Below are 72,089 nucleotides of genomic sequence, written 5' to 3'. Positions count from 1 at the left end.
AAGCCTTGTTGATTCTTGTGTGGAGGGACATAAGTCTGCTGCTGGTGTGGAGGAGGAGTAGGATTTAGCACATTCTGACTAGTCCACCTCAGATTGGGATGGACTGCCCCTTGATTATTGTAATAGGAACCTCCTCCTTGCCTATATTGCTAAAAGGCAAGGACTTGTTCCTTCTCTACAAGACAACCAACAGTAGAGTGGCCATCATTACCTCCACATCTCTCACAAGAAACGGTCTCTCCCCTAGTAAGAACATGGACCGTCTGAGGCTCCCCAGCAGCTTGTAATTCCAACTTGTCGAACCTAGCATTCATGGTCTCAGTGAGCCAAAACACCTTATCGACTGCATGAACTGTTCTAATCCCATCCCTCGGGTTACCATATTCAGCACTGTGATTAGCCATTTCTTCAATAAGAGACCACCCCTTATCATCATCGGTGTTCTCCTGGAATCTCCCACTAGATGCCGCATCAAGTATGGCTCTGTGATCATCATACAACCCATTGTAGAATTGATTGGCTAGGAACCATGGGTCAAAACCTGGTGAGGGATAGACCTCACCAACTTCTTGAATCGTGTCCATGATTCATAGAAACTTTCATCGGGAGCCTGTCTGAAACTAGTAATCTTGGCCCTCAGCAAATTGGTGCGTTGTGGAGGGAAGTATCTCTTGTAAAATGCAAGAGCAAGAGACTCCCAATCTGTAACCCCAGCAGCTGTGCGGTCCAAGTTAGTCAGCCACTCCCTGGCTGAATCAGCTAAAGAGAAAGGAAATAGAACTTCCTTAATCTTGTCTTGAGTTACCCCCTTAGTGGCGAGGATAGTAGAACAGTAATCGGTAAAGGTCTCCATATGCTTCCTAGGATCTTCACCTGCCACACCTCTATAGATATTTCGCTCCACCAGATTAATATAAGAAGGGCGGATATCAAATGTGTTCCCATCCTCAGTCTGAAGATTGAAACCCTTCGGAATAGAGGAAGCTTTAGGCACTGAATGACTAGAAAGTTTAGGCATCTTTACTGTAGAAATCGGACTGTCTTCCGTGAAAAGAAAATGATCAAGCTCTGGCTCGAAAGTACTCAAGTCTTCCTTTCGTGATTTCCTTATCAGACGGAGTCTATGCCTGAATAATCTCTCCGATTCTGAATCAGCTGAAACTAATTCACACCTGTCTGACCTGGGCATAAACAACACTGAAAGGAAATGAATAAGAACTGCCTCAAGGAATAAAAATTCCCTGAGACAGAAAAATAAACGGAACGAAAAACAAATAGGGCAATTGCCTCCCCGACAACGGCGCCAAAATTTGACACGTATGTCGTATACCTGTCAAAAATAAACTAACTCAACTAACTATATAGCTAGGGAAGTCAGGTCGATCTCCACAGGGAGGCAAGATATTTGTAGAAGTCCGTCTATTTGGTCACAAATGGGGGGGGGTTGTTTGATTTGTTATCTAAACTACGAGTTTTAAAGGAAAGAGGAATAAAGGGCAAGAGCAGTAAAGGCAGGAAATGAGGATAAAAACTATTAGATAGAGAGAGACATGCCAGGATTTCCGTTCACTATGGTAGTCCAGTGACTCAGCTGTAAATGACTCAGACAAATTAATATAAGACGGATGTTGAAAGGTCCTCTCGGTCCACTTTCTATCCTAAAATACCGCTAACTTAACTTTCATTCTCGTCAGGGTAGTCTACTGTTCATAGCAGGCCTATTTAGTCCAATCTTTCGATCTAGGATTAATTTTAGCCAGATTAAAGGTTAACTTAGAAGTGTGCACTCAACTAAGTCGGATAAATACAATTAAATTGCTATGGTGACAGAGCCTATTAATCAATTCGTCTAATTCATTTACTACATCGTCACTTTCCTACCGCAGATCCCCTAATCCCAACATGAAAGGGGTTTAGCTACTCATATCACTAATTAAACTAACAGCAGATAAAATTCCAGCAGTAAACATAATGAAATAAATAATAAATTGCATAAAGAGAAATTAGGGCAAAGGAAATAAATAGAGTAAACGAGAAATTAAGCAAACAATGATTGATTATTATAAAGATGAGAGGAAGGAATTACAATCGAGCGAATTCCGGCATAAAGAACAAAATCCGGGCAAGAATAATCCCAAAAGTAAGGTTACAGTGGAGAGAAATAAGCAACGTAACAAGTTTACAGTAGAAAGTTTAGATGATGAAAAGATAGATAAAAGTATCCTCCTAATGACCTAGTAGAGCGTGCTTAAATAGCAAAGTAATTCAGTTTAGCGAAATTAAACATAACACGGACTGTTTTAAAGCCCATAATGACGAAACCACTCGATCGAGTGGATTAAAACCACTCGATCGAGCAAACTCCTCAGCAAATCTACTCGATCGAGTACAAAGTTACTCGATCGAGTAACTGGCCTTTCTGCAAGATAAGGATCGAGTGGAAAACCACTCGATCGACCACCAGAGGACGTAGAAACCACTCGATCAAGTGGTAAAACAGCTTGATCGAGTTCTTTAACTTCAAATCAGCTCAAGTCCGTCACCGAATGCCTCGTAATCCGTGCCATGACGCTTCCAAATGAAGTATCTCACTCTGGGACAACCCCGTCTCCTCTAAATGCATGCAAAAAGGACGAAAAAGAGTACGATTCCATTACTTTCGCGTTCATTTCTACAAAATGGACGAAACGAACCAAAGTAGCCAATTCGGGGCAGAATACCATAGAAACAGTATAAAAATGCATCGAAATACGTGCTAAAATAGGCTAAAAATATTATATAAAAGGCACGTATCAGTGTAGGTGATGTTGCTTACCGGTTAGCGTTACCAACAACTTTGGATATGGTGCATAATGTGTTTCATGTATCTCAGCTACAGAAGTATGTGAGCGATCCTTCACATGTGCTAGAGGTGGAGAACATAGAGTTGGATGAGTCTTTGTCTTACCTTGAGGTGCCAAAACAGATTCTTGATTGCAAGGTTTGGAAAACTAGGCCCGGGGAAATGGTGTTGCTTAAGGTCCTATGGTCTAATCATGAGGTTGAGGAAGCTACTTGGGAGGTGGAAGAGGCTATGAGGGAGCGATATCCGTCTCTTTTTGATCTGGTATGTGTGGTTACGGGGACGTAATCATGTTTCTTTTAGGGGGTAGGAGGTGATCGCATAAGGTTTTGAGATGGTTTATGTTAGTTTTGGTACAGTTAGTAGCTGCTTTGAGTCGGTTTGAGTTTTGGTTGGGAGTTTTGTTTTGAGTTTTTGGTTGCGTTGTTGTGTCGCGTTTGAGTTAGTATGTTTTGTTTTTGTGTATGGCTGTTAAGGAGGGAAGACTGTAATACTACGGTTTTCTATGTCTTTGGGTACTCTATCGAGTGGGGCTTACTCTGTCGAGTAAGTATGTTTGGTTTACGAAATAGTGTTCCGCTGAAGGGTACTCAATCGAGTAAGTTGGGGACTCGATCGAGTAAGTTACTTACTCAATCGAGTAAGTTGGTTCTGTGGGCTGTTTTAGCCGGGTTTGGTTAGTAACGCGTGATTGGTATTTAAAGCTTTCCGTCACTTTCTTAATCACTTTTATCTTTTCTAAAAACCTTTCAAGAGAGAAAACAAGTTACGTTGCTTAAGTTTTTCGTGTTGCTATCAAATCCCAAAGGCTGTCGGATCGTCGTGTTCTTTACGCCGTTGAGTTCGTTGTGTCGTGGGTAAGATCCTTGTAGTTTTTATATATGTTCGTTGACTTTTTTTAAAACCCTAATTGGGCAATTTTGGGGGTTTTGGAAGTATATTGTTGTATTAGATGGTAATTGTATGTTATGTGATTATAGGAGGTGATTTCCTAGAGGAGCAATATTGAATAGCTGCTTTGTGACGATTTGGTGATTGCTTATTCCAGGTAGGGTTTCCCTACTCGGTTATTGATTACATAGTTGTTGGTGATGCTTGTGTTTATTGTTGATCTTTATCGTACTAGATTGTATTGGTGTTGTATAATTGGTTGTGTTGTGTTTGTCTGTGGTTCGCGAGGCATGTCCTCGGCTGAGTGGAGTCACTTGTGGGAGTGGCTTCACGCCCTTGATTCGCCCTCTATGGAACCCGCCACATGAGGGGATGTGCACATTAAAGAACATGGGATATCACTCGGATTAGATGAGTGGGGATTTGGTAGGTACGGCTGCGGTCCCCCACTGGCGGCGTGTAATATCTGTTGCGATGGGTATTCTGGCAATACTACACATTAAAGTGTGTTGTATCTTATGTATTGTATTTTGTGTAATCAGTAACTGACCCCGTTTAAATGTTTTGAAAACTGCGGTGATCCATTCGGGAATGGTGAGCAGTTATTGAGCAAGTATGAATGGCTTGCGCGAGGGATAACTGGGATGGAGTCATCACTTGTCATTAGAGTCTTCCGTTGTGTCATAAACATAGATTGCTTTTCAGTTGTTTGGTTTTTCGGAACATTTGTATTTGTTTTACAGTTTGGGATTTTGATATTGTAATCACTTAAACTCTTTTACGTATTTAAGTATGTTTTTTAATGGTCTATTTGATATACATTGCCTCGAGTAACCGAGATTGTAGCATTCCCGCCCATTAGCTGGTTCTGGTAAGGCACTTGGTGTATGGGGGTATTACAGTCTTAAGGTTAAGATGGATAGTGCCCATCTTAAATGAAAATTTGTGATAGTAGATTATGTATTGTTTTTATCAATAGATAAGATAAAAATATACTTAACCAATTGAAATGTAGGAAAATCTAATTATAAAATTATATTTATTAAAAAAATATGTGTAATAAAAAAAAAGATTAACTTGTAAAAAAAGGTTTATGTTGTGAAATATAGAATATGAAGAATTAGAGAGAGAAGTTGGAGAGAATAGAAGAGAGGCAAAAACTCTATTATCATTCCATTATGAAGGGTATATATATATACAATACAATGGGAAATAGTTTCCATAAGATAATATATTCTAGAGTATTCTAAGATATGGACATTCATATAATATTTCATAACACTCCCCCTTGGATGTCCATTATTGAAGAAGATGCCTCGTTAAAAATCTTACTAGAAAAACCATGTGGGAAAAATACTAGAAAGGAAAAGAGTACAATAATCTCCAAACACGCATAATAATAGTTGCCTCGTTAAAACCTTTCCATGGAAAACCCAGTGGGACAAAACCATGGATAAGGAAAAAGAGTACAACGCGTGCCAACTCCCCCTGATAATTACATAACTTGATAAATCTTGAAATGAACCATACTTTGACGTAACTTCTCGAACGTTGCATAAAATCCACTATAGTTGATAAACATGATATCTCCAAATCCTTGATAATTTCAATCTTCGTATTTCTTTAATTCTCACAATCTGGGTGTAGTCATTTGTGATGACTCTTGGATCTTATTTCAAATAATATTTCCACAATAGTGATAGGGAACTTCTTCATAGATTACATAACATTATATGTTAAGAATAACTCATCTTAATAATCATAGCGTATCAATGAGTTTATTGTGCTACCTCGTTAAAAACCTTGCTAGGAAAAACCCATTGGGACAAAAAAATCTAGTCGAAGGGAAAAAGAGTGTAACCATCATTCCTTAATTCCTTGTATTAAGGAGAATCAATCCGATAATTATTGAATACATCATCCAATTTCTTTGAGCTATTTTCTTTGCTAAACCATATATGTATGGATTGACATTCTCATTGTAGATTTTGACTACATTATTTTCCAATCGTTATGGTACTTCTGGACCACAAACTAATTTCACATGTTTAGCATGAAGCTCATTTACATCATTATTCTCATATGCTCAAACTTCAGGTTGAGAATAACAATTTCAAATAAACTCTATAGGAGTTTTGATGTTCCATTTTAGAACTAATCACGATATCTTTCAATCGTATTGTAGAGGTTTATATATTTCATCAAGAGTTTTCAATAATTCAATTGATCAACCATTAACAATTGATGATCATTTATAAGAAGCTCCTAAAGGGAGTTTTCCTCAAAGGAGTAGATCATGATATATTTCTCCTTTCCAACATTATCCATTCAAAATTATATTATGAAACATGTGCATGCATATGATATGAAACTAAGTTCTAAATGACATATGCTAACAAAGATGCAATAATAATAAATTAAATATTAAAACTAATATGCAATGATAAACTTACTCTTTATATGCACATGATGATGACTCAAAATGCAAAATGTACAGTTTTCTTTTCCAATATTCATAATTTAAATTGACTTCAAGTCAATAACTGGACATCTAGTCCATGAGCTCATTTATAATCATAGATTATATGTCGACAATCAAAATGGACTTACTTATAAGATCCCCATTTTCTAGTCCATTAATTTTCGCGCGCAAATGCATATCGGTTCCTTAAACATATCGATATAATTTCAATATCTCGTGATATTGTCAGTACTGATCAATGATATCTGAATATATTTGGTACCATTACTTTTCTATATATGCCATCTATTATCATTCAGATATTTATGTCACTTTCAGGACATCCAAATTTGTTTACTCTATAGGAGTACCAACTGCCCAAAACTTGCCATTTTCTTATTACTAGAAATATTGAACCGATATGACTCTCACAGTATATTTCGCGTGTGCTTTATTGTTCAATTTGGCAAGAATCTAATTTTTCATTACATATATTTTCTATGCTAATGTATAGCTCGCTATACCACATATAGGGCTAAACTGACTATAATTAAGTCATAGATTTTAATGTAACATATCACATTTTGATAAGGTGATAAAAGTGGTATCATAATACATCTTCATAAGCAAATGATTGCCATCATTTCTAATTTCATGAACCTCTAATTGATGTATTTCATATTGAAAACAAACCACTGAACTTCAGGTCCAGCTGAGGATAATATACTTGTTTGTTTTTACCAACTTTTCCTTATCATTCTCCCCCTAAGGTGGTAAAAACCATAACCACCTTAGATCTTAATTTCTCATATCACCGATGAGAATTTATATGGGCATTTTTATACATTAACAAAATCTTTTGGGGAGTAACATATAATGCAGTTGGATTTTAAATGTGCTGAATTACAATGCCCTTTTTGGAGACTAACGATTCCATATAATAATCAAACTGTGATCTCCAATATTAAATATACTCAGTCTTCGTGTAATGTCTTACCTTTAATAAATTTACACGAGAGAGTTTTCAGCACTTATGTTTTCCGTAGGATAAACTACTGGTTTATCAAAACGGGTATAATAAGAACCCGGATGGCCTTAATGTCATTTGAATAATTTCATGTCAACCTTTTTAGTTGCCCACAATCCGGGACAATCTTTCATAATCAATCTGGCCAGATAAATAATGTGACATATGACACAACATGTGTCTCGTATATGTTAGCAAGACTCACCAATATTCCAATAAGGAATACCTTACTCTTTGAGTATTTTCATATGACCTTTCATGAAATATACACTTTCATGAGATATTTTCATTTCTTTCAATGAACAAATTTGGCTCAATAAGGCCACATCATTAAGCTCAATTAAGGCTTCTTTACTTCAATAAGGCCACATCATTAGGCTCAATTAAGGCCGCAATATTAGGCTTATCATAACGCCATATTATCAATCTCTGCTACAGACAGAGTCTTTATGAGATGTCACATTCATTTCAAAGAATGGATCAAATTTCATATCTCATTATACTGTTCAACTTCAGGTGAACAAGAATCAAGTCGCAAATAAATTCGCCTTTCATAAAGACCGCTTTAAATTTAACAGCGGTTCATATTCTCATAGACGTGGATTTCTGGCCACTTACACTTATACAATATGAATATATGATGAGACGGTGTTAAATTGTTACACACCTTTCAAACTTTGAATTTAAGGCCAAAGTCATAATATAGACATATCTCTCATCTTTGTAAAATAAATCTTTTGGAATTACATGTCCAAAATGATATGACATGTCCTTTTCCAAAACTTGTTTACTATATATATATATATGGAACTTCAAGGCCAAATATGTAAATTCAACCCAACTCGTAAATTTCTTATATATACACCCATAATAAATATCATATACGTATGTTACAGTATATGTTAATAGGCCTTTAATCCGAATAGTACTCCGTAATATTTTTTTTTAAAAAAAAAACACATGATAATACGACATGCTAGCCAATTACGCCGTACCATGATAATACCTTTTCGTTTAGTTTCGTTTGTATTAGGTCTGTTACAATTAAAAGTGCACCAAAGTGCTAATAGAAGTAGCAACTAGCAAGTCATTAAGAGCACTGACCAATCATGAAGGAAGTCAAGCAGCATAAGTTTTGGAATATATTTTGGTGGTGTGATCAATTTTAGACATGGTTAATCAAAACTCATTCACAAACGTTATATTTTCGTTAATCAATTTTTATGAATCAAACACCATAAAACAATTTAATTTGTTAAGACTATTATCAGATCTGAATAAGCAAAATAATACTAAATTATTCATATCGTTCTACATAACTGCATAGTTAATTGAGATGAAAACGTACCTGAATCAGTTAATCACAATAAAATAAGATAAGATTTGATACGAACCTCCATATCATCAGATCTTTAATAAATTCGAGCAATTAATTCCTCTTCGCTCAGTTGGTTAAGACATTAATTCCTTTTCGCTCAGTTGGTTAGGACTCGTGCTGATAACGTGTTGTGAAATATAGAATATGAAGAATTAGAGAGAGAAGTTGGAGAGAATAGAAGAGAGGCAAAAACTCTATTATCATTCCATTATGAAGGGTATATATATACAATACAATGGGAAATAGTTTCCATAAGATAATATATTCTAGAGTATTCTAAGATATGGACATCCATATAATATTTCATAACAGTTTATAAATAGCTTTTTATCTTGAATGCTAGTCACATATATTTCTAAACTTATAGTATAATTGTCAACTAAGAAAAATACATTATAAATCTTTTTATAATTATTTGTTGCTTATGGATCCAAATCAGAATATTGATATGAATTCCTTTATGCATATGTTTAATGATCCTCATTTTCAATATATATTATCCCAACAAACCCAAAATCAAAGTACTCCTCAAAATTTGCCAAATACTCAACATCCGAATAGATCTTCTATGAACACATCTTTTACGAGGATTTTGCAAATGAAAAATTCCCAATTTTCTCAACCAATTACGGTTTAAACTCTTATAACTCCAATTAGTGTTGGGTCAAACTCGGACACCCATGAAAATTTAACCTTTCAAGGGTTAGAAAATATTAATATTAGTGACACTCTTGCTCCAACGACAAATCAACATTCCACCACATGCAGAAGAGCAATATCTAGGACGATAAAAGTTGAGTGTCTCCTTGCTGTTTCTTTTTTAAATATTAGTAAGGAATCTAAGGATAAAATTAATGGTAATGCGCAAAAAGGAGTTGATTATTGGAATAGAATAGAATCCGTTTTTAAAATAATGTTCAAAAATAAAATATTTGTCGTTTTGGGTCGGTTTTGAAAATATTTGTCAAAATGGTGTCCACGTATGTTCGGGTTTTCAAAACCTGGAATACGAAACAAACATGCCACTACCAATGGCGTGTTTCAAGTGAGTATGAAATTGTAAACTTTAGAAAATGGAGTGAAGGAAACACGCCAATACGAGTGGCGGGTCTTAGGGTAGAGACACGCTAGTGTGAATGGCGTGTCTATTAAACATCAAATTTACAAAATTTGTTTCAAACAAAAGACCCACGGCTTCCTTCTTCATCTTTCTATTCTTCTTCTTCTTCTCCATCCTGACCAAAGCTTCCTTTGTTCATTCAATCAATATCATATACCCTTCTAATAGACACGCCATTGTCCTCTATCTATGAAGTTTCATGACCAAATACATATGAAAGCTCCTCCTTTTCGATTTGAACTTATGTGGACTCTTCGAGATGATTTTAGTAAAATGGTAAAAAAGTGTTGGCAATACCAGTTTCAGGGGTCGTATATGTTCTGTCTTTCTCAAAAATGCAAATTCCTAAAGCAAAAGGCTAAAAAAGGAATCAATCTACTTTTGGAAATATATTTAGACAACTTTCAATCGCTGAAAAAAAGTTGGAGAATATTCAAAACCAACTTGGTTCATCTCATTCATCGGTTTTAGAAGTCGCACAGTTGAAATGGCTAAAAAAGCGTGATGTCTTACTTGACTATAAACATAGCTATTGGCAACAAAAAACTCGTATAGACAAAGCTAACTTTGGAGATAATAATACTAAATATTTTCAAAATCATGCTACAATTAGACGTAATAGAAATGGTATTAAGCAATTTATTAACAAGGATGGTGCTCTTTTTATTGATCAAGATCTCATTCAACAAGAAATCTCTAATGAGTTCAAATTGAGGTTTACAAAGAATCAACTTTGTCATTTTGATAAAAACGAGGACTTTAGGTCTATTAGAGCAACAATAACGGAGGAAGATAACAATCTTCTTACTAGTAACATTAGTAAGGAAGAGGTTAAAGAAACTGTTTTCAATTTAGCTGCTGATAAATGTCCTGGACCTGTGGCTTTCCTGCAGAATTTTTTCGAAAATACTGGGATATAGTAGGAAATTCTGTTACTAAAGCAGTTTTAGCATTTTTTCATTCTGGTAAACTCCTTAAAGAAGTCAATCATACTTTTATAGCATTAATCCCAAAAATTGATAATCCTCAATCAGCAAACCATTTTCGGCCAATTAGTCTTTGTTCAACAATTTATAAAATTATTTCGAAAATTATAGCAACTCGTCTCCGAAGTGTATTACATACATCCGTATCAAGGTGCTTTTACACCTAATCGCTTTATTCAAGATAATATCCTTTTAGCGCATGAAATCTTTAACTCTTTTAAGCGTAAAAAAGGTAAAGGAGGGTGGATTGCTATTAAACTTGATATGGAGAAAGCATATGATCGACTTGAATGGAACTTTATTGAAGAGACCTTTACGCAGATGGGTTTTAATCCTACTTGGATTTCTTGGATTATGGAATGTATTAAAATTGTTTCTTTCTCGGTTCTTGTAAATGGAAGACCGGGGAACGTGTTCACACCTAGTCGAGGTATTAGACAGGGAGACCCACTTTCGCCATATATTTTCATTATGTGTGCTGAAGTTTTAGCAAGATCACTACAAAAGAATAACGATCATAGTTCTAGTGATATTGGTATTCGATTGGACCTGGATTGGAAAAAATTCCATTCCTGACGTTTGCAGATGACACTATCATTTTTGCTAAAGCCTCTAATCAGAGTTGTAGAACTATTAAATCTATTTTAGATAATTTTTGCACGATCTCTGGACAATTTGTTAATTTTGACAAATCGACTTTCCAGTGCACTAGAAATATTGACCGCTCACTTCGTGGGTCGTTTAGAGGTATTCTTGGCATGAACGAAGAAGCTCATTTAGTTAAGTACTTAGGTTGTCCTTTAATTGACGGCAGAGTGACTAAAAATATGTTTGAAAGTATTATTAATTCCTCATGCGCTCAATTATTGAAATGGAAAGCGAATTCTTTATCGCAAGCAGGTAGACTGGTTCTTGTTAATGCTAACCTTGTCGTGAAGGGAACCTTTCAAATGCAAAGTTTCCTCCTCCCCTCAAGTATTCATAATAGATTAGACAAAATTAATAGAGATTTTTTATGGAATAAGAATCCTTCACAACGTTCTCCTAATCTAATTGGTTGGCATAAAGTTTGTTTACCAAAGTCTCTTGGCGGATTAGGAATAAAATCCTCTGAAGTAGCTAATAAAGCCCTTCAAATGAAACTTTTATGGAAAATCCTTATGGAAAAAGATAATATATGGGTCAAAGTGGTAACCAAGAAATATTTGAGAAATTGTTCACTTTTTGAACATAAGACTAATTCAGTTTTCTCCTGGCAATGGTGTAAACTCATGAGTATTCGGGACATGTTTAGAAAGGGGTTGAGATGGCGGGTAGGCAATGGTACCAATATCAATTTTTGGACTGACAATTGGGCTTTTTCTTATCCTCTTACTAGAAATATAGGTCATAGTAGCCTTGATTTAAATCTTTTGGTTAGAGATTTCATAACTCCTGATAAACAATGGGATGTCAGTAAGTTATCAAATATAGTAAATAATGATATTGTTAACCAAATAGTTAATATCCCATTTCCGCACAATGATATTCCAGATAACCTTCTTTGGAGGTTGTCTGTGGATGGAAATTTCTCGACCAAAACAGTGACATGGTTAGCACAAGGCTTGTTCGATAGAAATATTGACAAATGTGAATTTTACTGGATTTGGAAACTAAATGTTCCTCCAAAATTGAAATTTTTTCTTTGGAAAACTTGTGTAGATGGTCTCTCTATGAAAAGTAGGCTTCTAAGAAATCACATAATTGTCCCACCTCAATGTGTTTTGTGAAATCATCCAATTGAAGATAGAGATCATTTCTTTTTCAAATGTTCATTGATTGCATCAGTCATCCAAGACTTGAATATCATTAGCTTTAACAAATTTTTGGCAATATACGATAATATTGCAAGTCAGAGCTTTATAGAGAAACTTAATCATCTTAAGATTTAATTCGAAAAGCCGATTTCATTAAGATTGTTTTTATTTGGTGGGATGCATGGTTCCATAGAAATGACATTATTTTTAATGATGTTCATCTTAATATCAGCAAACTTATCCTTTTATGTAATAATAGCATCAAGATTTGGAATGAAACTAGACATAAGGATCTTAATAATCCCGATAAAGACGTGTCACCTAGAAATACTATTAGTAAAGAAGAAATTTGGCGGGAGAAACCTAAAAATGGATTTCTAAAGCTAAATTTTGACGAATCAAAAATAGAGGGTAATAAAGCTGTTTTAGGATATGTTATAAGAGACCATAATGGTAAAGTCGTTTTGCTAGGAGCAAAAAAGCGCGGATCTAATAGTATTCTTGTCGCTGAAGCTCTCGCTTTAAAAGAAGGCATTTTAGCAGCTAAATATTTAGGAATTTCGAAGTTAATTATAGAAGGTGATAATTTATGTGTTATCAACTCAATCCGTAGTACTTGGCAAATTCCTTGGAAAATTTTTAGTATTATTAAGGATGTAAAATTAGATCTTCAGTTCTTTGATGAAGTGATAATTAAGCATTCATTTCGTGAAAAGCCAATAAAGTTGCCGACTTTATGGCTTCTATTGGACATTCGTGTCTATCTCTTTCGAGGTGGTTTGAAAGCCGGTGACTTCAACTTACCTCTATCATTCGAAAGGATGAGATAGGTTGGTCATACTTTAAAGGATCAATCTAGTTTTATTACCTTATAAAAATAAAATAAAAAAAGTGTACTTTTGGTCTGGGCCGAGACATGCGTATCCGAACTAATCCAGTACATACCCTCGCTGCGATCAAATTGACTGCTAAACTACCAAAGTGATCAAACAAAAATAAGTATTCGTCTATTCTAGCTAGTACTACAGATTTACATAGCATATAGAACTTGCTCTTCGAATATTAAACAAGAATAACTACTCGTCGTTTTTCAATTGGCTTGTAGAAGGTCCAGAATCGGACCCCTCCTGGATTAATATCACTTATCTAATTTGTGTCATTTGTACTATCCTTGGTTAGGACAAGATGATCTCCATCTCGAATTACTTCAATGCTATCTATAACAGCACCACATTCCGTCTGAATTTGAGTCGGGTAGAATCCAAACTTGTTAGCAATAACATCTAAAAGATCTTCATAACTGTTTGGTAGCACAATGAGCTTCCTAACTAATACTCCCTCTTGAAGCCCACTAACAATCACTCGAGAAGCAACGACTTGTCGAGGATAGTTACCCTGATCAACTGTCGGAAATAGATCATTTTTCCCGACTTGGGCAGCTGATATAACTCCAAAAATTGAGTTCCTAAAAGTGTTAGCCTTTCGCCTTAACTTTAGACTTGATCCAACTGAACCATCGTCCCAGGAAGACGTCCGATTTTCTTGAGATAAGTGAGGTAAAGTCGGTTCACTAGTGAATCGGCCAAGGAATCGAACTTGGTCTTTATCATTTTCCGGGATAGTGACCATAGATTGATTCTTAGGACCAACCTTAGATTGGAAAAGGGCAGATATTTGCTCTTGAGCTTGTTGCTCGGCTAGGTCTCGAGCGGACCAACCTTGGTTGTCAGGCATGTCAACAATAGCCCCTTTTTCGAGTAGAAACTCGACTGTTTTGAGATTTCCTTGGGTAACTCCCACATGAAGGGCTGTTCCCCCATTGTACTTAGCCGCTGGAAGGGTGACATCACCACCAAATTGAGCAATCTTTTTGAGAAGTTTAAGGTTGTTTTGTTCAGCTGCTATGCAAGCATATTGACCTACATCGCCAGCTCGAATGTTGGCACCGGCTTCTTTTAGGATTTTCACCACGGGTTCGTGATCACCCTTCATTGCCTCCCACAATGGTGTGCTCCCTTCTTGATCTGTTTTTATTGAAAGCAATAAAGATACAGATGAGTAATGCTAGGGTAATGTTGTTGTATCAGATCGGAAGAACATCGTTAGGACATACCTCTGCAATTAGGATCAGCACCATAATCTAAGAGGAGATGGACACATTTTACGGTTCCATTTGATGCAGCAATGTGCTGCAATTTGACAAAATCATGAGAACATGAAAAATATTAAGACTAGGCTATGCAGAAATTTGCAGTCATGAAAATCACAGAAATTCAATGTATAAAATACCAGAGCTGTTCTTCCACTATCTTCAGATTCATTGGGATCTAGTCCTCGCTTTAATAATCGAAGCATTAGATGATCATCCCCTCTAATGGCAGCGAAACATAAACTAAGCGGTAAATCGACCATTCCTCGACCAATCATGTTCTCTATCTCTACCAAGCTCTCCTTTGGGACTTCACTTTTCTCGTCTTTCAGATGCTGCATTACAAAAATCACACTCTTTAACCAAAGCATTTATCAAACTTCCATCAATTGAAACTGTTTTGTCTCCGAAAAAATCGTAAAAAGTGGTTCATTGATAAACTGGACCCTGATTTATGAGTTATGACACAAACCTGTAAGAGGTTATTCATGATAATGTTCCCATCTCCAACATTGGCCTGCACAATGTTCAGGAATGCTGTGCGGTTTATCCTTAGAAGTTGACTAAGCCGTTTCGTCCTCACAGTGAAGAGCTGAGGTCGATAGCAAAGCACCGAAATTTCACCAAAGATATCTCCTTTTTTAGCCTCCCCGACAACCTGCAACATTACATAAACGCATCACATAAGAAACACAAATTAGGCCGAGAATTACATCAACTATAGAGATTGATTGACTTGCCTGTTCGACTCCGTTTTTGGTTTGAAGAAAATCCTGAAATCAATGTATACATGAAGTCAGAGGCAAACTATAGAACTCATTACTATGAAAATACGAAAAGTTAATGACATACCGCTGAACCATTAACGACTATGTAGAAGTCAGTTGGAGCTTCATTCTGGAGAATGACATCCTCGTTGGGTGAGAAAAACTCAGCTTTCATTTCAGACACCTTTACAAGCAACAAGGCAATATAATGAAGCAAATGCAAAAAAAAAAAAAATGCATATCGCTGAAAAGTCGAACATGGTTGGTTGTGATGAAGTACCAGTTGAAAGAGGAGATCCTTGGAGACACCATGGAACAAGTAGACTTTATCTACAAGAGTGTAGAAAAGATGAACTGAAATGCTGGATCTTATGGCTTTGGGTAAGGAATCAAGAATCTCTTGTTGTTGGAGTCCTTCAGAGTCTGTTCGGTACTTGAGACATATATGTGCAAGCATTTGTTCTTGCAATCGAAAAGGTAGCTGGTGTCTTTGTGCAAAACTCGAAGCTGCTTGAATGCTATCTCTCTGAAATCCAGTTCATTACAAAATTCAGCTAGCATACCAAATTTAAAAAATGTTTCTAGCACCGTAGTGAGAATAGCAGAAGTCGGTCTTACATATAATCTAGTACGGCTACTTCCATGGACAACCAAGTTGGTCATGTTACCAATCAAATACGAAGTCAATCCGAGATTGAACAACATGTAGAAAATGTCGAAAAGCATCTCGTATTCATTTACTGGATGCAGATCCCCATATCCGACAGTTGACAAAGTAGTGATAGCCCAGTAAACTGACATAACATATCGAGTCCATATACTGAATTGTAGGAAATCCTCCATGGATGCTCCGATCCAAGTCGCCTTCCTATCATGATAATGTGCTGCAATATGGTAGTAGAAACACCCAGCACAATGTACTGCAAACACAGTTACCTGTTGAATAACAGAGGAAATAAACATTATAATGTACTCCGTATATTATAATGATTTCGGACTTGATTAATAATGATGACTCCGTATTATCTTCGTACTTACAAAGATGAGTTTAATACAACGAATCCAGAAATAGTTGAAGTTCCTATCTTTCTCCATCCTGATATATAAGATGTAAAAACTGTGAGCACAATGTTGCAGATGTAAACTCAACGATTACCCAACCCGATTGACCTGTTTGTCAAGTCTAATTACAAGATTGCAAATGTAAAGTCAACAATTCGTGAAAATGTAAAGCAAGCCATATGGTAAGGGAATAGAGGAAGGTTGGACAAAATTAAGAGTTCATACATGGAGAAGAGGCTACTAACTCTGCGTAAACGCCATAGACGAAACATGTTGAAGATGCCATAAGCTCGCTTAGATGCAGGGAAAACCCTAAGAACAAGTTCAGAAGGGATGATGGAGATGACGTCGAAAGCCATTCGAAAGCTCAAAGCATATTTCTTGGCAATCTTTTTAGGATCATCTATAAGTAAATAAGTTTTCTTATCAAGGTATGCCACAAAGAAGCTTAGGATGATATCCACTGCAAAGAATCCATTTACAATATTGTCGATCACTGAGACAGGCATTTTCGGCCCGTTTAGGAACCCGAATTCAAATGGAGATATCCATGCTGTGTAGAGGACTAGTACTACCAAAAATAATTCCCAAATCCTGCATGAATTTGATTAATCTCAGTTTAAGCTTATGTAAATGATTAAAGAGATTAATACTTCCTCTATTCCATTGAATTATTTACGGTTTTCAAAATATATGAGGGAATTTTGAAAAACGTAAACAATTCAATGAACAGAGGGAGTATAACGTTAAATAGGAGCAAAAGCAAGCGTAAAATATGAGTACATCTTCAACTTTATATTAAGATATTTTTGTTCTTTACATCATATATAGAATTTACGAACATACAACAAAGGTAGCAAACGTACAACAAAGGTAGCGGTTATAATTCGGCCGTTACTAATAAAACATTGTAAACAGAAAATGTGGCTATTTCAAAACATCGGTGCACACCCGAGTATCACATGGTTACATTTTCAAACCAATAATAATTTAAACTACATTTTAGTAGAAAGTCTTAACCCGATAAAGTAATATCGAGTTTGAATTCCGTCCTAAAGTTCCATTAAACTTCTTTTTTACCAGTCGTGTACTCGTGTCGATACACCTTGTATTAGAATCACCTTATATCAAATTCTATGTCACATCTTACGTAGTAGTATTTTGACGAGATTCTTTTTCTAGAGGTGAAGGATAATTCAATTGATATTCAAATAGGCAAAAGACAAAAGGCAAAAGGCAAAAGGCAAGGGCTAAAATTGAACATAGATTTAGATACGCATACACCGAATAACATGTCTGCTAGAAATGTGTTTTTAGCGTGGCAGCGCCGATACTATGGATCATAATCTAAGGAACGCTAAAAACCCTTTTTGACCATTTTCTCTTTTCGTGGAAAATCATTACTCCCTTTTTAAGGTTGACTCCATTGCTGGTGGAAAATAAGATGTCGTCACAAGGTTATACTAAATCTTAATATCACCCTCTTACACCATTAAAATGGTTACCCATTAAACAACATAGAAATTTAAATTCATGTGAATTGTAAAATGGCCATATTGTTTGGTTACCCCAATTCACATGAATTGGAAGTTCCCATGAAGAAGTTGCTTATCTAGACTCCCTAGGTGAGGGTGAATGCCTACATAAATTGCACTTCCTCCGCTGCAACCAAACATTATTTTCTAATTCACGTGAATTCCTCCGCTGCAACCAAACATTATTTTCTAATTCACGTGAATTCCAAAATCATGTGTTTTATTACTTCCTATGCAATACAAATTGCTACCTGCAACCAAACGACTTCAAAAAAAAAGTGTTCGACAAATTCCTAGGCAAATTGGGATCCGTAAAAGAATCCAGTTTGTCACATAACAATTCATATGAAATATAAAATCACAAAAATGTGACTTTCTAGACATTGTAAATTCATCGCGAATACTTGTATGAACGGAAATAGACATCCCGATTCCTAATCTTGTTATTGCCAAAAGACAACAACGAAGACGAAGACAAATTTTGTAAATTTTCAATATGTAAATGTATTAATCACGGGCCCACAGCAGTACGGCACCCCTTGCCCTCTGCAATTGCTTAAGCAATAAATTCACATTGAAAACATGGTGGTATTAAATCGCGGTCATAAATTGTAATGTCACGATTTATTTTCACATCACTTTTATTAATCGTATTGGTTTAGCATACGCTTTGTTAATTACGGAGTACATTGTATCGGCCAAATGTTAGTTATATTTTGGCAACTCTTAATTACGGGAAAAAAAAATATCGGTGGAGGTGCGGAACGGAAAATTATACGTAACAGACTAACAGCCAATACATCACGTAACGGCCGATATTTAATGCCATTACTACGAAAGCCAAAAGCTAAACACAATATCGGCAATCGGCTCCCTAAATATCATTCAAATAACATGTCATGAAGGAGCCTAACTTCTAAAAATTCGATCCAAAAACAAACGTAAAGAATAAAATAGCACGGAGACGAACCTGTAACGGCGGTCAAAGGGAAGAATAACAAATCTTCTAAGAGTAACTCTGCCATGGCTTCTTGCACCAAGTGACGGCAAAACATTTGCTGTTAAATCGTAACCATGGTAATATCCAGCATGACGAGACGACGATTCTTGCTCTACTTGATTATTATCTTCTCCAATACTCCCACAATTTAACCCTCCAAACCATAATTTACTACTTAAATTCCTCGCCATAATAATAAAACTTATTCAAGAAACAAGAAACACGCGAGTTTAGGACCGCCGGTAAGTTAAGGCTATAATAATATTTTGTGGTATGGTGTAGTAGTACACAAGTATGGACAACTCTAGGGCTAATTTATAGGACATAAATGAGAACTATTTCGCTTTATTAATAAAATACTCTCGAAAATCTTTCCTTGTCCCTTAATGTATGCCATTGGAGGACACGTTAGGAAAACCGTTTATATATTTCCTTTTCGAATATTTTAGAAGGGGTTTAAAAAGGAATGTGGGAAAGATTTCTATAGTATAAAGGTGTTTGCAGGAAGGTACTTTAGCAGGTAGGGCAATAAATACGGTGTGTTTATGGATTATACGGTTATACTCTGTTTATTATTCATCAAGAAATCTATTTTCTTTTTATTGAGAGAAATCGTATATTACCTTAACTTGGAGTCTTTATTTATTTCTTTCTATCTAAAAATAAATTTGATTTTGGAGTCAATAATTATTACGTATATATTTTTTTTTACTGTTTTAGGGTAAACATGGCATGTACTAATGCGAGAAGAATCCTTTTCTATGAAAATTTGAGAGTACAAGTATGGAGAAGAGAAGGGCCCATAACTAGATTCCTCTCATGGCATGATCACCTACCAAATCTAACCACAAATTCTCAAATAGGGAGTAAAATCATTGAATAGCCTATACTGATATTATAACGATTTTTTTTAAAGAAAAAGGTAGCCAAACTAAAGTCTCTCTCTAAAAAAGTCTCTCTCTAAAAATCCTAACCCTAATCTTGAAGTTCATCAATTAATTTTAATTTTAATTTAGTTTGGTAAATCATTTTAAGGAAGTAAAAATACATTATAAACTATTAGCGGGCCTAACGAACTGTCCACGAACATTTTTATTTAGTCCATACCCGCCCATTAATTTAGCGGGCCGCGTTTTCCAGGTCCATTAACCATTAATTTAAAAAACTTCCGTGACCAAGCCCGCTTAAGTAGCGGGCCGGACGGGCCGAGCTGGACGGGCCAGCCCGGAGATGATCAGCTCTATATGACGTATTATTATTATTAATGAAATTGATCTTTTACTCAAAAAAAAAATATTATAACGATTTTAAATTAGAATAATTGGGTTTTTACTCGTTCACTTTAGAAACTATATATTGTTTCAATCGATAGAAAAATATATTTCCTATATTCAACTCCACTCTATCACTTTCCATTTTCTACCCTATTCACAGGTGAACATTAAGTTTCGATTTTCTCTCAATACAAGTGAAAATATATTCAAGTGAGATACATTAAAAATATCTAAATTTTATAATTTTTGCAAATACGTAGCTAACGATATTTTAAAGTTGAGTTGAATGGAGGTAGTAGTTTTTAAATGTTGTGACTTGTGAGCTAGCTTGATTGATAAAATCAATAAAAAATATACTTATGAAGAGCCGTACTCATACACTTGAAAGAGGAGTATTTTCTTTCTCATTTTCGTGTTACATCTTGTGTCTCAATTATCTTTATCTTCTGACACATCCTCCTCTTATAACATTTACACAACTAGTTTAAAACCGTGCAAAGTTGCACGCGTTACATATAAAATCATTTAAAAAATTAACTTATAAATTTATAGCAAAATTAATATTTTTTCCATCCACTTTAATCTTCTTACTTTAGAAAATATCTTGAACATTTTTGTCGATTTTTTTGAACCCGACTTTATCATATGTTTACTCAATGTCTTCGGCGGTTATTAATTACACATTTACACCAATAAAGATTTCTTAAGACAACAAAATCAGTGGTATGACGATTATTATAACCCGTCCAAAAGCAGCAATCATGCATTATGTTAGAATTTAATCTGACCCAACCTTAAACCCGAATGTTTGATCCATTTTACGGTCTATCCCGTAAATTATGACATGTGATTCGAACGATCCACGACTCTTAATGACTCGTGATTTCAGGGTTAAACGCGACACGTTCAACCTGATAGATTAAAAATAAGTTTATGTTAAATGTATGTTAAACATTACTAAATCATTAATAATTATTACTTTATATATATTTTATGAAAATATGTAATTTTTATGTATAAAAAATCTATATATATATATAAAAGAGAGTTTTTTCGAGCGATCTGAGAGCGTCCACGTCATCAAAAATAAATTTAGGAAAGTATAATTTTTGATGTAAAAAATAAAGTGGAGAATCTTTTAATTATTATAATATGTATATTTCCTAAATTATATTCAAGTGATATTTCCAATTTTTATATCAAACTTTTACATTTCATTTGTCAAAAAAATATCGTTAAAAAAATTATGAAAATAATATAATTAGCTTTGTGGTAAAAAAATGCTATCATTAGAGTATAAATTTCATATTATTTGCACATATTAAAGATGGTGTACTTCTTAATATGTAAAATTGTGTGCTTTTTAGTATGTTTTGTCCCACATTGGAAAATAAGTAGGTGTAGTGAACATACTGCATATAAATAGTAGAATTGTCTCATATCGAAAGATTAGTATAAGGTGGTGATTCTATAATTATAAATAGGAGGCATACTTGGAACTTAGACATCAACCCAAAATCTTTTGAGTCTCTTAACTATCTTGAAGAGCTCTTAAACGTTTATATCATTATTTTATATGTACCACATTGAAAAATAATGTAGGTGTGATAAATATACTACGTTTAAATAATATAATTAGAATTGTGTTAAAAAAATTCTATCATTAGAGTATAGGTTCATATCATTTACACATATTTTAATTATGATAAAAAAATAAAAAAACAAACGTATGAATATTAATAGATAATATAGTATTTGCTTATTATTAAATCAGGTTGGATATCGAATTAGGTTCAAAAAATATGGTGTACTTTGAAATATGTTATTCGTCTCACATTGAAAAATAATGTAGGTGTGATAAATATATACTACGTATAAATAGTTGAATTGTCCCACATCATAAGATTATCATAAGGTAGGGTGATCCCATGATTATAAATAGGATTTATCCTTGGAACTTAGGTATCACCCCAAATATATTGAATCTCTCAAAGTATACTTATTATATAAGAGATTTTAAACATAATCTTGAATTAAATGTTAAATTTTTAAAGTTGTAACATTTTTTAGGTGTGAGAAAAATCGATAAAATGGTCAATATTATAACGGAAATTTTTCATGGTACCCTCGAATTTTGTTAGATTACACATAATACCCCTAATTTTAAGTTTGTACATAACGCCGTTACTCCTATGAGTAACTAGATGAGTAATTGAGCATGCCATGCTATCTGTGTTTTGTTATTTAGGTATTAAATGTTAGTTTATTAAATAAAATATGGATTTAAGAATTAGATGATGAAGTGTTTGTGTAATAGATAACTAAAGAAAAAAGGCGTCAAAAATCATAGGAGTAATGACGTTATGACGGAAGTTGTCAAATGGTATTCTGGGAAAGAAAAAGGTGGACACAGGGGTACCATTTGTAGAACCTTAAAATTAGGGGTACCATGTGTAATCTATCAAAGTTTAAGGTTACCGTGAGAAATTTCCAATATTATAATGATATAGTTAATTAAATTTTCATGTAAAAGAGAGAGATATCCGTTACAATAAAACAAGAAAGGGGGTATTATTTTTTAATTGTTATTTTATTGTCACGCCATCAAACTTAATGTCCATTTAACAGCCTTTACTTTGGGGGTACCATGGGCAAAAAAAATTGCAACCTCAAGGATACCATAGGCAGATTCCTGACAAAATTAAGGGGTACCACGGAAATTTTCTGTATCTCAATTATGATAAAAAAAATGAAGAAAAACAACGAAAAATATTAATGGAGAGTACTTGATCATATTATTAAATTTAAATATAACTATTAGATATAATGAGTACCAATTGTCCGTATTCGGTATTCGGGATCTGGTTGAGTGTCGAACTAAGTACAAAAAAGATGGTGTAATTCTGAGTATGTTATTTGTCCCACGTTGAAAAACAATGCAGGTTTGATGATATACTACGTATAAATAGTAGAGGTGTCCCACATTAGAAAAATAATCCAAGTTTGGTGAATATATTACTTATAAATAGTAGCGTTGTCCCACATCGAAAAAATAGTACAAGGTGGGGTGATTATATGATTATAAATAAGAGTTAACCCACATATCTATATATATATATATATATTAATCTTTTATTTTTTTGAAAGAGATATTTTAATAATATGTAAACAAATCATTAGACATAGAATGTAAACATTAAACCCTTATAACCCTTTTTTTTGCATTATAAATAAGTTAATTACCCCGTTGCAACGCACGGGCATTCAAACTAGTAGAATAATAAATAATATTGCAAATTTTATTAAGTCGTGGTTTTTTAAATCATAAACATGACTAAAAAACAATTATTAAAATAAATTTAGTGTGTGTTTGGCCTAGCTTGAAAGGGTGTTTTTGGGCAGAAAAATATTTATTGGCCAAACATACTATTTTCTAAAAGTTAAAAAAAAAAAAAATTCTCAAAAGCTGAAATTCCATATTTTTGCCCATAGAAATAGAAGCATGTCAAGCAGCAATTTGTTACTTCTTCTTTTGAAAAATTAAACTTGAAAAGCAAAAACTCATTTTTGAAAATCGAGGCCAAACATGCTCTTAATTTTTACAATTTTTCAATGTATAAGTTGGACCATACCGAAAAATATTATCATTTAATGCAAGTATAACTTACAAAATATTGAAAGTATATAGCTTTGGAGAATGAGTTTAGATTTGTTTTTCTTGATAAAGTGCTCCAATTTAGGAGTTATTTTAGAAAACATTAATTTTCAATGGAAATAAAGATACGAGTAGTTTGGAGGGAAAAAATTGTTGTGGTGGTTGTTGTTTTATTATTTAGTATAGATAGATAGATAGATAGATATAGATTATTTTTAATGATTAATGGGTATCGTCAAATGGAAAAAGTAGTGGGAGAAAAAATAAAATAAAATTTGAACTGAGAAAAAAATCTATTAAAATTCACATTATCACGAGATTATATACCCAAATAATAAGAGTAACTATTATACCTATTAAAGCAGATTTCACAAAGCTCTAAAAAAATATATTTCCTAAAAAATACTTGGAAGACAAATTTACAAAAGTGGAGCTATGGAGGTTAGAGCCTTAATAGGTTACGACCGACTACACAGTTTGTATAGTAAAATTAAGAGGGAAAATGGCAGCTTTATACCATTTTGGGTCGGCATACGATGCACTGCATCCTCTCCATTTCCTTTCTATCCCCTTAAACTAAAAGAATAAGTAAACTGAAAATTTTCCCGCCTAAATGTTTTTAACTAGAAATTGGGCCTAACTTTATCTAGATATGTATTGGACTTAATATATGGTCTTTATGTGTCAAAGTATCTTATCAAACACCGCAGCTTTTATAGTTAGGCCAAATTTATTTTATTCATTATTATCTCATTAGCAAATATATGTATTTTAAATTTCGTAAATTTTCTATTTAAAACATATGCAGATTTTACTTATATTATTAAAATCAGTGTGTGCTTTTCACTTTTTAAATTTTTTTACTCCGTTTAAATTGTTACTCTGTATATTGTAACAAAAATTACAAAAATAGTTATATGCTTCAAATGCATAAAAATAAGCATAAGTTTTTGTAATTAAACTAACAATCTTCTTTTTTTAATCATAAACTTATTCTGAGTAAAAATGTAAAATTCGTTCTATTTTAATTCTTAGTATTTTTACACATTAACAATTGTAGATAATTACAAATAAAATTCAAAATTCATTTATATATTATTATTATTAGCTCTAATTGTTAAGTTCTCTACACATGACATTCTAAAATACCGTGCATTCGCACGGGCACTATACTAGTTTCCTCTAATAGAACAATATTTAATCATTATCAACTCTCAACATTTTCATTCAACTGACGTTAGATCGTTTTGAGACGGAATCTAGACCATTAATAGCAAATGGAAGGAAATGGAGAGAAACTCAATTGGATTTTATGTAACTAAAGTCCCAAAGTGCAAAAGTAATGTCATGCACTCCCTCCGTCCTAATTATGTATTTACCTTTAACTAGACCTTGCAAAATCAACCCGACCCGATTAACCCGATTCGAAAAGGTTGACTCGGAGAATCGAAATTGACCCAAACTGCCGCACCCGAATGACACCCGAAATTCGAATTGACCCGACCCAACCCGAAAATGACCTGAGCTTTCATAGACCCGTAAGTCCGTAACAGATCCGACCCAAAATGACCCGACCCAAAACTACTCAACCCGACAATGACCCGACAAAACATAACTTTAATTGACATTAGAAGACTTAAAATGCCTTTTTCTCTCTTAATCATTGACCCGAAAATGACCCGACCCGAAATAACCCGACCCGTTTGACATGCAACAGACCCGACCAACAAACCCGAAACAGACCCGTAAACCTGAAATGACCCTACCCGAACTAACCCGGAAATTTGAGAAAACCGAAATGACCCGACTCGAACCAGACACGTTGACCCGATTTGACAGATATACCTTTAACTAGTTAGATTCCGCATAATACATGTTTATGGGTTTTTCTAACGTGTGCCCTAAGGGCACACATTAATAACCTATATGTGGAAATATTAACAAGATAATCTCATTAATTATGGTAAAAATAAGTTTATTGTTGATATCTCATAAGATTATCTGCATTACTTATGTATTAAATTGTTTTTCTTCCAAAATGCCTTATCTCAATTAAGGAAACACCCGGTGTACCTAAGAATTTCTCTCTTTTTTTAATTTGAATCTAATGAAATGTTGTATAATAAATAAGTTCATTTGTTTCCTTGATTGGGATAAGGCATTTTGAAGGGAAAATATTTTAGCATTTTTAGGTCTGTTTGGCAAACAACATAAGCAAATTCATGATAGCGGATAATGATAGCAGAATACGGTTAGCAGATTTCGGTAGCAGGTTTGACTATCAAATGAATTAGCGGAATTGGAAAAGGGTGTTTGGTAATTAGCAGATTTTAAGATAATTAGAATGATTCATGAATAAAGTGAATATGCTAATGCAATATGCTGCTATTAGCAAAATATTCAAAAACAGTAGATTCTGACCAATATGCTATCAGAATACTTTGTTTACCAAACACATTAAAATAGTAGATTGGTTGGTCAAACCAGAATCTACTAATTTCGCTCAATATGCTGTTTACCAAACATGATCTTATTCTTTTAGCATATATACAGAGTAGTTTGGATTAAAATACTCTTTACAAAGAATAAAAATGATAAACAAATAATTGGGACGGAGGAAATAGTTCCCATACTATTTTTTTTGTTAGACCATTAATATTGGTAGAAATACGTGAGTTATATTTTTGTTTTAACATACATAATATAGATTATCAAACCTTCTATGAGTATATGGTGGTATTTAGACCTGTACTCGGGCGGGGGTGGGTCAGGCTCTTCTGGTCAGACTCGGGCCAGGCCAGAGGGAAAGAGCGGGCCGGGCTGGTCAGGTGGCGGGGCAAGCAGGTCGTGTGGGGTGGCAGGCTGGGGGCGGGTTGGGCCTTAGTCGGACCGGGCTAGCCCGTGCTGTTTTGGCCAGCTACTTTGAATTAAAAGTACATCTATTTGAAGGATACTGCAGGACAATGAGGGTTGGTGGAGCTCCAGTAGTATGAAAGGTAACATGTGAAAAAACAAATCACACCTTTAGTTTATTCACCAATGTCCATCAATGTTCCCTACTTAATTTATGCATTTAATTGTGTTAGTTTTATCGGGTAAAGTTTTTGTTGACATCCTCACATTCTAAAGTATGGACATGCTTCAAATATGAGTCACTATTATTTTATGTCACATGTGCCTTGTTGGATATAGTCTACACAAATTCTTGTTTGTGACGGCACATATCCGTCACTGAGTGACGGATACCATTTTACTTCACAAAGTACCCACTTTTTCTCTCTCTGCAACACTATTCATGTGGTCCCCTTTCTTCACTAACCCATTTTGTTACCATTTTATCTCACAAAATATCCGTCATAAATGGTAACCCGTCATGAGACCAATTGTATAGTTTATGCAATGTTTGATGCAAAAGGAGGAGGCATAAATCATGGTTAATCTCTTTCTAAAAAAAAAAAAATTGAATTGACTTAAATTTTGAGGTTTTTGGTTTTAGATCATGAAAGTATAAACCGCATTTTTTTTAAGAAATGAGCCAGAATAAATTAATGAAAATCAAGGTACAAATACGTCAAGGAGGCGGGTCCACAGAGCGGCGTAATAGCCATTACAAAGTCAATTGTACAAGCACGAATTACAAAAGAAGGGGGTATACTCTCAATCAAAATAACCATTGCTTGAGCTCTTATCAATCATGGAAAACTTGGCGATAGTATCCGCAATTCCATTTGCGGATTTCTTCTCAAAAACGGTCTTCAAATATTGAGAATCCTGAAATTGTTACCTACACTCAAGAATTACATTAGCACAAGGGCCAAAAGAGGGGTCTTTCTTAAGGAGAGCATTGACCAAAAAGAGCATTGATAGATGCATGAATTAAGAATTGTCTCGTTTGTAAAACAGATTGGATGATCCATTAGTATATTGTACGTGGATGGGTTAATTCAAGATTCGATGTAAAAGGGAGCATTGATAAGAGTCGGATTATCCTCATTTCTTTTCTTCAGCCCTTCATTTTTTCTTTCATTATGCAATTAAGGTTGAGTTACATAATCTATTCTACATTGCTAACTCAGTAAAAAAAAATACTCTCCGTTTTCTAAAAAAATAAAGAGAATTATCCAATGATAATAGATGCATGAATCAAGGCCAAGTTTTTCTCTCGAAAGGATAGGTTAAACCTTGGATACACATCTTCTTAATCAATACTCCGTGCTAGTGAACCAAATGGAGGTAGCTTAGTAGGGCCATTGACAATTTCTATGGATTTCATAAACCTTGCAGGTAGCCATTTTCCAACTAGCGTAATAGCAGCTTGTTTTCAGTTCGACTGTGATCTTTCCACGTGGTTTTTCATGACTACTTAAATACTTAATAGAGGACCTTAATAGTTAATCAGTTAGTCGTTACATATAAATAGGGAGTTGGTCTCCCTTCAGACCGATTATTTTAGTCTAAAATAATAAGATGGAATTTTGAAACCATTTTATAGTTAAATGTGACAACTTTTAAAATACAAATTGTTATAAGTTGTAACACTAAACCGGACCGTTGTGGTTAATTTGAGCATAAAATGGTCACAAAAACCCGTCTTATTTATTTCCGACGGACTTGACCGTCTAAAACAAGAATTTGCAATTAAGTGGTAGGTTTGAAATTCACCGGTTTTATCATATTTTAATGTAAAACTAGTGTAACACCCGCGAAAATTCACGGGGTTGTTTTAAATTTTTGAAAATTAGATTTATTTGCTAAATTTGTAAATCAAATGTATCATGGACTCACGGTTTATCTAATTATTATAAAATATAAATATATAAATTAGTACGTCTATATACATCTATATTTGAGAATAAATGCATTGCTGTTGCTTCTCTATAGTGAGTTTTAATGAGGATCTTAAGGTTGGTTTGAATCTACAATATTGATCAAATCAATTGCATTAAGATGAAACGTTTTTTTTTTAAACAACACAGGGCGTCATATTTTTTTTGTCAGGTTTTAGATAAGAAGTCCAAACCAAATCGAATATCAGATTTTATTAAATAATATTGGGTCTTACTATACTTTCACTTTAACTTGATGATTCTCCATAAATTTTTATTCGAGTTTTAAAGAGCTTGGTAATACGGTTTGGATCACGTATATTTCATCCGATATATTCGCATATCAAAATTCGGATAGTTATAAAGTTGATTCGATCGAATATCGGATCCATGCTATAGGAGAGTACTTTGCTCGTTTATATCTGAGCAAATAACTTGGAGCATATAGAGTCTTGAGCCTAAATAGCAACTAAACCATTCACACTATAAATTAATGTTTTTAGGAGCGTCAAATATAACACCAACCTTCAACCTTATCTCTTGACTCAGGAGACCTGGACATATGGGAGTGTCACCCTCACAATTTTTTTCTTAAAAGGAAAGGAAGATAAAGGTCCCTAGATTTGAATAAATACTCAATCAAAACTGTTGTACAACTTATAGCTACTCCAAAAACATAGAGTTGGTAGTATGCCTGACCAACTCTCAGGAAGAAGGGAGAATGAATCAAATTCTTAGCGGGGTTTGTGGGTGCCTTCATTGAACCTTGTGTATTGCTTAAATTCCACCAATTAACGTATTCGTAATGAATCACTATTTAATCTTCGAACCTTAGACGTGTTATTTATACAGAATAAGTTTATCATCCCAGTAACTATAATAAACTATAATAGTAAATCGGTAAAATTTACTCGTATATCCCTTACAAAAAAAAAGTAAAACAAATGACTGAGACAAAGGGAGTAACTATTAAGCATCAAAGAACACACATCATAAGCTATATATTGTTCTACTATTGAAAGAAAATGGGCAATCAACTGTACCTACACTTGTGATACATCAGGGGCATTAGGTGTAGTCACATGATAGATTTTGAAAAATTTAATGTTCTCAAATGTCGGTTTTGTTTCTGCACTCATCTCCTCTAATGCTTTCTTTCGAGCTTCCCTTGCCTGCAAAGATAGGAAACCTTACTATACTTCAGAAAAACAAATTATCATGTCAGGAAACCATACTATTATAAATTAGTTGATGACACAAAAACTCAAGTAGGGCAATTTATATCTTACACACATGAAGACACCTAAATTAGTTGATGGATAGTAATTTAATGGTGTAGCAAATGCCAAGGGAAACAAGATGAAAGGTGGATTAATACACTATAAATGTTGTCATGCTTATATTGTCTTAGAATACGGTAGTTTTAAACTTTAGATATTGTAACTTTGTTCCGTAAAACCCATGAAATCAGAAAATATTGTGCCTTTTGTATGTTCAAAGTTACATGATTAACTAAAAAAACGAATAAAGGGAGGATAAAATTAGCAGAAAATATTACTCGTAATATAGATTTATATAACAGCTAGTATCCGATTGTCTCAACTTATAAAGGCAAAATAAAATCAAGTCGCATTATAAGGTCGTCAAAATTTTTTTCCAGATCCATTGTGAGCTTGAGCGATCAAATTCTTGTATGGAGGGGTTAAAATCATAGGCAAAGTAATAGCTTCAATTTTACTTGGCCTTTCAAATCTCATCTCTACGTACAATCCCCTTAACAACTCCTCTGACAAATTCAAATCCTCGAATTTCTTTGCTGAAGTGTAGGGAGTATCTCCTGTGGTTACCTAACATCAAAAACACTGACATCATTCTCAAACCTATCTAATTATCTTGAGTTAACCGTATAGTAATTGAGAGCTATTCAAACGTTGTCGTCAATTGTATGGGCATCCTCCAAACCTCTTAATTGTCCCAAATCGAATTAATATCTAAAAGTTGTTCCCCTGAGCAGTGTCAGCAACAATAATTATCGCGAGTTTTGAAGTTTTGTTATTGTACCGAAGCATCCTCAAAACCTCTTAATTGTCCCAAATTGAAATCAAATCTAAAAGTTCGGCTGCGCAACACACGACCTACGCCTAAACAATCCTATCACTAATTATGGCCGGAATCGAAGGTTTCAACAACAAAGTCTTAGTTTAGAAGGAATTGCACAACACACGACCTACGCCACTACATTCACATCAAAATAATCAAGTAATTCATAAATCTACATAAAATCAATAAAAAGACAAATTAAACAAATAACCAAACAATAATTAGCAAACAAATTGAAGGTGGTAAAATTTAGGAAACTATAATTACTAAACAAATCCAATCGCTAATAGTGAAATCAATAAATTGCAAGGGAAATTAAACAGTGATTTACCTAACTGAAGTGAGCCATCGTAGAGCGTCGAGTCACAGATTCATTGAGTGACGCAGTCGATTAGTCGCTTCTCAAGTATAGAACGCATTCGATTGGAATTTATGAAATCCTATTAACAAAATTTTAAATGGTTACTGTTTGTTGCAGGAGAGATTAATCTTACTCTATAATATAATCTAATACGAAAGCAAAAGTATATGGAAATATGGAAGATGAAGGGAGATGGCAGATCGAAAAATAAAACGCCATATTGGAGAATGAGAGATGAACACTGCAAAACCAAATCAGATCAATAACTCAAATTAATAAATCGAACAAAAACGCTAGATCATGAAAAATGCAAAATAAATACTTATGTAAATGTATATAAACTTGTACTGGAAGATGAAGATTTGATAAAATAAAGAAAATTGCAAAGCAATTATTTCGCACAAATCTTAAAAATAAAAAATAGTTATATTCGCTCCACTTGACTGGCAGCATCATCTAGACCAATCAAATCGACATCATCTCGATTATACAATCTTAAGAAACTGCAAATAACAAAAACAAAATCAATCGATAACAAAAAAAAATCAAAAAATCAATGAACAAACAGTAAATACCCAAATCACATAAGAAATCAATTAAATTTTATAAAAATAAAAACAACCCAGTTGAGAAAGAACCTTACTTTGAACAAAGAAGGCCTAAAGATTTCTGATTTCTACTATAACCATGATGCAAAGATCGATTTTCTGATGGAGATTGCAAAGGTGGTGACGCCATTGATGAACTCAATGTTTCACTTTTTTTCTCTAATTAACGAAATACCCAGAAAAATCAAAAGATTACCCAGAAAAATTCGAAGAAATTAAATCCCAGAAAACCCAGATGAACAAAATTGGAAATTTCGAAGAGATAAAAATCTGAGTAAAATTTTGTTGAACCGTATCAACTATGAAACAAATACTTAGTTTAGATTTTGTTTTGAGTAGATGAATTGCTTTGATTTTTCAATTGATAAGAGTGTTATGGAGTAATTTGATCAGTCAACAATGTATTGATATTTGTGAGAAAAATATGTTACCCAGTAATTTCTCTGTCAAGAATGTTATGTGAATTGAAAAAAGAGAAGTATTGATTATAGTGGTACAGTATTGGGAAATGGTAAAATGTTGGAAATGTACTTTCCTATTTTACCGTGATTGGACTTTGATTTATTTATTTTTTCTGATGTGGCCATATTGCAAAACCGTGATTGGCTAAAAAAAAACTGATTTTGTGAGGTTGAATGTGAGGGCTGCATTACCTTAATTCTCAAAGAAGATTGTGCCACATCAGCGGTTTTACAAGATTCTTTTATATATATAATGATTATCATTTGATTCTTCTCGGTTTATTAATTAAAATCTTAAATATTCACATATAACGTCAAATAGTCAATAATTTTACCCTTAGCTTCTTTTATTGTTTACTCCATATTAATTCTAAGTGAGATTGTTGTGGCAAATTACATTGGTTAATAGTCTAATTATTAACATCCGTGTTTCTTCAGAATTTGGCTAGCGGTAGTATTGCTCGGGGTTGATTTGTAAGTCATTTCGAATAGTGTACGTTTAAGTGGGTCATTTGAGAGGATTAGTTCCGGTTTAGATTATTTCGGAGTGCTTTTTTCAGCAAGGTGAGTTGTTACAGAATGTGAGTTGAAATTGTTGAAAATATAGGGTCACTATAGGAGTGAAGATACATTGAGAGAATATATGTTGTTGTGTCGTGATATGGAAGCCACTGAATGAGAAACGAAATCGCCTCAACTACGTTACAAATCGATATAGGCGTCGTCCACCAAGGTCACACAACACTCCTAACAGTTGTCAACTATTAGGAGTTGGAACTCATATAATATGCTCAAAATTAACATAAAGAAGTAGTAAATGATATATGAAGATGTACATCTCAAATGACTACACTTCTCATACTTATAGTGGTTAAATAGCTCCATAACCACAAAGTTAGTGGCCTAACTATCAGTCTATCACTATAAACATGGGCCAAAAACAAGGAGTTAGTGGCTATAAACACGCAAGTAGTGGTGAGATATTTTTACGAGATAATGGAAGGCATCTCTCTAATACAATGTATTTAGACAACATTATTAGTCTTAGCATTACTTCCAACAGAAATCTCATCTACCTGAAATCGTATTTTCGAATCCGGATCATTTTATTAAGCCTACTTATGTTGTAGGAAGGGGAGCCATGAAGGAAAAAATTACTAAGGGGCGTTTGGTATTGGAAAGGGAAAGCGAATGAAATCAAGAAAGGGAAATAGAGGCAAAGGAAAGGTAAAGAAATGGATCCCTTTTGATTTACTTTCTTGTTTGATTAAAATACAAGGGAATGAAATTTAAAAAAAGCCCAAAAAAAAGAGAACCATAAACACCCACAAACCACCACCACCACTCCCCAACATCAACCACCACCAAACTGACCCACATCAGCAAGAATAACATCGCCGGCTAGCCATACCTGCCACCGGGAAGTCAACCCTCCCTTACGCAGCACTACTTCTTCTCATTTGTATACCCTACGAAATCTCCTTTCACCACCATAATCAACCCTTAAAACACCATCAAATCAGTCCCCAAAACACAAAAACCCCTCCCCCACCCATCAAAACACCAGATATGGTGGTTTAAGGATGGGTTCGTGGGACTAGGGCGGGTCACCGGAGAGAAGCAATAGGGAAACACGTCGCCGGAAAAGGGCTGGAAGGATGTCGCCGGTATTGGATGGTGACGTCAGTTGTGGTGGTAGTGGTAGGGTATGTGTTGTGGCAGTGATGGGGTATGCGTAGACCTGGAAAAGCTGACCCGATCCGATAAGGCTGACCCGAGACCCGAAAATGACCCGAAGTTGCGGACCCGATATGACCCGACCCGAAACTTGATTGACCCAAATATTGACCCGACCCAAGATGACCCGATCCGAAATGACCCGACCCATAATTGACTCGATCCAAAATGACTTAAAGTGACCCAAAATGACCTGAAACGACAAGTATTAAGTCAAATTAATGTTATTTACACCAAATGAGCTTCATTTGTTACAATCATTCCTTATAAATAGTTAAATTTGTAAAATAGTATTTCGTAATCAAAATAGTACTAACTAAAGTGTTTTAGCCATTAACCCGAAAGCGACCCGACCCAAAATGACCCATACCCGAAAGTGACCCGACCTGAAGTGACCCGACAAAAGGTCACCTGAAAATGATCCGAAACCCGAAATGACCCGACCCGATTCAACCCGATCCGAAATGTATGACAAACCCGAAATGACCTGATCCGAACTGACCCGGCCCGTACCCGACCCGAATGACCCATTTACCACCTCTAGGCATGCGTGGTGGTTGAAGACTTGAGGTGGTAGTTTAGTAAGGTAGGGAATGGAAGAATGGAATTAGAGAGATTATGGGTTCCGGAGGGGAATTGAGGGGGGTAAGAAAATGGGAAAAATGATGAAACAAACACCATCAAAGGAATTAAGGGATTTTGATTCCCTTTTCCTTTCCTGATTACCCCTAACCAAATGCCCGATAAGGGTTCTCAAAATTAGATAGAAACACGTCATTGACATTAATACCACTTATCAAAGTACATTAATGGCAACAATATTACCCTAATACCACAATGGCTCCCGCAAATTGCTAGGTAAGGGAGGGGGGATGGGGGGATTTAGATGTATGCAGCCTTCTCATTGTTTTAGCAACACAAAAAGGTCGTTTCCGAATGACCCAAAATAAAAATTGCGTCGAGAATTACATTGAAGAACCGCTATTTTTCAAAATACAATAATGCAAAAATATTCAGTTTTCTATCATGTGTAATTAGAAAATATGTTAAAGTGGCTTACAAAAGAAAGTTAGTATTTAACTCATTCATAAGTTGTTTGAATTCTTTCACAAAGTTAGATCAGTAACTTGGAGTAAAACTTGAGTAACTTTCACTTAACGACGAAATATCAGATTGTTAAAGATGATTGATGGATTAATAAAACCCTAAAGCTTCAGCCAAATGAGTACAAGATAAGGAATGCATACAAGACTCAAGTCACTCAACTGCCATTTCTTAGCATGAAAATTGCAATCAACTTTTTTTCATTATAGTAACATGAGCATTTTTAGTCGCTCTCCATGCTTCTGACCCAATTGAGGTGGGGTACTTGAAAAGACACCAAAAGTCAAATGTCATTTAACTCATATTATTTCAAATCAACCCATATCTAGAGGGTAGAGTCCTAGGCTCGAGACACTTCCTTAAAGATCACCCATTCATTTAAGCAACTTAAGACCTGTAATAGTAAACTTCCTGCAATTGTGGGAGTTCACCTAATTGTTGCCTACTTACAAGGAATTAACTTTTTTGCTATTTTTGTGCTTTTAAGGATATATTGTGATTGTGTTCTATCCTATAATTGTTAACAGTATCAACTGCTATTACAAAAGGCCAAAGGGCCAATGTATGTATGTGCAACCTCACAAGTGTGTGGTTGTTTCCAACACTGAAGAGCTACATTCTAAATTATTTCTATCGTAGTCTAATAATATAGCAAGTTATTAGTCATTTGTATCATGAAGTAGTAGTCCTTTAGTGTAGTTCTTAACACAAGGGTAAGGCTGCATACTAACTACTAACCAATGAGCATATCTGTTGGGCATATCATGAAACACAAATGCTTTTTTTTTAAAAAGAGGTATATCCGAATTAAATTTACATTGAATCAACTGTGATGGATAGATGGACATGCAAAAGCAGAATGCCTAAAGATTAGCAAAAAATTCCTCAATATGTCAAGACTTGAGATCAATTGTGAAATAAATACTCCGCATAAGAAGCATGTATTTGTATTTGCTTCCTAATTTTATGTAGCACAAATTTTTATTGAAGACGAATACTTTAAAAAGACCTCTTACAAGCTGCAAGTAAGAGAGCACGTGGGGGGAGGGATTGTGAGAGGTCTTTTTAAAAAGACGGTCGAGACTTATTGTTTATGTAGAGACACTGTGTACATGCTTTAAAGTGCACATCAATTCACAAACAGTGAAGGTGTAACCCACAAATGAGATGATTACTGCAACAGGCCTACATACTGCACATATCTGCAACCACCGAGTTGGGAAACGGTTGGTTATTTAGATTCACCACACAATATTGCATGCATCTTTGAATTGGACCACAATATTCATCCAATCATCATATACCTCCTCATTGACTTTGGAATATGAATCTGATCACTTCCAATTGAATTCAACACTTCAAAACAATCCAAATTGGATTTTCAGATTATTACAATAAATGTTTTTGACAGTTTGCTTAAAATAAAATAAACAAGTTGCTAGGGAGAAGACATGCTAATCTCGTGATCAGGGTTAAGCCCGTCTAAACTGTGAGATCCGAATGCAATTGAATAAGATTCAAGACAGGTTCAAACTTCTTAGGCTTGTCCAGATTTAAATATGCATGACTGAGACTACAAGAGGCTACTTCCATAGCTTGCGCAGGGACATGTTTTTGTCGGTATCCTTCTTCATAACCTTGGCCACGGCCATTTCAAAGTCCTCCTGAGTCACATGAATTCTCCTCTCTCTTAGAGCAAACATTCCCGCTTCTGTGCATACCGCCTGTGACATAATTCGCATAACCACATTAGGAGGCCTCAATAATATCATAGCAAAGACACTTGATCAGAACTCAGAAACGAGGACACGAACAACAGAAATGGAAAAAAAAAAAAAATGAAACAAGTGTACAAGCACCCATCAATTAGATTCAATATAAATTGCGTCACAAAAGATCCCTCGATAAGCTCTTAATAGAGTGTCTGGTATATACAGATTTAACCAACCGGCGTCACAGAATAAGCTCGATTCTCGATTCAATGAAGGTCGAGCCAATCTTGCAACCTAAACTAAATAATAATTTGGGTTGATCACTTGATCTCACATCAATACATGATGACTTGGGTTGGCCTCACATGTGATGTAAGATCGTCTCGTAGAAGACTCGTTGTAACAGGACAACCAACAAGGTAAAACGACAAAATAATCGGCAAGGGTATGTGCCAGACAGCACAACGCAATTCCCACCATCTTTGATGAGAAAGGACTAGACAAGGCCAGGATGCAAATGATCCCATCGAACTTCATTTTGTATCACATGACAGAGAAGTAAGTGGACTAAACGAAAAGGGAAGGAGTGGGATAACTTGTGGGGATAGAAATGGAGTAATCCATTTTCCTTCTCTCTTCACCAACCAATTCTTCCATATTTGAAAATATAAGTCTGGTGCAGCTCATTGTAAACCGTTTCTCTCATCTTCCTTTGCCCTGTCCCTCATCTTCCTTTGCCTGTCCATCTGTTCCCCGCCGAGGCTTGACATATCCCCCAGACCCCCAGCTTTACTCACAACCTTTGCCCCCAGTTTTTTCTCCCCACAATTTGTGTCTTTTGATCTTCCAGACACGCTGAAAGTCTGAAACCTTTTTTTTACTCTCCTTCCTCTCCCTTTCCCTTCTGAAATGCTAATTGAATAAACTATAACAAATTCTTCAACGAGATGATCTTACAATAATCGACAATCAAAAAAAAATTCTCGTAAATTAAACTGAACCTTTATAGGAAAATTCACACGAAACCCTTGAGGTTTAACATTTTTTCCATATATAGCACCTAAGTTTTAAGTTTGTGCACAAGGTACTCTCTAGTTTGTTCGTTAGTCTCATGTGCAAAATTGCAACATTCGTCAAAATTTTGTGTTATTCGACAATATGTATTTTGAAACGAAAATCCTTATAGGTATTGCGTACTATAAGCACAAAATATAAACGTTAGTAGCAGTGTGGCACAAGTGCACAAATTTAGTAATTTTTAATTTTAATTAACTATTTTTCTCAAAAATTAACCACATATTAGACTATACGACAGTCGATAAGACGACAAGTCATCAATATGACCGTAAAATATGGAGGTTATGGTTTGGTCGCAGTGAGCAGAAAACACAAACCTCAACAGTACCATGTGCGGAAACTTAAGATTTTGGGTACTATGGAAAACGGGTCAAATCTCAGAGTACCATGTGATTTATCCGTATATTCCTAAAAGTAACAGTGACCCTTTTGACTAGTAAAAGTTTTCATAATACAAGTAACTATATCAACCGGGGCTATGAACCAATTTATATCATTAGCGATCATTTTACAACCTCTAGGTATAACAGTCTCATGTAACATATTGCAAGACTATATCGACATATTGTGAGAAAATATCGGTAAAAGTTGACTACCAAAATAACAGGCGGACATTGCTTCTACGGCACACAGCTGCAGAACTAGAAAAGTTTTACACACGAGTTCCTATCACTAATGGCCAGAAATTCCTAAGATTGAAGATGTAAAAAGCAGCTAGGTATAGGACACGACTTGTGAAAGCACAATAGCTAGCAGAGGGATGGCAAAAACATACCTTAAGCTCCGCACCGGATGCACCATTCATCTTTTCTGCAATCTTCTTAAGATCAATGCCTCGCATTAAGTTCATTTTTCTTGAATGGATTTTCAAGATGTCAGCACGCGACTGTAATATTAAGAATATTTCACTCATTCAGGCATCAACAATATAGTAATAATAACTATAAACACATACTCCTTCTGCTTTGTCGAAGTACCCAACGAAAAGAGGGCAAAGGTGGTAGTATAAGTTTCAGTATAAATGAAGATTGTATAAAATCATACATACTCCTACTGCCTTCTGGTTAATAGCTCAATTTCCATAGAGGTTTTTTCGGAACCCAAAAAAGTGAAAAAATAAATAAATTTAAAACCCTATTCAAAGTGAAGACTGTCAAAAGAGGCAATTAACTTACATCTTCATTGGGATTTGGAAATTCTATCTTTCTATCGATCCTTCCTGGCCTAAGAAGAGCTTGATCCAATATATCAATTCGATTTGTAGCCATTAACACCTGTGAAATGAGCACTGCAGTACATCAAGTACTGTACATTTTTATCTTGAATGAAATTTACATGTAAATGGTACAAATTAGCTATACCTTGATCTTATTTGAAGCTTCGAAACCATCAAGTTGGTTGAGAAGTTCGAGCATTGTTCTTTGAACTTCGCTATCACCATTGCCAGAACCAGACTCCATCCTCGCAGAACCTATGCTATCAATCTCATCCATAAAAATAATTGATGGAGCATGCTCTCTGCAAATACAGGATACCCAAATCTTTGACATAAGAATAATTGCAGTATGAGAAGACCAGCCTAAAGTACAAGTATAAGTAAAATAGATAACACACACCTGGCCATAACAAAAAGTTCCCTGACCATCCGAGAGCCTTCACCAATGTACTTCTGAACAAGTTCGGAACCTGATACCCTAATAAAGGTACAATCAGTATGGTGAGCAACAGCCCTTGCCAACAGGGTTTTGCCTGTTCCTGGAGGACCATAAAGGAGAACGCCCTGATAAAAGAGCAAAAGTTGGAGATTCAGTATGTTCATTCCTTTACTAGTCTAGGTCTTCTTATATATAAAAAACCACAGAAGAGTACATCACCCCTTTTTACCTTTGGTTGAGCGATTCCAAGACTCTCAAACAACTCGGGGTGTTTTATTGGAAGCTCAATGACCTGACCAAGTACAACAAGCGTGTGAAGAATCAAGTAAAGTAATAACATAAATCAACAAGAAATCAATAAATTGTTGTGTAGTTGCAACCGTATATTCCACAAACCTCCTTTATCTCTTTGATTTGCTGATCAAGGCCGCCAATCATGTCGTAGGTCGAATCTGGAACTTTCTCAACTTTCATAAGATTGACCAGAGGGTCTACTTTACTCGGCAGAATTTGATGGAGGACATAACTGTTATTCCGCAACGCAACTCTCGTGGATGGAGTGAGTTTAGATATGTCAATATTTTTGTCAATATCAACAACATATTCGCCCTCTGGATAAATCTAAGGATCCCCAAAATCAAACACATGAGTTTGGAATTAGGGAGGAAAAAATTGTGCATCATAACATCTCATGCTTAGAAGATAGACTGCATTAATATCAAATTTTAGTATAAGAATGGCTTCTTCTTCAACACAGATGGACCCGCTGTTTCTCGCACGCATATTAGAGCCACAGTTAAACCCACAGACAAACAATTTTCTGAGAGATCTCAGTTAATAGTAGAAATCAGAAACCCAAGGATACGCACTTATCATGCTTGTACTATGACATATTTTGCTAGAATCCTAGGATACAACCGAACACCATTCACACCATATCTGTGATCACTTGATCAGTTGGGATATTGGTAATACTATGAAACAACTTAACAATGGTATTAGCTACACCTTGCAGGCAGCATATAAGATTCATAATAGCTTTATACACCATATAAATTGAAGGGTGTGACATAATGCAGATAGAAGCAACTTTCATTCAACTATGTGCAACTGACAAATAATCAATAAATCAACAACTCTCCATCTTTGAAAAACAAGCTTTTATTACATATGATTCATAGTCTACTAAATCATCTCAAGTCAACTAGCAAAACAATATATAATTCCGCTTTTAGTATTCGACAGTACTTACTTTAACCAGGACTCTTGATTTTCCCATCACTTTAACCACTTCACCGACATAGGAACCTGGTTCTTGAAGCAGTTGTAATTCTTCCTTGAGTGCTCTAACTGACAGGTTTCCATGATTATCAAGTATTAGCAACAAACAAAGCTTAAGTAAACAAAAATATTATCATACACTCAACACAATCAGGAGATGAATAATTATGAAATAAGAAAGTCCCACTACGCAAAACAAAAATAACCTCGACTTAAAAGTGAAACCAGCTCACTGGAACAGAAGGAGGCACAGAGGATGAGCTTCCGTCCTTTCAACACTTAATCTGACAAGTGTGAGCTTCCTAAGGAAATAACAGCGTGCCCCTGGCAGCTTAGCCCCAACAGCCCAACCCTATGTATGAGATGGTCACCTTTGTCACACTATGAGACCGTCTTATTCTATAATCCGTGATCAACCAAACCACGCCTAAATGTGATCGAAGGTTGCTAAAGTGAACTAGTTGAATACAAAAGGAGACGACTTTCACACATAATTATCATCAATGATCGATAAACAGGCCTAATCTACAAGGCAAGCAGCAAAGATGCTCCAGTCAGCTAAAGAAACTGACATCAACCACAAAAATTCATCACTATTCAATTTCAAGATATATGCTATCAAGACCTAAGCTATAAGGTTCATCGCGAAATTGAAATCCTAGATACCGTAAGAACTTGTTATCCCAACCTAGAATTTCGATAACTTGACATCATTTGCCAATTAAATCCTAAAAAAGTCTTTTATAAAGAAAAACAATAATCTACCAACAAAACAATGCGCCCCTTCAATTATCCCAGACGACCGAAAACCAGCAGTAATCTATTCAATAAAAAACATAGATGATCCATCTATCCATTATCCATTCAAAAATAGATGATACATTACTTACCTAACTCAAGACATATAAGGTGGTGGTCAAGCCTTAACAATTGAACATTAAAGTTCGAAGTTAAAATCCGAAACGCCGTAAAAACAATCGCTCAATTTCAATTTATGATAACAATTCAATTATCCACTAAACAGTACCAAAATACACTCAAATTATACATCAAAACCCTAGATAATAATCCAAAAAAAAGTAACAAATAGCAAAATTGACGAAATACGAATTGAATGAGTAATGACGAAAAGAGAAGAGTTGAAGAAAGACCTAGGGAATTGCGGTCGTTACGCTGAGCTTGAAGACGTTGGAGATTGAACGTTTTGGTGCGAGCTTCAAGGTGACGTTGATGGATACGCTGAGCGAGATATGGACTAAAACCCTCTGGTTGATTCAACATTGTCTTCTCTACTTCCGCCATTGCCGTAGCTTTCTTCGTAGTTTATGTCCGTTTATATCTTTCGCCATTGATTTTTATAGCGCCCGGTTGCTTGTGTGAGAAGGTATGCTAGATTGTTAATTGTTACTCCGTATGTATCTGGGATTTTTTTATTTTTTTTTTCTTTCTCTTTACTGTGGCCTCACTCCCATCTAGCAATTGGGCCCAGCCAGGTTTGGGTCGAGTCGGATCCTCTCGGATTCGGGTAATACCTGGCAGCCTATCCTTTCGGATCGAGTTGGATTCGGGTCTCATTATCAGGTGGGGTCATTTCGGGTAAATGATGTGCCGGGTCGAGTTTGCGCCGAGTCACATTATTTCAAATTTTTAAAATTAAATTTGATTTAGTTACTTCATTATTAAGTTAAACATATCAATTTAAAAACTAACTAAATTACTTTCATTTTGATCAAAATTAAGCTCAACATTTGGCTGGTCATCAATTTAGTCGAGACATATTGGGCCACGTTCGGGTCACTAAACATGGGGTCATGTCGGTTACAGGTCATCATCGGGTCATTTTGGATTGCAACATTCTCGAGTCGTTATCAAGTCGGGTCACTCGGGTCAGGCCACACTTGTCAGCTCTAGTCCCATCTAAGGCTGAATTGATTTGAGCAGGGCCGGCCATCAGCCCATCAAGTTATTAGAATATGACTCGAGTCATTCGTGAGATTCTTTCTTAAATGATGGGAGATTGACTCTCTTTGGTGCAACTAGCAAGAGATAAGATCATATCCTCGACCAACATTGGAGCTTTTGGAGCTTAATTGGATGTTTGCTTTGTCCTTTTAAGACTTTTGAAAGTAGGGATTTTGTTTGTTAAATTTCCCTCTTTGTCCACTCCCTTGGTTCATTGTTTCTGCCTTTCTGGTTGGGGGGGGGGGTGTTCGGGTCACCATACCAAAGGTTTGGGTGATCTCTTAGCCCGGATTTAAGGTGGTGTTGGAGTAGAGGTCGTATTTCCTTTGTTGTTGACCATAGATTTGCATGACATTCACTATTTCATTCCCTTGAATAAACTCCGGCAAATCCTTTGTCCTATGTTTGTGTTCCATCATATCACATTGGGCATTATTGTTAATTGTTATCAGCTTGGCTTCACCCCAAACCAAGCATTACTATTATGGACACTGGATTTATAGTTTGTGATTTAAATAGAAATCCATGGCCCGTCAAAACTATAGTAGCACAATTTTACACGTAGAACCATAAACGGAGAACATATACTCTCAACACCACAAGTCCACGACAAAATAGAAGTCGTTTGAAAGATTAGAGCGCTTTTTGCAATATATTTTATGTAAAACCAACCACCATGTTTTATAACTCCTGAATTTAAACATGATTGACGGAGCTTGTAGCTTGCATGAAAATCATCGAAGATGGTTCAAATTTACATGGTCAATTAAGTTGGGATAAAAACTCAAGACGACCTTGTTGGCTCCTAATAACCAGATTTCAAGAGCACTACAGTACATATAACCAAAAATGCAAAAGCTAATGAAAAACATCCTATTTAACTTGGCCAAAACTCAAGGCTTCTCCCAGTCTTTTAGTTTTTTGCTCCCCTTGGGTTTTGCAATCGGTCTATTCATGCCAGCCATTTTGGCGTTGTACTTGGATCGTAAAGGATCATTGTTTGCCCACCTGCAATTTGTACAAAGCAAGACATCAACATGCAGAACCAGTCTGGTTTAACAGCAAGAGGGGATTATCTCGACACAGCCAGAACATTAGGACACAAGTACGGAGTATCTCTTATCTTTAATCACTTATATTATTCACCTATACTTAAATATAACAACCTTATCCTGTCCCTGTTCTTCATACCTCGAAAACGAGTTTGTTCAAACTGAGTCTGACATTTACTCATTCTCCTCAATCTTACCTCCTACACATATACAAGGGATCTGAAGGGGAAGGAAAATGGATCCCTTCATTTCCCTCCTACAAGGCAAATTATTTCTCGCCCACCAACAGAAAGATTTGGAGGGAAAACTCCCTCCCTCTATTACCCCTCCCTTCCTTTCCTTCCCACCCTTTCCTTCCCCTTTTGCCCCTCCCTTCCCATTCCCTCCATTTTTTGTTTCCAAACAAAAGGCAAAGCATCCATTTCTATATAAGCACACGTCCATTTTAGTTACGCATGACCAAAACATTGTTCAGTTTCACATCCCAACAGCCATAATATAATAGTGCAGACCTAATTGCAGTCTTACAAGATTTTGACTCCAATCTATGGGCCATAACGGCATCGGAAAACCCTCGCTACTTTTCTACCTATTCTCATTTAACCTCTCTACTTTTTCAGTTTAACCGACCTAATCTTTAACGTCCCTATCCAGTATCCTCTTAATATAGAGGCAACCCACAGAACTTTTGAACAATCTTACTATATAAAGTGATTGTCCACAACCTCCTCACCTTTTTTTTCAGTGAAAGGTGAAGTTTTAAAGATATATCAGAATTAGCAGAATAAAATTTGTAAAAATCAAATAAATGAACACTTTCTAACACAGAACTTTTTTTTTTTGAGGGGGTTTCTAACACAGAATTTTAAATAGATACTCAAAGATGAATCTTTTGTACATAATTTAACCACTGCAATTCTCTAGGGTATTTGATCATTTAATATTTCAAGCAACTAGGTTAAAATACTTAATTTGTTCCTAAAATTTACTGCTGGTGATTCAATATGAAATACGATTATATATTTATACGAAAATTTGCAAACGTGGTACTCATAGCTTCCGTCCATTAGTAATCCTTGCTCAAATAATTTTTATCCGAAAAGTAAGCAAATGAAATCGAGAAACTAGTATGGAAATAAGCAATTAATAATGCTCAAACACGTTTCTACGCTTCCCTCTGAAATAGACAGAAATAAGCTAATACGACAATGAGGGATCATGTATAACTTCACATTACTATACACTCACGAATACCTTATTTTGATGAACTCAAGTCTGTGTACCTAAATACAGTACTGCTACACAAAGCAGTAATACAAAATAAGGATACCTAGGTGGAGGGACAATGGCACTCTTATATACTCCGTATTAAATATCCCTAACAATTACTCGAATACGAAACATCAATTCAACATATATATACCTCCATTGGCAAGCCCTAGAACGCTTATAAATACACACCCTTAAACCCTTGCCTCTAACCAATACATAATCGCAAAAAATCCATACAATCAGATCTATGTTACTCCGACCGGTCGAGTGTCGCATGCCGATACTTGACTTGCCACACACGACAGGACACAGCACTCGACAGTTCGTTTCAGACCAAAAAACTGAAAACTTCACAGAAAATAACTGTATCCAACGTGTCACGTCCGTGCAGTCGAGTTGGAGTAACATAGAACCAGATTAATGACATTAAAACAGACAACACAATTGAATCAATTAGCACCATCATCAAAACCCCAATTAATCCCCATTTCCAAATTCTACTCATCATCTAACCAGAAAAAGAGCAACCATCATAGCAACAAGCATTAAAAATCACACTAATCCAGCTATTTCACAAAAAGACGCAAACTTAATCAAACAATTCCAAGGTACGTGCCTTATAATCATCAAACACCAACATAATTTAGTTATATAAATCAAGATTCTTTTGAACAAAATCATCATACCCACATAACATTTAGCAAATCATCACAATTTATGAAAAACCATGATGAAATTAACCTATAAAACACAGTCTTACAAAAGACTAACTGAACTTAAAGACCTTGTTATATTGGAGTATGAATCTAACTATATAAGATTAATCTCTGTTTTATGTTTGGCTAAAATTTCTCAGATACTCGTCACCAGTTGGCTTTAACGACACATCGATGCAAAATCAGGATAATTAACTGATGGGTGCTGTCTTTAGCAGGTTTTGTCTTGCAAGCAATCTTTTCATAAAGCTACAACTACCTAAATTATGTTGATGAAGAAAACCAAGTAAAATATCAAATCAAATCTGTGTCTCAATTGATTTGATCTCAATCAGAGAGAACCATTGCTTTCAAAAGCTTAGGAAGAATTGTTTACAAGCTAATGATACATGTTGCTACAAATTACAAATCTTTCCTATGTAATACCCGGTATCAATGAAAAACTGAGTTCCCAAGAGTAATTTGAATTATAATTACTGATCTGCAACAGTAAACGCTCAGTCATGGCATTGCTAGAAGCTTCACCATCATTGTTGACACATAAACTCATAAGTTATGTAACGATGACAAACATATATTTCTCACTTGTAAGAACCAACATTTTTAACAAGCTTATTTAGAAACAGAACAAAATCTAGTACACAATCAATCAAGCAAACAATCAACAACCACAAAACAACGACGAGAAACCAAAAAAAAAAAAAAAAAAAAAAAAAAAAAAAGAGAAAGACACTTACGGAGTTGTCCAATCAGTGGTATCCTCATTAACAAGGTGAGTCCATTTAGTCCTGCCACTCCTACCAAAGTGCTTAACCTGCATAACCTTAGGCAAAATAGTCTTATTAAGTTTATCATCCCCAGTTGGTGCCGAGAAATCCCTCCGATAAATCTCATCACTTCCCATGGTACCAGCACTATCATCAGGATCATCCTGAAAGAATGCACCCTTATGATAATACTTCTGCATAAACGTCCATTTCTGCTTAGGCACAGAACTCGGTCCTGATTTCGGGTTCTTCCTTTCCCACTCTCTCCTTTCCTCCTCTGTCATATTCCTAACCTTCTCAATCTCCTCTTTCTCCTTAATCATAGCATCCCTATCCTCCCTGTCGCGCTTTATCCTCGCTATCTCCCTCGCTTTCCAGCTCTCATATTCCTCTGCCTCGTTCGCCTCATCATCCGTATCCACATCCCCAATATCTGCCTCGTTTTCAATTAAACTCTTCTGTATCTCATAATCTTCTCGTATCTTCTCCACCACAATCTGCTTCGTCTCTGCCTTCCTCTCAGCAATCTTCCGCTTCACCGCTTCCTCCAACGCCCGCTCCTCCGCCTCTAACCTCTCCCGCTCCGCAATAGTCTCCCTCTCCTGTTTCGGAACGAAAACAGGCTTAGCCATTGCCCTACGATTGGCCTCCTCCTCTTCAGAATCCGTCTCGTACTCGCTCTCCTCCTCAGAATCCTCATCCTCCTCCGCTGCAACGCCATCCTCATCCTCCTCTTCATCCACAGTCGGCAACTCTCTCTCCTCCTCGCGACGGAGCTTCAACAACCGCTCTCTAATCCTCCGCCGCTTCTCCTCAACAGCGTCCTCGTCCTCCTCCTCTGCAGCCGCGTCCTCCGCAGCCTCATCCTCCGCCGTGGATACTATCTCAGCCTGACGAATTCTCCGATGATCAGCGCGTATTTCATCGCGGTCGATGGCGCGAGTCTCGGCAAGACGGCGGAGACGGGGATCATCGACGGAGTTGATATCATCGGAAGGGAAAGCTTGTTCGAAGGAAACGCGGTTGCGATTGGACGAGGAAGTGCGGAGATCGGCTTCTTCTTCAGCTTCGTCCGCCCAATCAGGTGCTTTGCCTGGCCAATAACGCTTGACTTTAGTTTGTCCGATTTTTCCTCGGAGCTTCTCTCGTATAGCGATAATGGCGTCGCTTACGCCTGCAGTCACTGACATGGTGAATCAGAAAGAGCGAGTTAGGGTTTGGTGAGAGTGAAGTATTTCAAAATTGATTTGGGAAATTAGGGTTGCTGATTGTTGGAGAAGAGGGTTCTTTTATATTTTCATGAATAGTTTCTCCCCGGTTATTAATAGTATAAGTGGATTGATTATACAACTGACGTAATACCACCAATTATATTATTTTTTAGCATTATAATAAGGGGGTGTTTAGTTGAAAGTCAATAAAAAAAAAAAAAAAAAAGGAAACAAAGTTATTGATTTCCTTTGTTGGTGTTTGTTTGACAGAAACAAGGTGGTTGAACCGTTGAAGGTATGAGATTTCACTAGTATTGGTTGCCCAGCTTTCGCCCGAGCTGCCTCTACTTACCATTAAATTGTTTTTTCATTAAATAAAATAACTTAAAGTTGCATAACTCATAAATTTATCAATAATATATTTTTCTATGACATATCCTAAAATTACGATGAAATAAAATTTGAGACAAATTCAATAATCTCGCTATTAATATTTTACCCTTATTAATGAAACAATAGTGATAACATTTCACTACTTATCCGTAATCATTGTTAGTTTCACCACTCTCGCCGTAATTATTGTTACTGTTACTATTGCCGCATTAATATTGATAATTTCACTACTCCCGCCGTAATTATTGTTACTTTCACTATTGCCGCATTAATATTGATTATTTCACTACTCCCGTTGTTGTTTCTACCGCTTTTACTAATCTCGTTGATAATATTGTTACTTTTACTATTCAAATGAGTGATTACTATCATATAAATATCCAATGTTACTACAATTCTTTTCTTTACTGACAAAACTACTTTTACTACTTAGGCATACAATTTTAAGAGAATTATATTTATATAAATATATTACATATATGCATTAAATCAAATCAAATGAATTATGCAATATTATATATTATGGAATCTAACTTGAATTATTTAAAACCTACTTATTATATTTTTGTATGTTAAATAATTAACATCTCTATACATCTAATAAACTATAGAGTTTAATAAAATTGCATAGATTTTAAATTTAATATATAATTTTATGATGATAATAATTAATACCATAAGTGCGCATGTTTATACTAATTAATTATTTTATTTTAAGGAAATTGACCATCTTCTAGTCTTCTAAAAATATTTAGGAAAATTACTAAGTATCTTCTTTCTTTTAGTCTCCTTGAAATTGACCATCTTAATTAATTATTTTATTTTAAGGAAATTGACCATCTTAATTAATTATTTATTTTAAGGAAATTGACCATGTTTTAGTCTCTTATAAATATTTAGGAAATTTACCAAGCTTCTATATAATTTAATTTTAACCCAAACTATATAATATTTGCATTGATATCCCTTAATCGGGTCCATCACACGGTGCTATTGATTTAAAACTATAAAGTATAATTAATTTGTATAACTTTCTTTAATTACATTGAAGTCCCTTGGTTTCTGCATTTAATATATAGTATTGATTGATTGATTATCCTTGTTACCCTTCAACCACCATATTTACCTACCACCACACTTGCGACTCCCACCACACCAGTCACTAGACCTGGCAAAAGTAACCCGACCCGAAAAGACTGACCCGAGACCCGAAGTGACCTGAACTACATCACCCGAATGTGACCCGAAAACCCGAATTGACCCGAACATGACCCGAGTTTTCTTGACCCTAACTGACCCGATCCGAAACCACCAAAACCGAAAATGACTAGACAAAATATAACTTTAATTGAACCGAAAAGACTTGAAATGGCTATTTCTCTATAGTTCATTGACCCGAAAATTACCCGACCCGAAACAACCCGACCCGCTTGACCCGGAACAAACCCGACAACAAACCCGAAACAGACCCGTCCTGGCCCGAATTAACCCGAATTCAATGAGAGACCCGAACTGACCCGACCCGAATTGGCCCGACCCAAAACCCGACTCGTTGACCCGTTTTGCGATGTCTACCACTCACCATCAAGACGCCATCACCACCACCACCACCACCACTACCACCACCACCGCCACCCCACATAAACCACGACCACTGCCACAATCACCATGACGCCACCACCGCCACAACCACCATGACGCCACTATCACCACCACCACCACCACCCCACTGCCACCACCACCACCACCACGCCATCGCCACCACCAAAACCATCACCATAGCCACCCCACATAAACCACCACCACAGCCAACCTACTGCCGCCACCACCACCACCACGCCACCGCCGCCACCACCACCACGACCACCACAACCACTCCACCTAAACACCACCCGCACACCAAAACAAACCACAACCTACCACACTTTCATTTTATTGATGTAACCAAACAACTAGTTAAGTTTTAGGTAATCCCTTACCTTTTACCCTCTTACCCTTTCTAATTTCCTTTCCCTTTCCCTTTCTCTAACCAAACGCCCCCTAAAGTTTTTGAGCTTTATTTTAAAAATTGTGGGTTTTTCTATAAAGTTTCTGAGTTCATTCACTTAAACATTAAACTCAAAAAATTACAATATGAACTCAAAAACATTTCATATAAGCTTAGTTAAATTTGAGTTTTGACGGAAAAAAATTAAAATCTAACTTATAAACTTTAATAAGCTAAAAAAAAAATACACATATGCTCACAAAAAAATAAAGTTAGAGGTAATAAGCTCAAAAAAAAATACACATTATGCTCAGAAACTATAAAGTTTGAGTTAATACATCCGATATATGTTCCTTTTTCTCGGTTATTAACTATCTTATTTTAGGAAAGTTACGTTTATCTTTCTACTTTGATACTCCCCCCACACACCTATTTTCACCTCATTTGTTTTTGGGAGTTGGAGAATAAAAATTATTAGATTATAAAACAAAAACATTTACACTTATTTTTATGACATCTTTCAAGAAAAAAAATAACATATAGACGTTGAAAAATACAATCAAAGTGCCGTCTTGGAGACCGCAATAAAGCAAATAGGGTGAAAATAGGTGTGTGGAGGGAGTAATATTTTAGTGTTTGATTATGCACCCCTAATTTAACCCTCTTGTCGTTTAATAACTAGTTGGAAAGCCCTTGTAATGCAGTGGGCTCCCAATAAGGTTATCTGTAAAAAATATATTCTTACGTTGATAAAGAAAAGTCCAATTATGTTGAATCATTAATGGAAAAAAAAATCGTGGTTGGTGTAGTTGATCACCGATGAAATATTAGTGTTTTTAGTATAAAAGCTTTGTCATTCAATAGAATAACATCAAGTGACGTAACTTAGTTATAGTATTTATTAGTTTTTTCATTGTTACAGGCATAATCGATTTTTATTTAAAAAAATATATCAATATTACGTAAAATAACATGTGTCAAGATTATATATATTTAGCGTGTTCAAAGAAAATGTTAAATCTCTTACAACATAATTTTACCTTCACTATCTACAATTAAGAGTATTTGCTCCTTATAAACTTTTCGTAAAATCAAATACAAACTAAATTCCAACAGAATTAGTAATCTCTAAACAACAATCAAAAATATTTGTGATTTTATTAAATAGAATGCAAGGGGCACCTATTAGTATCATCTTTGCCAACATCAGTTAGTAGTTTATGGCATCATTAAAATCGTTGGGTTACCAAGTTAGAATTTTATGGCAACGCTAAAAGCGTTGGTTTACGTTACCATGGCCTAGTAACAAAAAAATATTAAATTTAGAAAAAAGTCAAATCATGCTGAAAATGGGACCAAACAAAATTTTGGGGGTTGATTTAGATGAGGATCGATTAATCATCAGTTCCAATAACAAAAACGTAACGAAAACGTTGTAGTGCGCATTTGGTATCGTATTATGTCACACACCTTCAATTTTTAACCGAAATAGTCTTTGACTATGTATACTTAAGACCACTTGTCCTTGAAAGTTCATGCAAAATTTAATACGACACCTAATTTGGTAAATTTAGTGAAAACTTCTTTGTAAACAATGTCCTTCGTGTGACCTTAATTCAATTGGCCTCTTTCATCAATGAGAACCTTAATCCCTCGGATGACGTTGTTCTTGACGCTTCAACGTAAAGCTGGCCATTATTAGATACTGGTTTCGGCATATTAATTCCAACATGATTAGATGACTGTCCATGACTCTTGTTCATTGTCATGGCTTAGAATGGCCTCAATGTTTATTGTCTCCGCTTAAGAACTAAAGGATTCTTTGCATCCGAGGAAGTTATTACTATCCTCGGGTTAAGTACATTTTGCCGACTTCAGAACCTGTAATTATCTCACCTTCTACTACGAATTTTCCAATGTGATTGATAATAAGACAGATCCCGTTACATAATCCTCTTACGGAGTTAATGTTCCTCAATCCTCAACAACATAATCGGCATACCACACTTTGTAGAGCATACCATTATGAGTTAGGCCCTATTTGGAAAACAGCATAAGCAAATTCATGATATCAGATAACGTTAGTAAATACGGTTAGTAGATTTTAGTAGCAGGTTGACTATCAAACAAATTAGCAGAATTAGAAAAGGGTGTTGGGTAATTAGCATATTTTAGGATAGTTAGAATGGTTTCGTGAATAGATTGAATATGCTAATGTAATATGCTGCTATTAGCAGCATATTCAAAAACAGTAGATTCCGACCAATATGCTATTAAAATACGTCGTTTACCAAATACATGAAAATAGTAGATTGTTTGGTCAAACTACTAATTACGCCGAAATTTACTAATTTCGCTCAATATGTTGTTTACCAAACACGACCTCATATTAAAAAAAATCATTATATATACTCCCTTCTCTTCTTAAACATCTTCCACCTTACTTTTCAGGGATCAAATTTTTATAACTTTGACCATTAATATGTCTAAAAAATCATGGTTAAACTACCGCATTGACGACTGTGCAAAAGCAATACAAACGATCATTGCGAAGAGGATGAAGTACATTTAGTGTAAGATTTCTAAAAGATAATGAATTATGCTCCCAAAGTCTAACCAGACTAAAATACTCTGCCAAGTCTCACATAATAAAAAAACGACTCCTAAAAGCAAGGATGTCATACGGGGGAGAGGACATGACGGATGTAGACCTTCTCATACTCGCATTTAATAGAAAAATTACATGCCTCTAGTTATCGCGGGTAAAAGTTTTCAAAACCGTAACCGCCTCAACTTGTGGTGATCATAAAATAGTTTCGTTCCATCTAAATGTTATATACTCGTTTATTCTATAGCTTTCTTAAATAACATTGATATTATTTTTATCCATGTCTAAATCCCATGATTGACATGATTTAAAATTCAGTTTGAGCCTAAAACTTTATTTATATTCGCTGCATCCAAGACAAATGCGATATAATTGGACACTTGTGATGGATTTCCTTTTTGGTCAAATTTGCTTTTTCTTATTATAGAGCTCGCAATTTTTATTCTTATATGACAAGCTAACATTTATTTTGAATCAATTACTTATTTATTTTATTCCTCGTGAAGTCGTGATGATGGATTATATACGTACTTTGTGTTATAATGTCTAATTGCTAATAATTAATATGAACCAATAGATATTTATTCTATTATTCAAATTTATAAATTTAAAAAAAAAAAGTAATTTGAGATCAACTCCTAACAATAGGCTCAAAAGCAAGTAACATGGCGAGGAAAAACATCAAAAAGAAATCAATTTGATATGAGGATGGTTGGGAGATCATGAAAAGTCTCATACTTAGGCCTTGTTTCCAAGAAATAAGCTTAAGCTTATTTGACTAAAATTTCATTAATCTTAGTTTTTTGTTAAGTATTTCGTAGATAAATTATTTACCAAAATAAGAGTAATACATGAGAAAGCCGCCTGTTTTTTTAAATCCTCTATTTATAATATTAAATTAAATATGTAGTACTTATTATGTCATTTTACCAAAAAAACAGTTACCTTTCGCTTAATTTGCCAAACATATTTTTAGGTTAATTTATCAGCTCACAGTTTCCAGTTACCGTTTAAACTACTTTTTTAGGTTTCAGCTACTTTTAAGTTTTAGTATGACTAATGAAATCTGAGATATAGTATATGAATAATCTGCATGTTATTAATTTTAATATACCATATAATTAGTTACATTGTATATTTTGAGTAACACTTACTATTGTTCTTTTAATATTTCCAATTTTTCACGAGTCCAACACTCAAGCAATTCATGGTTAAAAAAGTTTTGATTTTCTGCTTTGTAATTAGTATTTATTGTTCTCCGTGTTTAAGTTAAGAAGAATTGTGAATTAAGTATAATTTTACCCTTGGAAAATGAACCTAAAAAGAAATCAATATTATGTAATGGTCAGATTACTTGGATATATGCGGGTAGTATACATGAAATTTCATAGTAGATAAAATTATGAACGGATTTTTATTTATGTAAAGTCGTCGAATAGTGTAGATTAAAACTTTATCTCAGCCCCTTGTCGATAGATCTTAATGAACCAAAAGAACGAAAAATATTAATCTTTTGATTTGAATTAGTAAAATATATACATACATCAAAAATTCGAAAGGTCAATATACCTTAAAAACTTAAAAACGGTGCGGGAATGCATGGGCCTGGGGGGAATATACCTTAAAAACTTTCGAAGTCTGCATAATATTTGATCATCTATCTCAAAATTTACCTCTACATATATAAAATATCTAAGTATGTATAAATTTAAAGTATCGAAATATGAGTAAGTAGAATTCTACTTAGTATGTAAAACCAACACTAAACACAAAGATACATGGTTGAGCAAATACTCCGTAGTGCACAAGCGAGATTTGGTTAAATTAAAACATAATGTGCGCTCTTTTGATTTAATTAATTGGATTATTTCACAGGAATAATCCAACCTATGGCTGTCTCACCTATATTAATCCATCCTTTACAATAACTCACAATAATCCTACTTATTACACGACTTTCTTTGTTTGCACTTAGCTACTTATGTTACCTGATAAAACCGGTAGCCTCCTTTTAAGCTTATAACCTCCCTTTTCTTTCCCTTTCAAATTCAGTTCATCTTCTTCATCCCTTTTTTTCACTGTATATCTAGTAACACAATCTCTGAACTGATCTCTATTTCGAAATTTTATCCCCACACACCACTTTAACTTACTAAAGTCTATTTTCTCATTAACTTCAGGGAGAGTTGACCTTCTCCTCTTACCTGGCACATGATCTTCTTCACTTTTTACAGGTGTGTGGATTTCATCACCACTATCATCATAGTCACTTACTCTTCCACTAGGTCCACTGCTTTTACCCTGCACCACTTTTTCTTTCACAACTTCTTTTTTCTTGACCAGGTAAGAGTGTGGATCCAGCTTCAAGTTCTAGTTGTTTTGCTATTTTTAGAGCCTTAGCATTCCAAGCCTTCACTTTCTCCCTTGCTTGGTTCAACTCTTCATATGAGTTATCACTCAACAAAATATCCTCCTTCTAAATAAAGTTCTCAACTGGCTCATATAAATCCTCATGTTCAATTATGGGAACTTCCTCATTAACTAACTCAACCTCACTCAAATCACCCTCTTCATCACTTACACCTTCCTCAAAATCAGGTTCATAACCAGGATCCTCCCCCTCACTCAAGTCATCCCACTCCTCCTCATCAAAGTTATAAGACAAACCAGCTGTATCTGCACTTTCTTCATAAGAGTCAAACAGATCTGATATTTTTATGTCATTGAAATCAAAAGAGTTTTCAGTGAAAACATGAGAAGGTTGAGTGAAATCTAAATCACTGTTTCTGCTTATTGAAGTGTCTTGGGTAGTATTGTGAGTGTTTTTTTTTGGAGGTGGTTCATTTACTATCTCAGAAGTAAATATATTCAAAGATGTGAGAGAAGGGGTGATAGCTTTTTTGGAGGCTATTTGATTAGGGGTGTTAGCTTTTTTGGAGGTTATTTCATTAGATTCCCTTAGGGTTTCAGAAATGGGAGAAGGCTTAGGTAGTCCCCCTTTATGAGAAGCATTTGCATTTTTTTTGTAAGCCACTGTTTTCCTTCTAGGAGTCAATTTCTGGGGAGGGTTGACTATACTTTCAGGTGTCCCTTGTGACACTATTAAATTCATTACCTCTTTCACATCACTTTCAACAACTAACCAACACTTAACCATCCTACTAATTGCTACCAGTTTACAAATTATTCCAGCATCCTTATCATCTTGAGCTTTTTGCAAGCCAACACCCGGGTTCATATAGAAGATACCATCAACATTTCTCCTAAAATTCCCACATTTCTCAGCGTCCTCTAGTATAGTAAACCAACATAGTTCATCCGGGTCTACACTAACAGTCCTAAAACTCCTACCCTTATAACTCAGACTTTTATCATTCCTAACAAAAGCAATTGGTCTCCCTTGTGACGGGTTACCATTTGTGACGGATATTTTGTGAGATAAAATGGTAACAAAATGGGTTAGTGGAGAAAGGGGACCACATGAATAGTGTTGCAGAGAGAGAAAAAGTGGGTACATTGTGAGGTAAAATGGTATCCGTCTTCAGCTTGTGACGGATATGTCATGTCTTCAATGAGAATTTGTGTAACAAAAGAACTTTCATACCACAATTTCAAGGTTACACTTTGACAATGATTTACCTAAATTAAAACAGCAATATATACACATTAGGATTCCTAATTTAATTCAATGTTAAACAAACAAAATGATTTGTCAAAACTAATTTCAATTGAAAATTAACATCAACATTAACAACATTAAAAATTTGATGGAAAAATTGTCGAATTAACATCAACATTAAAGTTAATTTGTCGAATTAATTTTAAATTAACCTAACACTTATTAAATTTGATGGAAACTTACTTTGGGAGCCATTGAAGATGATCAATGGCGTATGCCGCAGATGAGGATGATCAATGTCGTCTTGCAGAAGCTTCACAGTAAAGAGATTAATGGCGTGAGAGAGGGGAAGTGAGAGAGAGAGAGAGAGAGAGAGAGAGAGAGAAAGGGAGAGAGAGAGAGAGAGAGAAGTGTGTTGTGGAAGATTGAATGTAAAACAAAAATAAAGATAGGTTTAAGTCACTTAGTATTAGGGTTTACCTGTTTAACATGTAGCCCTTCACATTGGTGCAAAATGGGAAAGTCGTGTAACATGTAGGATTATTGTGAGTTATTGTAAAGGATGGATTAATATAGGTGGGACACTCATAGGTTGGATTATTCCTGTAAAATAATCCTAATTAATTAATGATCATAACATAATTAATGATCCTAACATGTGTACACTCTTGACGCAATTAGTAGTCTAAATTATTAAGACTATTTCAAACTTACTCTTATTCGAAATCTGGGCTAATGCGTGAGTTTAGAAATGATCATCAATTCATCATATGAATAGTACTATGAGTTACTCCATTGTTACACAAAAGCTTTGAGTTATCCAAACTGCCAAATTCTACTTCAGTTTTTTTCGGTTTCGTTCTTCCACCTAATAATTTCCACATTGTAATAGAGAGTAAATTGATGAAACAAAAATCGCAAATTCTTATTTTGGAGGAGCTATTTCCCGTCTGAAATAAGACGGACCAAATGTAACTATTTTACAATAAAATGTTACTATTTTCTGATAAAATGTTACCATCATTTTCAAGGTAAAAAGTGACAACTTTAGTTATAACATTTTGTCATTAAATAGTTTCTATGAAAAAAATGGTGATATTTGGTCCGTCTTATTTCAGATCTTCTGAAGCAAGACTTATTGAAAATAAATAGTTACATGTATAGATCGGCGTATTGTTTTATATATTGATAACTTGAATGTATATGAAGGCATTTATTATTTATATACACATTCCAATGATTATTTAGTGACTATATTTTGATGGAACCGTAATTTATACTCCATGTAACTACGTAAGATTATATTACATCATCTTAACATAACACTTTAATCAAATTAATTCATTATTTATCCAACAACTTCTTAATTTTTTTTTATGCTAAAATACAAACTACAAATGTATGAGACCATAAGTGGGGAAAAATAAAAACGATAACTTGAACTATTACAATGTCCGTATCTATTTGATAATTTTAATCTACTTATATTAGTATAATTTTATTAAGATATATTTGATCTACTTATATTAGGATAATTTTATTAAAATTTGTTTTCAATATGAAGAAATCTACTTTTATTAGGATAATTTATTTATTAAAATTGTTTCGAAATCTACTCTTGTTAGGATTTTTTAAAAAGTTGGACTCTCTAATATCGCTCGAAAAGTTCCTCCTTTATATATATGTATTGATTGATTGATTGGAATTGGCTCTCTCCTCTTTTCTTGGTTTTGTGCCAAAATAAAAGATAAATAAATAGCCAAAATAAATGGAGTATTCGCTATGGAATTCTAAACCGGGTGAGTTTGTGACAATTTTAAGCTTTATACTTAGGGTTTTTGTCAAATACAACCTTTAAAAAACTTCTTTTTCCAAACACCACCTTTAAAAAAAAAGTTTGTAAAACACAACTTTTAATAATATTTTTTTTGTTAAACACGACATTTCGGCCTGAGTTTGATCACTTGAAATGGGGTGACTTTTAGTCGATGTTTAGGATAGCAAACGAGGTTGGTTTGAGGTGTTATTAGACTCATTGGAAAGGTGGGAGTACAAGTTTTACAGGGGTTATCAACACGGTGGTGATAGGTGGACTTATGTGGGATATATTAGTGTGTAAAGTAAGGCTTGTCAGAGAGGGTTGCTCTAAATCTGGATTTACAGCGGGTGGTCGGGGGTTTCTTGTGGGTCTTTTAATTAATGGGGTTATGATGCTTTGTTTGGTATAAAATTTGATATGTAAGTAGAGGGGAGTGCAAGGTAGGTCGTGATTGTGTTGTTTATTGTGGTTGTTAGTTGCAAGTAGTGGTTCAAGAGGAGTGAATTGAAGGTAAAAACAAATCAGAAGAGAGTCAAAGTAGACCTTTTTCGTGGGTTAATTTACTCCCCTCGAATCACCACTTTCAACCAACAATAACCACAAACAACACAACTACGACCTACCTTGCACTCCCCTCTACCTACATACTAAATTTCAGACCAAACAAAATATCATAACCCCATTAAAAGACCCATAAGAAACCCCCTAAGGCCCTAACCACCCGCTCTAAATCTAGATTTAGAGCAACCCTTTCTGACCAACCTTACTTTACACACTAATATACCACAATAATGCCACCAATCACCACCGTATTGACAACCTCTGGAAAGCTTGTACTCCCACCTTTCCAACAAGTCTAAGAACACCTCAAACTGACCTCATTTGCTATCCCAAACATCGACTGAAAGACACTCCAATGCAAGTGATCAAACTCCAGCCAAAATGTCGTGTTTGACAAAAAAATTATTATTAAAGGTTGTGTTTTACAAACTTTTTTTTTAAAGGCGGTGTTTGGAAAAAAAAAGTTTTTTAAAGATTGTGTTTGACAAAAAATCCTTATACTTATATAAGTTTAATTATATTGCTAATTAACTTCGTAAGTCCTATCACAAGTTGTAGACTTGTAGGTCATATTTTTTTATTTATGTTTATTTAAGAACAATTGAGCCAATTCTAGACTTAGATGATAAATAAATGAAAATTTTGCAATTTGTAAAAAAGAAATGATAAATGGCTCAACTAACTATTCTCAACTAAGTGGATAATTCATCAAAAGTAGCCAACTTGCATACTGTCCAGCCCATTTCATTTTCAAATGGTATTATCCGACCTGTTTTCAGTTTGTGACGGATAATGCATGTCTTCAATGAGAATTTGTGAACTTGAATACTCGCGGTATTGAAAACTTTGAGTTTTAATTCCAAAGTTTTTAAATTCAACTATGATGTCTACAAATCGGTTGATTTTGAAGGGAGCGATAAATCCGATAATAGAACCCCAATTTTGCTCTTCTAAGACAATAGTTTCCCTTCCCTTCCTCCTTCCCCTCCATTCAATTTCCCCTTCCATTTTACTCCCTCCCATCCAGACCAAAGGTTACAGTTGCTTTATCACACTTGTCGAAGCACATTTTGTAACGTGCATATCTTTAGTTACACATTATTAAAAATTATAAAAATTTGATATTCTTATAGCATTCATGACGATAAATCAAACAATATCTCACATGACAATATTTTGTCTTATAGATTAAGAATAATATCAAAGATTCCCTACGACCATGAATAGTGCCAAAAAGCAACTGTAACCTTTGGTCTGGATGGAAGGGAGTAATATCTAAACAAGGCCTAAATCTCTTATATAAATGATACTCTTAATCATTGAAATAATAACCAGTACTCTGTATATTGTTTCGTCCATATGGTTTGATGTGGTCCAGTCCACGCGTTTAAATTGTTTTATCCCGGGCAAACATAAATATGGTTTGGTCCACAATTAAACATTTTATTCTTAGAGCTCGTTTGGTTGTGATAGGGGAATAAACTCCCGTGAATTTAGAGAATACATGAATAGGACGATTCATCTGAATTGCTTAAAAGGTGTTTGGTTGGCATACGAGAATTAAATGCATAGAGTAGTTTACACTTACCTAGGAGGACTAGGTAATTCAACCCCTCCATTTGACCATCCTCAAGCAAGGTCATAAGGAAGGTCATGAGTCATAAGGAAGGTCATGACCTTTTTTTTATAGGGTAAAGAAAACTAGGCTCATTGAAATCAACCTATACCATCCTCGTGGTTGAGTGCGAAAAAAAAGTCAAAGACTTTCAATATACCATAGAATTAGGGGTGTAAACGAGCCGAGCTGTGTTTGAGCTCGGGTGGGCTCGGGCTCAGCTCGAATTTTTTAGCTCGAGCTCGGGCTCGGCTCGAAGCTCGTCGAGCCTAAAAAATTTAACTCGAGTTCAAATCGAGCTCTTTTTGTCATTATATATTTTCACTTTTTCACCTTTTAAATCTAATTAAATATAAATATTTTTAAAAAATAAATTAAATTTTAAAATACTAAAAAATGTTATATTATAACATATTTATATAAATGTCTAAATAAAATATAATTTAAAATAAAAATAATATTACAATATAAAGATTATACAAAAAAAAAAAAAAATTATAAACGAGCCCAAACGAGCTTCCGAGTCCAGCCTTGTTGATCTCGGGTTCGGCTCGTATTTAATCGAGCCCAGCTGGAGCTCGAGTTTGAACTCGGTTTGACCGAGTACGAGCCTAGCTTTGACCGAGCCGATTTTGAGGGCTCAACGAGCCGGGTCATATCATTGACAGCCTACATAAAATCGTAATAAAACCAAGAAAAAATGAGGGCAGAGAGAAAACTTTCACAAAAGAAGTGTAAATCTCCAAGAGCCCACAAGGAATAAAAAAATAACTTGAAGAAGACGGAAGAAAACAAGTCTAGTGATTCAATGAATCCAGACTAACAAAGATGCAAGAAAGAAATAAGAAGACGGAAGAAGACAGTAAACCCTCGTAGAAAAAAGGAACTAGAAAAACTGAAGATTTCTGGAAAACCAAGTATGAGGTTTTCATATCTTCACAATTGTTTTGCTATAATTATCAATACATGATAATAAAACTCAAAAAAATTCTGTTAAATTTCTCGATTAAAACCTTCATTTCTTAAGATATACTCCCTCCATTCAACTCCACTTTGCAATTATTCTTTATGCACAGATATTAAGGTACTGGTTAAAAAATAATAAAACGACAACTCTTAAAGTAAAACTGCTTTATTAGGGGGAAAATCAAGTTGTGTTAAGCATATGGTGAAGGAGGTAATACTCCCTCCAAATTGTGCTATCTGATTACAAAACCCCACCAAATAAAACAAGAGTTTAAAAACCTCACCATTTCCCCCCGAAATGCATCAAATCAGCAAGTACTCTTGCTTCTTTACATAACCTGAAATCACCCTCCATAATTACACACTTCTTGAGCCAACAAAATTACACATTACATCCTCTGAAAAAAATTACAGTTTTCAGTCCAAAAATTACACATACATTAAATTATAAAGCCAATAAAATTACACAAACATTAAATTACAATGTCGGGCAAGTGTCTTTCAGAAGATGCTAGGCAGGAAGTGGCCATTTACATGCTCCAGCAATCAAAACAAGGCAAACTCAGTCATGGTGCATTGCAGGAAGCAGTTGTGAGACTTGGAGTTAAAGATAGAACAGTCTCAGATATTTGGAAGCTTGCAAAAAAACCAAGATTAGTTGGTCAAATATTAGATGTCAAAAGCAAAAGAATTGGCAACAAGAATAGGAAACATACACTACCTGACATAGAGTAAATAAAAGCACTTAAATGGGGTCAAAGAGACTGTAATACCCGGCCTTTGTGGGACCCATACTTAGACCTTAATACGCGTGGGAGGACCATTAGACCCGATAAGAGATCACTCGGGACGGAAGGATAGCCTTACACTAGACATAGACTAGACCAAGTAGAGTTACAGCGGATCGAGTGGGTCCACTCGGTCGAGTGAATAGTATACTCAACCGAGTGAGTCCACTCGACCGAGTAGAGTACTACTCGGCCGAGTGAGTCAACTCAATCGAGTGGACTCGGCACTCGGTCGAGTGACGCTGTTTCAGAACACGGGATTTAAACCCTTTTCTTCCCCAACCCTAAAATCATTTCAACCTTTCTCCTTATCTCTCCAAACTCTCTCTCTTCTTTCTAAACCCTCACAAACACCTACCACTTGAGATTCAAGCTTGGATTAGGATATTTCCCACCTTCCTCTTCATCTCCTTCACCTAGTAAGTAAAGATCTACCTTTTTTTTCTAGTCTTTTAAACCCTAACTTTTGGGGGAATTCGTTATGGGTAATTAATTAGTAATTAGCATGTGTAATAGGGGTAATTAAGGGGTAATAATAAGGGTTTTAGTAATGAATATTAGTATAGAATGCATTGCGATAGTTATTATGTGATTTGTATAGGATGAAACGGTTCCTTGAGACGGTTTCGGTCCGGATTTGAGTAGCTTGAGGAGATTGCTAAAAGGTAGGTTAATCCTACTCGGTTTCAATAATGTGGTGTTATTTATGTTGATGTTGTAGTTAGTATCAAATAATTAGGGCATTTGTATTATAACATGTTTAATGGTTAATTGCATCATTAAGAGGATAATTATGAGATGTTTGGTTGTATTTCATGTTTTGGTTGTTATTGTGTATATGGAGGATGTGTTGTTGTTGAGGAGACGTAAGACGGTTGGGAGACCGTCTTACGCTTGAGTCGTCTCTTGGAGCTTCCCACTCCAAGAGGGATGTGCACATTAATGGCTTAAGTCACGGAGGGACTCGTGTGGTTGAGGCACGACGTCTGGTAGGGGATCCGGTTGGCTTTCGGACCTGGTACGTCTAGGCCTGTACCGGCACCTATTTGTGATTTTGGTATGTCTGGGCGCGTCCCGGTATCACTGTGGTTGTCGGTATGTCTGGGCGTGTCCCGGTACCGTAGTAGTGGAGGTTGGTTGATAGTGCGTCATTCATATCAGTAGTCATGCTGTATAATCACACACTTGAGTCGTGTCACAATTTATTTGTTTATTGAAACTGACATGTTGTGTGTCTGTGTAATTGTCACCTATTTCCGGGATGGCATGTGTCGATCCATATGATATTTTCGATCATATGGGGAGGAGGTTAAGTACAGGTTGTTTGGATAGCACGCGGGAGACGGTACGAGCTTGATGAGTCACGAGACGAGTATAGTTAGTTAGATGAGTATTGTGGTCATGAGTTGTAATTCATTCATTATTTTATGTTGTAATAACTAAACTTGTTAGTTATTTAATAAAGTTTCTTAATTGTAATTCCGATTTCACTGCCTCGGGAAACCGAGATGGTAACATCTCCCAATTACCTTGGCCGGGTAAGAAGGGGGTGTTACAAAGTGGTGTCAGAGCGACACTTTTGGAACCTAAACCAATAAACCAAAATGAACCTAGGCGTGTCTAATAAAATGAACACGACATGAGTACAATAAGAGATCGGTTTCGAATGAGTAGGTGCCCTCATATCAAAACTAATGCCTGTTGTCTAGGTTAGTCACTACGTGGGTGGTTAAGAGTATGGGTGAACGCTATGTGGAAAGTTGTATAGTGGCATGGTTGCATGAATATGTGATTTACATTAAGTCCTTGTATGATTTGGCACTTGCCATGATGCATGAAGGTATGTGGAAGTTGAATGCTAGGTTGTTAGGAGTAGTATGCTTAGAAATAGTTGGTATATGTTGGTGACATTGCTCTTTAAATTTTTCACCGTGTGTTAAATGAATGCATGTTAGTGTATTTGTTGTATATGATTGGTGAATTATGTTGGTAGAGTAGTTATTAGTACTAACGATAATGTACTAAAGACGGTAAAATAGGATGACGTATGAGCTAATTCGGGTGAGTCACCGAAAGTCGGTGGACTCCCGAACCTTCTCTTTGTGTTGCTGGGATTTCATCATTCTAATTCGACTCGAAATTTCAAACCATAAGCAACCACTCTACCGAGTACGAGTTCACACCTGATCGAGTAACCTCGCACTCGACCGAGTTTGCTCTGACACTCGACCAAGTGGACCATTTTCCAGAAGATAGGAACATCTTGGAAAATAGGGCACTCGACCGAGTGAACTCAGCCACTCGACTGAGTGAACTCGTTGTAATACCACGTTTTTCTAAGTCCTGTTACTCGGCCGAATAGGGCTAACTCGGCTGAGTAATGCGTCGTGTGTTTCTGGCCAGGCTACTGTCCAGGAATACTCGGCAGAGTATGGTAATACTCAACCGAGTAAGGGATACTCGGCCGAGTATTCTCAATACTCGACCGAGTATCTGGTATGACGGAAATTATTTCCGCGGTTTTATTAAAATGATTAGAGAAGTATAAATATCGTGTTGAGCAGTTTTCAATCAGTTCTAAAATCATTATTTTACAAAACCTAACGACGCTCTAAACTTCTCTAATCATCTTCATCTTTTCCTAAGCCAAGGGTGATCGATTGTGAGCTTTTGGATCTCGTTGTTCGTGTCATCTGTGTTAGTAAGTATCTAGTATTCTTAATCAGTTTATTATTGTTATTGTTAGAATTGTGCAAACCCTAATTTGGGTTAATTTGGGGGAATGGTTTATAGTGATGGTATGTGACTATTCGTGTGTAGGTGACGGTGTCATGGAGAATTACTATTGGTTGCTTGGATTGCGAAAAGGTAGGGTTTCCTTACTCAGTTGATTGTATAATTGATTTAAGATGCATTGTTGTGATTTAATTGATATACTTGATATTGTTGGTTGATTGTTGGTTGTTGATTGGAGTATGGAGGATTGGAGTTGAGATGGTTTAATGTTGTTCGCGAGGTGCATCCTCGGCTGAGTGGAGTCACTTGCGGGAATGGCTTCACGCTCTTGATTCGCCCTTTGTGGAACCCGCCACAAGAGGGGATGTGCACATTAATGAATATGGGTTATCGCTCGTGTGATGAGCGGGGCTTAGGTGGGCAAGGCTGCGGTCCCCCACTGGCAGGGCTACACACTTTAGTGTATAGTCAGTTATGAGTTGTGATTGGGAGTTGGAGATTGATGGTGGAACAACTGTTTACCTTTGTTGCATCTTGTCTTATTTTGATTATGCAGTGAACTGACCCCGTTGTTGTTTTGTAAAATCTGTGGTGATCCATTCGGGGATGGTGAGTAGATTGTGACAGGTGATGATGATCTTTAGCTATGGGGACGAGATGGGGAGTCATCACTTCGAGTCTAGCTTCCGCTGTTACGAGATTAGCTGTTTTAGATTTCAGTTGTTTGAGTATTAGTAAACATTTCTTTGGTTTGGATTTCAGTTGTTTGACAGGTGATGATGTTGTGGAATGGTTTCTTTTGATATACTATCCTCGGGCAACGGAGATAGTAACAGTCTCTCATGCTAGGGTGGTCCTTTGTAAGGCACTTTGGTATGTGGGGGTGTTACAAAGTGGTATCAGAGCGACGATTCTGGAACCTAAAACCAATGAACCTAATGAACATAGGGAGTATAAATAAAATGAACCAGGGAAGAGTTGGTTGGAGATACCGCAAAGACTATGGAGACGTCCCGAAGTCGCATTGAGGCCCTTACAACTTTGAACCGGTCACGACGGGGTGTCAAGGGATCGTTATCCGTTGTCTGCCTTTAAGTATATGTTGGATGAAGTATATTTTTGGGTTGAATGGAAGTGATTGGAGTATATATAATGTGATGTGGGTATGTCTATATGATCATGATGATGTTAATGTTTTGTTTGTTGGTAGTAGCATGTGATTAAGGTCATGTGTGTATATATATATATATATATATATATATATATATATATATATATATATATATATATATATATATATATATATATATATATATATAGGAATGAGATCATGTGAGGATACACTATCTTTTTGAGGATTGAGGATTTCGTTACAATATCATAGATTCTTCAATACAATATCACAGGTTATTCGATAAAATATCACAAAAAAAAAAACACCTGTGAAAAAAAAAATTTTAATTTTTTTTTTTTAAAAAAAAAAAATTTTTTTTTGGCAAAGGTCAGATTTTTCGTGATATTATATTGAAGAACCTGTGATATTGTATTCACTAATCCTCAATCCTCAAATATTTAGGAGTTCTCATCGGATCCCGACTCTCTCTCTCTCTCTCTCTCTATATATATATATATATATATATATATATATATATATATATATATATATATATATATATATATATATATATAGATTTGGGATCCTATGAGAACCAACAAGATAATGAGAACCATGAGAACCACTTATAATTGAACCAAACTTTGTAATTAACGCGCCATCACCCAAACCCGTCCATCATTTTCATTTTACAACTTCCCCTTTTCACTAATCTCCTTTCTCTCTCTTCGAAAGATCGTTCTAGATCCTTCCTCCATTTTCGAGCATCACAAATCTTCCGATCAACTTCCTCGTCCATCAAAATCTTCGACGCTTTTTCCAGCAACAGATCTTGGTAATTCAAGGAGGTAAACTTCCGATATTCATGATTAATTTTTAGCGAAATTAGGGTTTCTGTGTTTCTGTCTTTGCAATTTTTATGTCGCCTAAATTAGTTGAACTTAAGCCTTCATTAATATTTAATAGTCGGAATTATGAATTATGTTTGTCAAATTAGGTACATTAGTTGAAATCATGAAATTAGGAACTGATTTTGCGAAATTAGGGTTTCAGTGTTTCTGTGTTTGTAATTTTTACATTTGTCGACCATATTAGTTGAATTTACGCCTTCATTAATGTGTTACAGTCGGAATAATGAATTATGTTTGTTAAATTAGGGTTTTGGTGAATTCGATTGGGGAAACTTGGAAATGACAACGACTAGAGACTAATAATTCAATTGATAAACCATACCCGAAATTAGGGTTTCGGTGTTTCGTGTTTGTAATTACGCAATAATCAAACCCCGATTCCCCATGTTGTTGATGTTTGTTTCTTGATTTTCTCTGAAATTGTTTAAATATCAAGCTCAAACAATGCATACTAAGTAAAGCTACTAACGTTAGTAACTATTCCACTGAGTCAAGTAACTTTTTACATATTTTCTCCATTTACAAGTATTCCTTCTTTTCAATTCTGCATACAGAAACATTAAAAAATGGAAAATTGGTGCAAAGGTTGGGTAGTCAATCGCGAGGAAGTAGAACAAGAACTTTTTATCCAACATTATGTCAAAGAGAAAACTGAGTCTCTGCCTTACCTTGGTCAAGTTACCAAAGTGGAGTTCACTGATCGTCGCAATCAGTCAAGAAATGATGTCTTAACTGATCCAAATCTTGTGTTACAAATCTTCAATCACCTTGATAAATGCTCTCATAGGGCAAGCATGGCCAATGTCTGCTTATTGTGGGCAAAACTCTTTCTTTTCTTCCCGTATTCACCTGGTGTGCTGATAGCTTACCTGCACACACTAGTAGAAAAAACCCCTATCACGACGCGGTTATCATGGCGGTTCTAATAGAAACGACGTGAAAAGCCCAATAAATTGGAGGGAACACAATTTTTATGTATGAAGGAGGTCTATTGTGGCGGTTTAAGTAAGAACCGACGTGATAATTGAAACTTTTTATGGCGGTTTTAAATAGAAAACGCCACCATAAGTCAATTGTGGCGGTTATATTAACAACCGACGTTAAAAATGACGCTAAAGGTTACTACTAAGTTACAATTTTTTGGCTAAAAAACCGCCATTATATATTTTTTTTGTCGGTTTTAATCACAGCCGACTTTAATAGCAAAAAAAGAAAAAAATTCTAAACCCTTTAAAATTCACACCCATTTACATAACCCTCGAATCCCCACAATACAATTTCATTTTTCCCCTTTCCCGGTGACCACTCCTCCGCCAGGAATATCGCCTCCGCCGCTGCCACAGGAGACGCCGCCACCACCACCACCATCACAGGCGACGCCACTTCCCTTTTTTCCCTCCTTCCTCCTTCCTTTCTTCCTTCTTCGTCTTCCCTTTCTCCGCCTCTACCCACTAGGCTTCTGCCATTAATGCGTTGCCTCTGTTGAACTTGGTCCTCGTCTCCTTAGATCAATATCGATTTGTTTTGTTCTCTTCAATTGGTAAGTTTTCATTATTCTTTTTCTCTTCTATTTTTCAGTTTCAGTAAAAGTAAACCCTAATTTCAATTCGGGGTTACGTAATTGGTTTTTTTACATTAATTTTTTTTAATTGGATTAGTATTAGTATTGGTTTATCTATACAATGGCAATGAGAATGTCACAGGATTGTGGTATGAGTTTATTTGATGACATTTGTGGACCAATTCGATGAACCGAGAGACCAAAATGGAGTAACCGAAAGTTTAAGTACCCATTAACTACCGAGTCTGCAATGAAGAAGATTGAGGACAACAACACATTGATTTTCATTGTTGAGGGCTGTTGTCAAGAAGATATACGACATCCAAGCCAAGAAAGTCAACACATTGAATAGGTACATCCTTTAATTTTTATTTGTGCTTAATAATTGCTGTTGTTTGCTTTTCTTATTAAAATAGTATTAGTTTACTTGTATCAAGGCGACCACATTGCAACCTGATTATCCAGTAAAGATCATTGCTACTAGACTTAACCGCATATCGATTGCATTTAGCAAGCTTAGACTGTTAGAGCTAAAGAACTTAAGTTATTGAGACCGAAATCGATACTATGATCAATTGTATTCTGGAACCTTTGCTGTGACCATAGGGTCCTTGATGACAAAGAAATTCGGGCATCGTTTGACTTTTTAGTTTACATGATGAGGATCATTCTGAAAATTGTTTTTTTAATGATGGTGCTACAATTTTAATGAATTGATACTTGAGGTGTAAATTTTATATAATTGATTTAATTTGGATTCTTAGGAGACGGTGTCGAACATCCAAGGGTTAGGACATACACATTTCATTAGTTAAACCATACTAATTGATAATTAATTATAGAAACTGGAGTGGTGTCGCAAAAATAAACTTGTGTGAGACCTTTCATTTAAGTATTTGTGCTAGAGTATTTGCTTGAAAAACATTATAAGTATTGTAAAAAGTTACCAAAGCATTTACTTGGCAGTGAGTTATGACTCGTTGAATTCGAGCAGCAACGGTTGATGTTCATACAGATTCCTAAGCCGATTGTTGCGGTTTCTTATGATTTATGAGCAGTAAAGGTAATTCCTCTTCTAATTTCTAATCAATTCATGTTAGTTATGTTTGATTTTTAGGGTTTATATGTTAGATTGTTGTTGAATTGGAGTACATTTGTGAGTTGTACTGCTATAAATTGCTTGAATAAATAAACTATGTAAACATTCTACATTTGGAGTCCATTTTGTCTAAATTAGGAGTTTTTCTACGTTAATTGGTTTAGAATTCGATTTGCGCTTTTCAATTTGCCCACACGTCTGATGCATACCCTCCTTTACTGAATCTAAGCTCACGTTTTTATTTTCGTTTCAGCCTTCTAATCGTATTTGAATCAAATAGTATATAGGGCATCTCATTGAGAAAATTCATCAATCAGTTGATGCGCATTTTTAAAAAAAGTAACGCTCTATAGCACAATAAACATACAACTAATGGCCAACTTCTTAAATTGTAAAGGAATTACTAAAAGCTCAACATATTTTCAGCATGTTCAGGATTTTATGAATACGTTTACACCATGTTTGAATTGCTATTTTGATTTTGTTCAGTTTGATATCAATATATTAGTTTTGAATTTGCTCACTTTTTAATACTCATTTTAGCTCTAGACGTTTGGAAGGTGTTGGCATGTCCGTTAGCTAGGACTTCCGCCTGCTCTGTTACAACTTCAGCAGTGATCATTCGTCAATCAAACTTGTTTTTGATCAGCTTCGTATAAGTTGCCTATCTAATATTTTGTTTGTACCTATTTCTTGTATGTTTTTTTATTACTTCTACGCTTTTATATCTACTTTAAATGAACCAGTTGAAGTACTGACTTCCTCCTCATCTAGTTTTAAAGTTCAGTTTCGAATCATTTGTGCTTATCTTTTTTTGGGTGGGAAAAATATGAACTTGAGTAGTATTTTAAAATTTTAACCAACGAATTCAGCTTGTTTTTGTTAGCTTAAAATACAAAGGCTTGCATTGTGCACCAGCTGCGCGATGGCAGCTATATGGTGCGTGTTTAAGTTGTATACCTTCGGTCTTCGATACCTCGATATTGTGTTGTTTTTAAATTGTAAAAACGCAGTCTTTTGTGCCCTCGATGTCTCAGGTTATGAAGTTGCACCCTTCTCCTACTTTACATGTGACCATGCATTTTAACTTGTTGTTCTGCGCTGGTGAATGTTCCAATATGATTTATAACTTATTTACTTTTCTTTGTTTATCAGACTTTTATCATATATAGACATGAATTCAGTAACCTAACTTCCGAGATCTCTTGGGATAGCTTTTAATTTTTGCTTCCCCTCTACAAAACTTCCCTTTCCCGCTGGTTCATAGACAGATTAGGTAATTTGTCACTATCTGTCTTCTGTACAGTTCTCTTTTTTTTTGTTGCAGTTCTTTCATCTTACGTAAGTTAAGCTCAAGTTCACTTCTTTTTTATGTTGCGTTTTTTTTTTAAAATTAATTTCGTTTTTGATCTTCCTTTCAGGTCTTCGCTGCTACAGGTTGGTGGTGTATCGCTTATGTCCACCTTTTGTCTACTTAACTAAATTCCGCTTCTTTGAAAGTAAATTCTTGGTTAACTATAGCATATGGGGCAATCAACCATGTCAAGTGGCGATATTTATGAGATCAAAGAAGAGTGGGCTACCAAATTTTTAGACAACTTCTAGATTAGTTTTTCAAGTAAGGCGTGTATGATATTCATACATTATATTGGATTTATCTTTGGTAACAATGACAAACGTTAATTTTATGTTCGATGTAATGCAAGATTCATGTAAGTTTGTTGGACTTGTATTGTTGAGAATAATATAAATGTGGTTACATTTCTACTGACAGGTTTCATTTTGTTCATATAATATTTGTAATTATAAATTTAGGAGGAGGTGTTGCTGAAATTGCAGTAGAAAATTATTATTAAAAAAAAATATAATTTTTTTAACGATGGTTCCTTTAGAAACGACGCCAAAAAATTAAATATTTCAAAAATAGTGATTTATTTAATGACGGTTCTTTGCTATACAACCGATGTCATAAGTGAGTTACAGCGGTGGTTTTTGTCTAAAAACCGTCGTTTTATATAAGGTTATAATGGCGGTTTTGTTTGGAAAACCGACACTGTAGGCGAGCTATAGTGGCGGTTGTACAACCGCCGCAAAAGTATATACGACCCCGTGATAAACGACGCACCCAAAACCTTTATAAACCGCCATAAAAAGTCATTTTCGACCGCCACCGTAGGGGGTTTTTCTACTAGTGACACTTTGCGATTTAATGACATTAATGGCGTGAGGATAGTGCGTAGTCGTGGTAGACTAATTTCCAAAAGATGCAAGTGTTTTATGACGGGTAATATGGCAGCTAAATTCATCATGCTTGTTCACCAACGAAGAAATGCTTTTCAGAACACACATCTCAATCCACTTAATGACAGTCAAATTAAGCAAGTTGATGAAATGTTACGGGATATGCCACCTTTGTTACATGAAGAAGCGAAATAAATAACAACACCTTTACTAGCTCGTCGAAGGT

At 35.3% G+C, this 72,089-nt stretch overlaps 3 protein-coding genes and 1 long non-coding RNA gene across 4 annotated transcripts; all 4 read right to left on the bottom strand.

The window, feature by feature from the left end:
* Window positions 1-13,418: 13,418 nt before the first annotated feature.
* Window positions 13,419-19,585, bottom strand: LOC141605979 (potassium channel AKT1-like). The gene is made up of 11 exons (XM_074424934.1): window positions 18,985-19,585; window positions 16,705-17,073; window positions 16,456-16,513; window positions 16,036-16,353; window positions 15,698-15,943; window positions 15,503-15,601; window positions 15,391-15,423; window positions 15,123-15,308; window positions 14,791-14,985; window positions 14,615-14,690; window positions 13,419-14,525 (listed from the first exon to the last, which is right to left on the bottom strand). Exons 1-11 carry the CDS (start codon window positions 19,203-19,205, stop codon window positions 13,648-13,650), a joined length of 2,679 nt encoding a protein of 892 aa, XP_074281035.1. The 5' UTR covers window positions 19,206-19,585; the 3' UTR covers window positions 13,419-13,647.
* A 10,779-nt stretch (window positions 19,586-30,364) lies between these two features.
* LOC141609201 (uncharacterized) lies at window positions 30,365-32,277 on the bottom strand. The gene is made up of 3 exons (XR_012527285.1): window positions 31,874-32,277; window positions 31,201-31,733; window positions 30,365-30,616 (listed from the first exon to the last, which is right to left on the bottom strand). It is a non-coding gene; the product is annotated as an uncharacterized LOC141609201 (long non-coding RNA).
* Window positions 32,278-36,405: 4,128 nt separating this feature from the next.
* On the bottom strand, window positions 36,406-42,312 carry LOC141605978 (26S proteasome regulatory subunit 8 homolog A-like). Its single transcript, XM_074424933.1, has 9 exons — window positions 42,017-42,312; window positions 40,837-40,934; window positions 39,981-40,205; window positions 39,814-39,876; window positions 39,546-39,709; window positions 39,291-39,447; window positions 39,105-39,203; window positions 38,705-38,815; window positions 36,406-36,864 (listed from the first exon to the last, which is right to left on the bottom strand). Exons 1-9 carry the CDS (start codon window positions 42,165-42,167, stop codon window positions 36,724-36,726), a joined length of 1,209 nt encoding a protein of 402 aa, XP_074281034.1. The 5' UTR covers window positions 42,168-42,312; the 3' UTR covers window positions 36,406-36,723.
* A 1,199-nt stretch (window positions 42,313-43,511) lies between these two features.
* Window positions 43,512-47,959, bottom strand: LOC141605977 (uncharacterized). Its single transcript, XM_074424932.1, has 2 exons — window positions 46,605-47,959; window positions 43,512-43,835 (listed from the first exon to the last, which is right to left on the bottom strand). The coding sequence occupies exons 1-2, from the start codon at window positions 47,822-47,824 to the stop codon at window positions 43,721-43,723; spliced, it is 1,335 nt and encodes a 444-aa protein (XP_074281033.1). The 5' UTR covers window positions 47,825-47,959; the 3' UTR covers window positions 43,512-43,720.
* Window positions 47,960-72,089: the final 24,130 nt, after the last annotated feature.

This window comes from Silene latifolia, chromosome 10, assembly GCF_048544455.1.
Source record: "Silene latifolia isolate original U9 population chromosome 10, ASM4854445v1, whole genome shotgun sequence".
Classification (NCBI taxonomy): Eukaryota; Viridiplantae; Streptophyta; class Magnoliopsida; order Caryophyllales; family Caryophyllaceae; genus Silene; species Silene latifolia.
The sequence above is the reverse complement of the archived record's forward strand: the minus strand, read 5'-3'. Positions and strand labels throughout refer to the sequence as shown.

Bases quoted from the DNA above. Each gene is read 5' to 3' on its own strand.
- LOC141605979 (XM_074424934.1), bottom strand. From the start codon at position 19,205: ATGGCGAGGAATTTAAGTAGTAAATTATGGTTTGGAGGGTTAAATTGT. The intron at 16,514-16,704 runs GTATGAACTCTT...CTTATATATCAG, and splicing joins GTTAGTAGCCTCTTCTCCAT to GATGGAGAAAGATAGGAACT. The intron at 14,986-15,122 runs GTTTGTGTCATA...TTTGTAATGCAG, and splicing joins TCATGAATAACCTCTTACAG to CATCTGAAAGACGAGAAAAG.
- LOC141605978 (XM_074424933.1), bottom strand. From the start codon at position 42,167: ATGGCGGAAGTAGAGAAGACAATGTTGAATCAACCAGAGGGTTTTAGT. The intron at 40,206-40,836 runs GTAAGTACTGTC...GGGGATCCTTAG, and splicing joins AATCAAGAGTCCTGGTTAAA to ATTTATCCAGAGGGCGAATA. The intron at 39,204-39,290 runs GTATAGCTAATT...CTCATTTCACAG, and splicing joins AAGCTTCAAATAAGATCAAG to GTGTTAATGGCTACAAATCG.
- LOC141605977 (XM_074424932.1), bottom strand. From the start codon at position 47,824: ATGTCAGTGACTGCAGGCGTAAGCGACGCCATTATCGCTATACGAGAG. The intron at 43,836-46,604 runs GTAAGTGTCTTT...TACAAATTGCAG, and splicing joins ACCACTGATTGGACAACTCC to GTGGGCAAACAATGATCCTT.